The sequence below is a fragment of the Mustela lutreola genome, chromosome 6, assembly GCF_030435805.1.
Source record: "Mustela lutreola isolate mMusLut2 chromosome 6, mMusLut2.pri, whole genome shotgun sequence".
In the NCBI taxonomy this organism is placed as follows: Eukaryota; Metazoa; Chordata; class Mammalia; order Carnivora; family Mustelidae; genus Mustela; species Mustela lutreola.
Window position 1 is genome coordinate 45,036,160 of NC_081295.1, and position 72,089 is coordinate 45,108,248.

The 72,089-nt window shown below is 40.2% G+C and overlaps 1 protein-coding gene across 1 annotated transcript; it reads left to right on the top strand.

Moving 5' to 3' along the window:
* Nucleotides 1–4,930: 4,930 nt before the first annotated feature.
* Nucleotides 4,931–33,616, top strand: TBX18 (T-box transcription factor 18). The gene is made up of 8 exons (XM_059177157.1): nt 4,931–5,668; nt 6,847–7,051; nt 9,271–9,372; nt 12,462–12,633; nt 19,542–19,709; nt 22,823–22,887; nt 28,921–29,015; nt 30,588–33,616. The coding sequence occupies exons 1-8, from the start codon at nt 5,362–5,364 to the stop codon at nt 31,310–31,312; spliced, it is 1,839 nt and encodes a 612-aa protein (XP_059033140.1). The 5' UTR covers nt 4,931–5,361; the 3' UTR covers nt 31,313–33,616.
* Nucleotides 33,617–72,089: the final 38,473 nt, after the last annotated feature.

Here is a 72,089-nt window from a genome sequence, read left to right on the forward strand (position 1 = left end):
TACATATTTAACTCAAAGAACATGAAGATACATATTTAAAAATCAATTTAAACACAATTTTATATAGCATAAGCTACTAAAATGTCCATTAACTATCTGAGGATATAATTTAATTTCCCCACTCACTGTCTCAGTTTGATTTATATCTAAATCAATCTGTTGCAATGTTGATATCAGTGAGGTCCAACTACCTACCCTTGTGTATTCATTTACATCTAGATGTTAATTCCATTACTTCCTTCAAGCCACCTTATATTTGAATCAGGTTTTAGTGATAGAAAAAGTGTGGCCTTCTTGGACATTTCTGTTACTAACCCCTAACTGTATGGCTGTGGGAGGAGTGTGGGTCAGTGAATGAGGAAGTGAAGCAGCGATTTTTTTCAACACAGGGTGAAAAATAGTTGCAGTATATTCTGGAGGCAGAGCAGATGCTGCTGGAAATAGGACATGAATGGGGAAGCTCATGTGCCCAGTGCAATGAGTTTGTTCTGGGCACCTCTCAACCCTGGTTTTGGTAAGTCAGAGGCCCCTTCTCTTCTCTTCCTTCCTTTCCCGTCTCCAAGCTGGAGAACTTGGAGGTTGGAGGAAGGAGGAATGAAGACAAGATTAACCCTAGAGCACACTTTCCCTTGGCTTTACCAAAACTTGCACCTCCTCAAAGACTCAGGGAGAAATGAGCCTTGATTTGAAAACCAACACTACAGAAGAATCTCTCTGGGTTTCCTGGAGCCCTGAAGGGCTCTTCCATAGGCTGGTGGAGTTCTTTTGTAGACAGACTCAAGTCTCAGATGATCAGAATTATGGAACAGACTGGTTGTTGAAGAGAAGATGGTAAACAGGCTCCAACCCGTGCGAAGGTGCTGTCTGTGTGTGCTATTTGCGACAGAAGCTGCAGTGAGGAATTGCGGTTCTGTATCGCTTTCTCCGTTGGGCCTGGGTTTGCAGCTGAGGCCCGCAGCAGAGAAGCCCATGAGAGCGCAGCCAGAGAGACCCTGCCTGCCTGCATTTATTCCTGTAGACTTTGGAATCTTGCAGATTATAGTTTATTATTTTTATTAACCCAAATCAGAGGGAGAGGCACGAAGACGAGTATGTACAAGAAGGAAGGGAATGGGAGGAGACAGCGAGCCCTAGCCCACGTGTGTGGCGCGGTCCTGTGATTCGGGGAGGCTTCTGGCATCCCTGGCCCCCAATTAGGATATGGCTCCTTCCCAGATCAAGTTACAAAGTAACACAGACAAATAATTATCTCTCTTGGGGCTTGGATTGGGCCTTCCTTCACCCCGACTCTCCTATGTATTACTCTATTTCTTGCTAGGCTAGTATTTCAGTGAATAATAAAATGTCTTTCTATGCGTGGGAAGGAAGTCCAGATCTTGCCTATTTGGAAATTCAGAGACTACATGGTGCATCTCGAGTTCAGGGAGCAAAACACAGACCCTCCTGTATGCCAGGGTAAACCTCCCTGCGTCGAATTGTTATTCTGGGAAATCAAACAGGAGTTTGGAAATTTACAGCGATTGTCAAATGCAAAAGAAAAAAGAAAAACAAAAAAGAAAAATTAGTCTATTTAGAGGATGAAATCCTGGCACATAGGACTTTAAAATTTGGAATTAAAAATAAGCAATTGCTTATTAACAAAACACAAAAATAAAAAATAGAAAACAAAATACAATAATATAAATAATAGTTATCTAGATAAGAAACGGTAAGCTATATCTAAACATAGATAATAGAGTCTACAGAAAGAATGAGCTTCAAAAAAGAATCTTTCTAAGAATCCAATTTTAAACTGCGAAAGAAAAGAGAGAAAAGAAAGAAACAGGAGGAACCAGACATGCCTTTTAATCCTCCCTCTCCGCCACCCCCCACCCCAGAGTTAACTTTGCTATCTGTTTGGATACAGCCCACTAGGTACCATTCTCCTTTCCCTTCTCTCCAAGTCTCTGAGACAGACCTACTCTGATAATGTTCTTCCCTGGGTGGCTTTTATTTGAAATAGAGCCTGGCTAGTCTTGCCAGAGGGCTGACAGTTTAATTTAGTTTTAATCATTTCCTTAATGTAGCACAACCTGGGAAAAGACATTTTCTCTCTTAAAGTGACAGGAGGCGCATGCTCTCTGTACATAGGCACCCCTCCACGTTTACACGTGCGCAGGTGCACACACGCGCATCCGCGCACACAGGCCCATACAGAGAAGTGCACACACAGACAAGTGCGCACGGGGGTACTCACGTGAACACAAGCACAGACATGTGCACAGGCGCACACGTATTCCACCGAGCTTTTCTTCTGCCAATTCGCGTCCCGTCCCGTTTCTTTTGCTCTGTCGAAAAGTAAAGTGCAAGGCCCTGGAATGGCCCCGACACGCGCAAGCCACGCTTTTGAGAAAACGCCTTCTAAGGGCGTTGGCTTCGCCTTCACACCTAAGGCCAAGAATCCTCCTGCCTACAAACTCTGACCTTCCTTCCCTCCGGCTTCTGGGAGGGGTGGGGCGCCCCCTGTCCTGGAGCAAGGGTCCTAGTGCGGTGAGGTCTTCGACTAGCTGTTTTGCGGGGTCGGGTGCAGCTGGTCTTGTTAGGTCCGGAAGCCCGGACAGATTAAGCGCGAATCCCGGGCGGCGAGCGGCCGTGCGGCTCTATCGCTAGGGTTCCCAAATCCTGGTCTGGACCTGTACTAAACGGACCAACGCTTCTTTCTGCCCTGAACACGTAGCACACATCTGGATTATTCGTAAGGGTCACGTTCTATCTGACATCCTGGGTGTCTGCGAGGCTCAGTTTTCCAGCTTGTAGTCTATGTAGACATAAGTACTTCGGTGTCTGTGAGCTCCGGGATCTGCGGTCCCTTCTGCCCTGGGAAAAGGTGAAAGAAGTGGCAGAGGGACAGAGGAGACCTTTGAGCTGCATGATCCTGAGGGCGCCTTTGCAGGCCGTCTAGTCCCTTGTATATCAATTTGAGCTACAGAGCATATAAATGGACAAGAACCCACCTATGAGGCAAGCTTCACGTCTGGAAAATGCGTTCGTCCCAGGCGGTCTCAGGTTTCTCAGGATGAGCCGCTCCTTCTCGGGCGGCGGGACCGGTACAGGCCTGTGGTCCTGGTGACTCCACCCATTGGCTTCGCTGCCTTCTCCAAGGTCTCAAGGGCTATCCCAAGGCTCTTTGCTTCGCTCCTTCGCGTCTGGGCCTGCAGCCGGGCGCCGAGACCTTGCAGGCTGCTGGTGCGGGTTTCAGACGCCCAGCACGCGGAGCTCTAGCTGCAGCCTCCAGCGAAGTTTGCAACCGACCCCCCGCCCAACATCCTTCCACTCCCACTCCCAGCCCAAGCCCTCCAGGTGTCCTCTTTGCTCTCCCAAGCCTGCTTCCCCTTCCGCTAGCCTACAGAAATCGGGTTTGCGCTTACATTTTAGGCTGTGTTACCCGCCTGGGGCGCCCTCCGGGGTCTGCCCCGCTCCAAACTGTTTGCAAAGCCTTCTTTTACAAATGCAAAACATATCCTTCCAGTCGAATCTGTTTCTCAAGAGTTTAAAAGAGCCGTCTTCCTTGAGGGTGTTACCCAGGCGTTTTTGACTCAGGCTGCTGGGGCCGGGTCGGGAGGCGAGATCGTGGATATACGCCTAGGCACCTCCTGCTCTGGTCCGGGCTCTTCTCCTTACCTCGGAGCAACGGCGCGCTCCGCCGGAGCTATGGTAAAAAGATCACAGTGGCGAGGCTACTCCTTATCATTCCATTGAAAGCTTAGCGAGAAGTCAGAGGTAACAAGTTGTGGAGGTTGAATTGAGCGCAAGAAAAAGACAACCCTTATCCTGTCTTTTATACCAAAAATCTAAGAATAATATGTATCAGGAATTTTCTTCTGCACTATATTTGCTCTATTTACACCAAAACCATTTTGAGGGTTAATCCTGACCCCCCCAAAAAAATATCGAGTTGAAACTATAAACTGTATGGATGCATGATTGATGTTATTCAATTAAAACTTTTTTTTTTTAAATTTTGCTTTAAAGAAACAAGTTGGCTTTTTAAAAGCCTGAGAAAAGTAGTGGCAAATTGTTTAAAGGAGGACAAATATGGAGTTAGGTTAAGTTACAGAGACATTTTTTTTAAAAAAGTTTAATAGAAATTTTATTGTATCTTAAAACATTTCACCTTGCGAAGTTTTTAGGAGATTTAAAGCTAAATCTTTATTGTTGAAGACATGTAGAAGTAACATCCCACGATTTAACGTTTTAAAATTATCATCATACTTTGAAAGGAAAGGGAGGCTCTGAAAAGGGTGTGCTTTTACAGACTAGTAAATATGAGGGACTAAGCGATATTATAAAGTTTTGCTCTCTTAAATATAAAGGATTTAAATATACCGTGAATTCCCACACCCTTCCCAAGAAAAAGCCACTAAGTAAAACAGAAACATAAATAAATAAACAAGTCTAATGCCATTCTTGGCAGAGTGGGCGCTACTAAATGGGGGAATGTTTAAATGAGAAAAGACGGGCCTGGTGGCTGTAAATTGACCCCACTCAAAAATGTTCTGAGTTGTAGCAATATTAAGTGATAAAGGAGTGGGACTGGAGTTTAAAGTTTCTTGGAAGTTTCTTGATATTCTAACTTGGTGATATCTCGCTTTAAAGTCAGGAGCCTCACCCTTCCTAGGAATGGGTGAGGAAAACTCGGGCTGGAGTGGGATGTGGCAGCCAGAGAGACTGACCGGGTTCAGCGCCCGGGGCTGGCACTTCCAAGCCAGACGGCGGCGCTTTTCTCTCTCTCTCTCTCTCTCTCTCTCTCTCTCTTTTTTTTTTTTGAGACCTTGTAAGGAAGTGGGCGCGGACTGTGAGCTGTCGGCGCCGCCTGATTGGCTGGACTTCCAGGTGATTGACAGGTAACCAGACTCCACCCTCACCACTTTATTGACACTAATGAGCAAGTTCTTCCCACCGCTCTCCTGCCTGGAAGTGCTGACAGATCAAGGCAACAAATTTCAATTACAATCCCTAATTTGTGTCCGCAGAGTGTTTTTTACCCATGTTAGTCCTCTCTGGCGCATCAGTCGAAGCAGATCTTGGAGCAGCAGGAGGAGGTGGAGGGGGTGGGAACGAAGGAGTGCATCAGTGAGAGAGCGCGCGCGAGAGACCGAGGGAAGGAAACTTGGCGGGCGCGTCGCTGGTTCCTCGGATCCCAACACAAGCGAGAAAGAGGAAACGCCAAATTTGTTTTTGCCCGCGGCAGGGAAGGGGGCAGATCGGCCTGCGGGAGGCCCCGAGAGTCGTTCAGATTTTGGTGGGAGAGTAGAGCGAGTGTGTACGTGTGCCCGCTTGAGTGTATATGCGTGAGGGGCGGGCGGGCGCCAGGCGGCGGGGATGGCCGAGAAGCGGAGGGGCTCGCCGTGCAGCATGCTAAGCCTTAAGGCGCACGCCTTCTCCGTGGAGGCGCTGATCGGCGCGGAGAAGCAGCAACAGCTTCAGAAGAAGCGACGAAAGCTGGGCGCGGAAGAGGCGGCCGTGGCGGTAGATGACGGAGGCTGCAGCCGCGGCGGTGGCGCCGGGGAAAAGGGCTCCTCCGAGGGAGACGAAGGCGCTGCACTCCCGCCACCGGCCGGGGCGGCATCCGGGCCAGCCCGGAGCTGCGCCGACTTGGAACGGAGCTGCGGCTCCCGCGGAGCCGCGGGTGAGTCGGCCCTTTCCCGCCTAACTTCTTCCCGGCGCGTCCCTCTCGGTCCCGCGGGGCCGCACGGCCGCGGGGAACCTGAACTTCTGCGAGTTAAGGGCGCGCGCGCGCGCGGTGCCCCTCGGTGCCCGAGGCAGTGCAGCACCAGCGCTTTGGCCTTGGGTGTCCGCGCCCGAAGCTCACAGCCGCCCTGGCCGCTATCGCCGCTCAACTCAGGTCGCCCTCCAGACGGTTAAAATGCCGCTCCTAGCCCCGCTTTTCGGGCTGCCGCCGCCCCCTCGGCGACCCGCGCCTTCGGCCGCGGCTCTTTGAGGCTTTCGGCGGTGCAGGTCTGCGCCTTCCGCATCTGCCTCCCTTGGGGCTCCAGCCAATGGGTGCTCTTTTTTCTTTCCTAACTTTTAAAAGCAAGGGGGTGGGGGGAGCGACGGCATAACCCCCCCGAAACCGGAACGAATGCCCTAAACAGTTTGGGCAAACCAGGAAGAGGGCGGCGTATTTGCAAACGTGGTTTCCCGAGGGGTAGCTGAGCCCTTCCCTTCCCCTCTGGATTCCCGCTGCCGAGGCCGTCGGCCCCGGTGGGCTTGCTTTTCGCGCTCTGCTCGCCCCTTCGTTGCTTGGCTAGGGAGCTAAGGGCTGTCGGGGAGTTTGGCGCGAGCGGAGGCTGAAGAATTTTCTGGAGGATGCCTCTGCCCGGGCCCAAAGCGAGGGGCCTCGGAAGCCTAACGGGAAAGGAGGCCCAGGCACTTCGCACGGGGAGCCGGACGCCAGGCGGTTTCTCTGCGTGCGCTTCGGGTGGCCGGTGTGTCGGGGTCTGCAGTGGGGCTCTGGACTCGGGAATCCATCTCAGCCTCAGCTGGCCACGTATCCAAGACGCCGGCGACGGCGCGAAACTTATTTGGGGCCTTGACCCGCCCGAGGCCGGGAGGGAGGGGTGGACGTGGCCCTCATGCCTCCGCGGTTCACGGTCCTTGGAGGCCTCGCTGACACGTCGAGTCCCTTCGGCTGGCAGAGCGGGTGTTTACCCCGGGCCTGTTTGTTAGAAGAATCCGAAGGCACGAAAGTTTCGCCTTTTCTCCTGGTCCTTCTTCGTCTCCCCAGCCGCCCTCGGGGGTCAGTCTCCCCACCCCACTTCCTCCACGAGCCCTCACCGTTACCCCCTCTTTGCCTTTGCTGCCCAGGCGGCTGTGAGGACGGGTTCCTGCAGGGCGCTTCTCCGTTGGCGTCCCCGGGAGGATCCCCGAAGGGGTCCCCAGCGCCTCCCCTGGCACGGCCGGGGACCCCGCTGCCCTCGCCGCCGGCCCCGCGGGTGGATCTGCAGGGAGCAGAGCTCTGGAAGCGCTTTCACGAGATCGGCACGGAGATGATCATCACCAAGGCGGGCAGGTAAAGGGTGATCTGTCGCCAACGCTCGGGCCCTGGCCTCACCTTATCCCCCAGACGGGTTAGGAAGGAGAAGGGTCTGCAGAGCTGTGGAGTCTCTGGTTAGCATTTTTGTATAGAAAAGACAAGGCCCGGGTTGTGGTTCACTTTTGAGACTGGCGTTGCCCGCCTACAGCAGAGTGCAGTCGGCGAGGGGCACAGCCCCGCCGCAGTCTTGGACGTCAGGGGAAATCCGCGTGGCCGCCGGTGCCGCTGCGCCAGAGGCTGCGGCTGATATTCCGTGTGCTGGGTAGTCTCAGATTCGTGGTTATGTATACGTCCGTCCACGCATGTGTTTAGGCTCTAGTTATCTTTTCTGGAACTACTGAACAGATGACTTCCCTTAACCTTCCCCACCCCTTAAAAAAAAAAAAAAAAAAAAAGAGAGAGAGAGAGAAAGAAAGAAACCTCAGTTTACTCTTTAGAAAACTATGGTTTGTTTTTTTTTTAGATTCCAGACTTCCAGGCTGGTTCTTTATCAAAAGATTTCCTAGCAATGTAAGAACGTGATGTCTTGTGCTATTTTGATATTATACTAGAATGAAAACTTACTGGAATCATCAGTAATACATTATAATCCCTGCAAAAATTACCCGTTTTTTAAAAAACCATTCCATTTGTAGATCCAGTTACGTGGTTATATATATTTGTTTTTTTCTAAATGAAATCCAACACATTCGTCTTAATTTGCTGAAGAATACTAAGAAAAATTGTAGGAAGTTATATGTATTTTTTGAAATTGTGAAATTTGCACATTCATTAGTTAGTAAAAAATAGGTTTGTTGGCCAGATACTATTAATCTGAAGGAAGCACAGAAATTTTTGCATTTTGAAGTTTTTAGTTCGTTTAGTGCAGTGAAATCTATGAATAATAATCTTCCTTAAAAGGAGCTTTAAAAAAGCACAGCAACTCTTTCAGGGAGTACACATGGCAAAAACCTGGATAGCATAAAAGTATCCAAACTTATTAGAAATTACAAAAACATATTTTATTGAATCCATATGCTACCTTCTACGTTTTCACAGAGCTTTTATTAATGATCCAAATTCAGTCTTCAACAACACAAAGCAACAGTTGTCTTATAAAGGATGTAGTTAAAGACCTTTACTCTTTATCTTACAGGTGCACTGAAATAACACTAAAACAGCCAGCATATTAAACTGTTCTCATGCCTAGTTAGGAATAATGGACTTTCTTTTCTCTGGAAGTGGTTTTTAGTGGCATTATTGTTATAGAAAAAGTTTTTGATAAATAACAGTGCTAAAATTTGTGTTATAAGGTTAAATTAGCAAAAATTAAATTAACTGGAAGGGTCCTAGACATAAATCTTTAGATAGAAATTAGAGAAAAAAAGAACTGCTCTATTTGTTTTTCATACACAATAATTTGCTGTTAGATTCTTGCTACTGAGTCTTTTTTAAAAGATAGCCTGTGTACTTTAGCATCTCCTCTGATATGCAACTCTGGGAAGCCTAAAGAAATGTAGATTTTTATTTGTTTTAATTAGCAAAGTTTTGAGTAAGTGTGGTTAAATAGGAAAGTATTTCCAGGGTATAGTGGGGGAAGGAATGATTTGGTAAATATACATTGTGTTTAGTTTCTGCTTTCAATAAAGAAGTTTTACTATACCTTTCAAATTTAGAGCAACTTTTGCACTTCACCTTTACCATGCTGCAGACAGGAAGTCCTGTCTCAATAAAGAACATATTGTTTGGTTATAGCATGGCACATTGGCTCCTTGTGGTTTTTTATAACCCTTTTAAAATTTCACATTATAATATATTTTATCACTTGTACAAATTCAGATTTTCTATTTCTACTTTTGGAACATTTTTATCATTTGTATTATTGAAGTAAATATGCTCATTGATTTTTATTTAAAAAACAAACTGCTTTTTTCATGCTATTACTCCTTCAGCGTAAAATTCTTTTTAGCTGTACTGACATTTCAGTAAACACAGCGCATGACAGGGTGCAGCAAATTACATTTAAAAGCCTCAGTTTTGATGCATCCTGTGTTCTGATTCTTTGAATTAACATTATCAAAGTGAATGCTCTAAATTTGTCCATATGAAAAACTGAGAGGTTTCCAGAGGTTTTTTCGCTTGCTTATTCATTCTCCTTGCTTAATCACAAACAAAAACAAAACCCATACCCTGTTTCCTCCCCCCTGTATGCATAGGCGCATGTTTCCAGCAATGAGAGTGAAGATCTCAGGACTAGATCCTCACCAGCAATATTACATTGCTATGGACATAGTGCCAGTGGACAACAAAAGATACAGGTACAGTGATCCGATGGATACAGCATAAGAATATGCTAGGATTTTCCAGGCTGTGCCTATTTCATCTGTGACAACCATGATGTTTGTTTCCAGAAGCCTGTAGAATTTCTAGATCTATATCCCAACTCCCGACAGTTCCAGTAGCCCACGTGGTACCTTCTCTTGCAGTAAATGTGGAAACTTAATTATTATTTTGCTTCTAATGGTTACAGAAATATCCTTTAAGTATTGAGAACTTTAAATAGAAGCTGGTTTAGGGTTGCTAAACTGTGTCTTTAAAAATGATTCACTTTTCAATTAGAATTTTGGAGGAAATGTTAAGTTTGTAGGTATAGGTAATATTCAATGATATGTTTCATTTTTTTGTGATTATTTTGAACTTTAAATAAATTCCCTTTTTCTTGTTGTGTTAAAAAATCATAACTGTTGGCAGGTTTTTTTTCCTTTAATTTTGGGAAATTCTTGAATTTAGAAAAATAAAATCTCATAATTCATTTAGCTATTAGGACATCTTTAAACTGGTCATGAATTTGTTAATTTACTGTTGGTTTTTTGGTTAGTAGTTACCACAGTAGATTAAAAAAAAAGAACATTGTCAGATTTAGATTTTGAAAGAGGATATATTATCTGGATATCAAGTGAAGTTGGAAAAGATACACATTCTTCAGTTTCAAACCCACCTTTGCTCTTTTTCTTTTGCAAGTAAGCAAATCAGCAACTTTCAATGGACAATGCTTTTTACTTTCCTGAGGAGTTAAGAATGCTGACATTTAAAAAAGGAAATTTTGAGTAGAAGATCAGAAGGTGCTTGCTTTAAATTTTGGTCTTGTTTCTTTTTTTTCTTTTCTTTTTTTTTTTTTTACTTTTTATAAACAGCTAGAGCATTTAGTAAGTTTTTAAATGAAGTCAGATTTGATTTTTATCACTTTTTAAAACTTAGGGAGGTCCTTGTTTGAAACAGGCTTACCAGTGTCAAAAGTATACAGATTTAATTAGTACAGACACATATGGAATACTAAAAAAATGGGTAATAAAAAGACAGTTTTATTGTTTGTGTTTTGTATTGTATTGCTCATTTTAATTAAATAAGTCATTAGAGAGTTTGCTAAAATTATCTATTACAAGGCAGAACCTAGAAGGCACTGTTTAATATCGAAATATACTTGGTTTAAAAATCTTTATTCTAATCTGGGTTTTGTGTTGCGAAAGATAATGTAATTCTTAATGAGGTTAGACATTAGTCCTTTCTCTTCCAAATTTCTTTCCGGTTTCTCCAAATATCTTTCATGTATTTTGGATGGTTTATTTTACATAGTTGATTCTTATTATTCTCACATAATGCAAGAAAAATGTCAAGTATTGGTATTAAGATGTCAAATTTTAGAAGAGCAAACTGTAAATCATAAGTTTGTTTTCACTTATAATGCTTCCCAAGAAATTTGGTTTTAGCAATTGTATTTAGAAAGTTTCACAGAGAATTTGTAACATGTAGCGTTTATTCTCTTGGTGGGTATGGATTTTCGAACTGTTGAGTATGCATACTTTCTCAAGGTTTCGATAGAGCATCTTACTCTGTTTATTTTGGGAATAACTATAGTACAGTTTTTCCTTGCATTTCTAAGATTCTTATTTTATTTTCTAACTTTTAGCTGTAGTAAAAAATAAGTTTTTGGTTTATTCTCTGCTGTCAAAGAGTGGTATTTGGTCAAATTAAAAGTGCTTGTGATTTGTTGTGAGGCAAAATTAATATTCACAGGAGCTCGTGCACTTAGGAACTTATTTACTGAAATTACACCATAGCAATTCAGGGAAGCTTTTTAAAAAATTATTCTCAATTTTGTGATTATGTATTTTTTCCCCAAGAAAAGGAATTAAAGAATAGAAGGGATACTGAGCTCAAAAGAGAGTGAACTATGTGACATTAGTTGAAACAGAGGGCCTCACCAGAGATGTTATGAAAATGTTTCATGCTGTTTTTTAAAAGAAATTTGCCTATGACATATGTAGAATTCTCTGAGACTATCCACAGATTATTGCTTTAAATTGTATGTCATGTCTTAAAATACAAATGGAAGGAAAATATCTAGGTATATAACTTCATTTTATACCCTTTTCTAAGTGAATCATCATATACTAGTTTCTAGCTTTTGAATTAGTGAATTTTAAGTTAATAATTAATAAATGATAACCTGAATATACAATTAAATATTACGATATTACCTGAAACATTGTTATTTAAATGTATTATTCTTGTAGAGTCAATATATTTGACACATATAAACAAACAGAAGAGATTGTTTGGTCCCTTAATTAGAAAAATAATATTAATCAGATATACCTTCATTTTCAAAGTTTGATGTATATTTGATTAGTGATATTTGCAAACTAAAGACTTTTCTTGTAAGTGTTGAGAAAGAAATTTAGGAGATAAAGACCTACATTTTTGGATTATACAAAAATTTTAAGTTAAACTTAATGTATTATCTCCAATTTTTATTTTGATAGAATCAGAAAAATATTCTAAATGATCATAGCTAAAACTCTTTTTCTAAGAAAATAAAAGTTATGGAACTTTTGACAATTTCCCCTTGCCATTCTATCATCTACCTAATTTGTTTGTACATTGCCTAAAATGGAAAGTGGTCTTAAAGAAGTGGGACACTTAAAGGTATGACTTTCAAGTATTTTTGAGATTTACATAAAGGTGAGGTTGACAACTTTAAGCTTGACAGCAGTAGTTTCTTCATGTCAATGGAATATCCAGATGTAAAATGGAAAATCCCAGAATTCAGATGGAATGTCTAATGTGAATAAGTGATTCATAAGAATTAAGGTACTTGAATTTATGGGGGTGATAGTGTGCATAAATCCTTAACACATCACTTACTCTGAGAGGTCAGAAGGCCACTGCTGCCCCAGAGAGTTTTTGAAGAGTACTTAAAATCTTATTTTATATGTATTGGATATAAAGAGCAAATTGTTGTTTTTCAGACTTAAAAAGAAAAGATACACAGTTTGTCTGATTCAGTGGACTTGGAAATTACCAGAAAACAATAGTCTGTACACTGAGCCTTGTCATTGCCTTGTAGGTATGTTTACCACAGCTCTAAATGGATGGTGGCGGGGAACGCGGACTCCCCTGTGCCGCCACGGGTGTACATCCATCCAGACTCACCTGCCTCAGGAGAGACTTGGATGAGACAAGTGATCAGCTTTGACAAGCTGAAGCTCACCAACAATGAACTGGATGACCAAGGCCATGTGAGTAGATGGCCTCCCTCATGTGCCCCCATGGAGGGGGGGGGTCACCAGACCTATACCCTGTTTGACCAAAGGGCATGAATTTCTCTCCGAAGTTTGTTGATCAGCATGTGTCTAATCTGTGCAAAATCAAGGTTGTCTTCACAACAGAGACATGACTGTTGCCACAAGGGTCTCCTATGAAATGCGTGATAGGTTAAAACTAGATACTGCGTTTGTATTGAAATCATAGAATCTCAGGCAGACATTGTTAGCCAAAACATTTGTTTGAAAGGCTATGAGGTGCTAATTATTATGCTCCAAATGTGAATACTTGACAGTTGGGTTAACAGGGAGGATGGTTTATTGTGTCCTGCCTGCGTTAGGCCCTTTTCCTAGTTGAAGCTCATTGCTTCTCAGTAATGGCCCAGGCTTACACTATTTGTGTATTTCATCTGCATGTTCCCTGCTGTTTTGTGATGGCATCTGATGTGTCTAAATATGTTACAATAACAATTTCTTTTAGTCTTAAACCTGCAGAAACATGATTTATAAGTCAAAGTCAGACATTCCAATAATAGAGTGATTTTTAACCCCTTTTTGTTTTGCAATATTATGCCTAGGCAAAATTTCTACGTTATTATGTTAATATAAGTAACTCTGGATACACGCTGATTTCCATCGTAAGCCAGCATTTCTATTAGGCTTTTGTTATTTGAGAGGGTTTTGGTTGAGGCAGGATTGAAATGCCTTTTGTAGAGTTAGTGCACGTCATACATGCCAACTAGTTCATTTCTCGAAGGGTGACATATAGTATATTTATGAGCAAATCTTTTAAAACAAAAATGCAAACTGTCATGAACTAGTAATATAGTTACAATGGGAAATGATTTGCAAGTTGCTAGACAGTATCTTAAACAATTGGCCTTAATAAAAACATCCAAGTATGAATTTCATTGTGGTACAAATTCAGTATCTGGATTTTTAAGATACATCTATCTTACATTGCTTTTGTCTGTTGCCTTTTATGATTTAAAATGAAATCACAGAAGTATCAAAGTAGATTTCATTTCTGAATCCAACTCCCATGCCCTATATTTAATACATTACTTCATTTCTTTTTTTTTTTTTCTTTATGTACATAGTCAAGTAGTAACAGTTGCTTTTCACTTGACTTCAGGGAAGGAACACTAGTTTCTACTGTTTCATTTGAGGGAGCTGGCTGTATTTTGCCAGCATATTCATTGAGGGGGGTCTTTTGTTTTTGGAGTAGAAAATTTAAAAATAATGCCATTAAGTGTGATTTATTTTCAAAAGCTTAAATATCCTCTACTTTTCTGAGTTCTACAGTTTGAGGACATTATCTTTTAAAGAGGTAACTGGGACTAAAAAATATACCTGTCATAAATAAGGTACACGTCTTTAAATAATTTAAATTGGGGTGCCTGGGTGGCCCAGTTGGTTGAGCATCTGCCTTCCACTCAGGTCATGATCCCAGTGTCCTGGGATCAAGCCCTGCATTGGGCTTTTAGAAAAAACAAAAAGCATAGCAGAAAATAGGCAAAATTTAGAGAAATGTGTCGTCTGTCAGTTAAATTTTTGTTTTAAGGTTGTGGTGCAGGTTGTAATACTTTAATACAGGGAGGTAATTAATGAGTGTAGAAACGGAGAGACAGATATATACCTGTCCATTTTGGAAGGAAGGAAATTGCTTTTACACTGGTGAAAATGTATGAATCAGTTGATGCTAGAGGAGAATGTAGGAGGAAAAATGCTCTTTTCCATTATTTATTTAAAACATGTATTTTTTGAGACTTTGTAAAAGGTAGTATAACATAAAAAGCCATAGTCTCTGCCTTCAGTGATCTAGTCTAGATGGGGAGAGAAGACGTGCGCTCAAATAATCCTGCTGTTGGCTCGGAGAATTACCGACGCCACATTACTCCAGTCAGGAGAGACTGGGAAGGTTTCACGAGGAATGTGTCTATTGTATTTATTTACTCCATTTGATGACCCCCAATGAGGTTAGATTCGAGATTAGGAATTTGTTTCTTAGTCCACTGTTGATGTGATTCAGCATCTAGGAAGACGGTAGTCCTGTTCTGGTGGGACTTTCTAATTCAGTTTTATCATTTCCTGATGCGGAAACCTCTCAGGGACTCACCCCTCTGCTATCATATGGTTGAGGGTCTCCTGACCCCCGATATTAAAGGAATCACCACTAATTTCTAATTAATCAAGCTGTAGACTTAAATGAGAAGTGATTTTCTAATTTACTTTCTAACTTGCTTTCTTACTTCTTTTGGACTCTCAGTTCCCAGTTCTCAGCGCCTGGGTGGCTCAGTCAGTTAAGCATCCGACTCTTCATTTTGGCTCAGATATGATCTCAGGGTTGTAAGATCAAGCCCCATGTTGTGCGAAAGGTACAGAAGCATTAAAATAGTGACCTGAGAATGGCATGTAGACATGGGATTTTTATTAAACATGATGTGTTTAATGTAGGAATCAAGTCCTCACAGGGCTGTGACTGGACCTAGACCTATATGAAACATGAACTTATAAGACATTGCGTTTCCCTCAGTGTGACTTCATCTTCCCAAATACCGGGGATTGCTTAGAGAGGAATATTGGTGAGAATCTCGAGTGGAATGTCCTATCAGTCCACAACTAACCACTGAATGTTGTAAAGACTTGAACATCTCTGCTTACTCCTTGGGGAGTCTGTAGTCAGCTTTCTGTTGGATTGTATATGATCTAAGCCTGGTCCTTGGGCTACCAGTGAACAGACAGTTAGCATGCTTGGATAAGCTAGCTCCTTCTGATCGTGTGCATGCTTCCCTTTTCATCTGGAATTTGTTGTCTGGAGGGAAACATTTAGATGAGCATTTCCCTAAGAAATTAGTAAGGGCACCAGGGTGGCTCAGTCAATTAAGTATCTGACTCTTCATTTTGGCTCAGGTCATGATCTCAGGGTTGTGAGGTCAAGCCCCATGTTGTGCTCTATGCTCAGCGGGGAGTCTGCTTGGAATTCTGTCTTCCTTTTGAGGCCTCTATCTCCCCCCACCCCCCCACACCCTTCTCTCTCTGTCTCTCAAATAAAAAAATAAATCTTTAAAAAAATTAGAAGACATTTAATGGTGTCTTTAAACCTTGGCAGGGCTCATAGGGTTGAAATACAGTGCTGGGGTGTTTCGGAAGGAGGCATGGCCAGTCTGCCACAGTCAGGGGACTTTCTCAGCTGCTGAGGAGTCAGTGTCATAGAGTCATCCCAGCTCTAAGTTTTTCCTCACTGTCTTCCCCTTTCTCCTTGAGAATCAGGTAGGGAGGGTTGATATCACAGGGGGGATTGCCAAGGTCTCCTTGATGTAAGGAACTTGTAATAGCTTGGAGATCCAACATGTTCATGTTTATGAGCATATCAATTTGGGTCTCTGAGGCTTGGTTTTCTCATGTGTTGTGTTAGAACCAGAGAATTCTGAGTGAATCAGGTGAGGTGATGAACTTGAACATGCATGTGTATAAGGAGTGTTTAACACACAGTGCATGTGAAACAAAACCAAGACCATCTTGCTACGGAGCTTGTGATCCAGTGTTACTGTCTTGACCCCTGCCATTTACAGTGAGTCAACACCAGGTGTCATCAAGAATACAGGGAGCCAGGGAGTTGCTCCTCCTTGGCCCTTTGCTTGATTTGTTCCCACACCGGCGGCGTTTAGGACATCTAGAAAATTTCCAGAGTCAGGAAGTGATGTTTCCTTATTGAGCTGTTCTGTAAGGCATAGCTGGTTTGTCTGTCAACTTCAGGCACTGTAGGCCCTTCACATTAAACATAAATAATATAGGGGCGCCTGGGTGGCTCAGTGGGTTAAGGCCTCTGCCTTCAGCTCAGGTCATGGTCTCGGGGTTCTGGGATCGAGTCTCGCATCGGGCTCTCTGCTCGTTGGGGAGCCTGCTTCTCTCTCTCTCTGCCTGCCTCTCTGCCTCCTTGTGATTTCTCTCTCTGTCGGATAAATGAATGAAATCTTAAAAAAAAAAACCCAAAAAGCACAAATAATATCATGCTTCTTTTGACTCAAAACTGGTGTCTTTATAGTGGATAAAACATGTATTAACTTGCACAGGGGACAGCATTCTTGTGTTTATAAACATTAGTCTATGTGACTATCTGTGTTACGAGGTAATGCCAAAAAGAAAAAAAACTCCTTCTTTTAAATGGAACAGAGAGCATGGAGCAAGCAGATCAGAAGAATTATTTGAGTTTCAGTGTTATCATTGTGGTCTCCTTATTTATGAGGCCTGTAGTTCTCCTAGTTCTACTTGTTTTATTAGACATGTTATTGACCACTCATCATTACAAGTTTGATAGATCATTAAAAAGCAAATAATGTCATTTTATACAGGAGAACTGAAGCTTGCTTAGCATTCCCAGAAAACATCTGGGGTATAATAAGTTCCTATACATAATATTGAAAGCCTGTTATTTTGCTGGAAAGATCCCCAGATTACTGTCCACAGTTGCCCTTTAATGTGCAGACGTAGGCATACATCAGCTATTTCTATACCCTACTTCAGTATACCCCAACTTATGTCATTTTGGAAATTTTGTAAGGACAGAAAGAAATAAAATTTAAGTATATATAGCTATATGGAGAAATCTGCTTGAGAGAACAAAGACTTCATAAAACAAGAACCTGTGTTCATTGACAAGTAAACAGAAACCCAAGTCAGTTTTTGTTTCCCTCAATCCAAATCAATTTATTCTAGTTTTCTGAAATTAGCTATGTACTTATTTTTGTTTGACATCAAGTAGCTTTCTCCAGTTTCTCTTGTACTGTGGAATTTGCTGATCACTAGAATCATCAGAATAAATCTTACACCTATGTTTTTGAGACTTTTTACCTGACACACGTAACCAGATGTTCATATTACGTTATGACCTGGTGTAAACACACACAAAGAAAACAGATCCTGTTTTGCAAAACAGTACTTATCCTGGGGCGCCTGGGTGGCTCAGTGGGTTAAAGCCTCTGCCTTCAGCTCAGGTCATGATCCCAGGGTCCTGCGATTGAGCCCCGCATGGGGCTGTCTGTTCAGCAGGAGCCTGCTTCCCCCTCTCTCTCTGCCTGCTTCTCTGCCTACTTGTGATCTCCGTCTGTCAAATAAATAAATAAAAATCTCAAACAAACAAACAAACAGTACTTATCCTTACTATAAGGAATATGCTTTATGTTTCTACTTTATCATTTTGTTTATTTAAAAAATTTCCAGTTGCAACTGTTTCAATTGATTTTTGTGAGCCACTAATGGTTTAGTGAAGTTCTGTCCTTTTTTTAGACCTGAAAAGAAACTTCTAGAGGTTCCACAGTCATGTGTGTACCTGCAGGTGACCAGGAGGGCTATTGTATTCTCTTATCCTTCCTTCCCTTATACTTCTGCTGTCTCCCATCGAGCATGGTAGTCTGTTGTTTTGTTCTTTTACCCTCAAATTTTCTATTAGTGGAAGAGACGCTCGCATAGCAGATCTAATGACAGTGCCCACCAGACCTGCCTGATGGGGGAGAAGACATCCTCTGGTGGCCGCAAACACATTCTCCACATATAGGTTTATTTGTTTTGGGCCTGACCAAATATTCAGAATTTGGCTTTGTGAAACTGCCCAAATCCTGAAAAACATGAGGTAGTTCAACCACTGTGTTTTAGACTTTGTTTAAGGATCTCTCCTCGACACTCCCAACTCCCCAATTCAAGTCGTGTAACTCAGGGAAGTCACAGCTCTGTTAATTAAACTCATTGATGAATACCTCAGTGTGGACTCCCAGGAGCAAATAGACAGTTTCACTGGGTAAGGGCATATATTTTTTTTTAATTCCATCTCCTATATCTTGAAAATATTAAAAAAAAAAGAAAAATATTCACCCATTATCCCATTATCTAGAGATGATCACTGTATCTTGTTGTGGGTCCTTTTTACTGTCTTCATGTCATTGTGATTGTTTATAAACAACTTGGATCACTTAAAGTTTAAAAAGAAGCATTTTATTTTGTGGTTAAAAATGTCCCAACCAGCACTTAGTAATGGCTGAATAACATCTCTCCCATTGTGTGGATTTTCAGTTACTTAGCCAATCTACTCATGTAAGTGGTTTATAGTTTCTCCACTGCTGTAAGATGGTACGCTGCCCATCTCTCTGCATGGAGTGCTTTTTTTTTTTTTTTGGATTTGAAATACATTCTTGGATAAATTCTCAGAAGAGGAATCATGGGGTAGAAAGTAGTCAGATTTCCCTAGAAGAGTTGAGTGCAGCAGTTTTTCCATGCTTAGGTGCCTGGGTTTTGGAAGTTTCCCTCTGATGCAGACATGGACACTGGGCTTCTCCAGGCAAACCAGGGATGTCGTAAGCCACACGCAAGGCAGACTCTTGGGTATCCTTAGAATTCCTTTTGCCCTTGAATAGACATGTTGTTGTCACCAGTGGAGGAAAAATGTTATCTGAAGAAACCCTTGGTGCACAAATACTTGTTTTTAGGTGATGGGTATGATGGAATTTAAATAATCATCTCAATCTCATTTTTAGTTTTACTGGTTTGGACTCCTATGTTCCAGGTGGTTCACTGTAAATAAAATGCTGATGAATTTATTCTTGTATTTGCATAAACAGAAAATTAAATGTTAAGTTCATGGGTTCATGGTTGTACACAGTGTTCCACTAAAATAATGATTTTTTTCCTTTTGTATTTTCATGCACATTTTACAAATAACTTCTTAGCTCTCCGTTTCCAATTTTGACATACTTTGTTACATTGACACTTTTACATCCTTGGAAATTTTCATTTCCAACCGGGATTTATTTTACACATTAAATATTTAGTCATGGTGTTGAGATTGGGCAGAAGTTGTTGATATATTTGGTTTTCTTTCCTTGACACAGATCATTCTTCATTCTATGCACAAATACCAACCGCGGGTCCATGTCATCCGTAAAGACTGCGGGGATGATCTTTCTCCCATCAAACCTGTTCCATCTGGAGAGGGAGTAAAGGCATTCTCCTTTCCAGAAACTGTCTTCACAACGGTTACTGCCTATCAGAATCAGCAGGTATTGTTCTCAGAATCACTATCTTTCTAGACTTTTTGTTTCAGGTGTCAGTGGAAAGCTAGCTATCCTTTTCACTGTATCTAAATGTTATGAAGTGTCATAAAGTAAAGCATTTGCCATATAAGACATCCAGGATGTGTGTGTGTGTGTGTGTGTGTGTGTGTATAAACAATTTTTTTTATTCACGATTCTCCAAGTAAGGCTACTTCTAGTGAGAATTTCTTTAGAAAAGAATGTGTCTTGTGACGAATAGTATAGGTTTGCTTTCCATTTTGGGATGTCGAATCATGATGTCATAATTAAGATTAAAAATCATGAGGGGGCTCCTGGGTGGCTTTGTTGGCTGAGTATCTGACTCTTGATTTTGGCTCAGGTCATGATCTCAGGGTCTGAGATTGAGTCTTGAGTCAGATTTTGCACTGGGGAAGGAGCCTGCTTAAGATTCTCTCTCTCCCTCTCCCTCTGCCCCTCCCCTCCACTCACTCTCTCTCTCTCTTTCATTACAAAAACAAACAAACAAACAAAAAACCGAAAAAAAAATGTATATTGCTAGGAAATAGATATGTAGAATATGAAACCTGGATTATATCATAGAGCATAAGATTTGATAATTCACATTGTCTTAAAACTATGACCCATGTATTATAAGAAATATTTCAGAAACATTTATCTTACATAGTCATTTTGGTATATATACAAAAATGGCTACTTCTTCAAGTACGCTTTAATTGTGAGAGGATGACACATGTGTTTATAGCCTGAGAGATCAGCAGTGGTGGAGTAATCTTTTCATAAAATTAATAATAATTTCAAAAGTGAAATATTTCTTTCCAATATATGTAAGTGTATGTATTTCTTTAAGGCGGAGTCAAATAGGTGGAAAACTGATTTAGGGCAATTTAGCCCATGCAATTAAGGCCAGTTTTCATAAAAAATACTGATGTAGTTGAGGCTGATATGGTCTGTGGTAGACTTTTTTTTCCTTTTTTAAAATTTTAGTGGTCAGAAGAAGTATTTTAGGTTCTCCACTTCTCTTTACATTTATTTACATCTCAGTTAAAATTTAAGGCTTTATAATCTCTCGGCTGTGGTTTTTGTTGTTTTAAAGCTTATGAGGAGATTTGGATCCAGTCCCCTGCATCTTCCTTGGGGGCTGGGAGGCGCATCTGCTCTCGTCTATGTGCAGCCGCCAGCCCCACACCTGAAGCCGTCTAGTCCTCTCTCTCACGTTGTTATTCTTTTATATAGGCTTTGAGGAAGGAGCATGAAATTAACCTTTAGAAGGATTGGATAATTAGGAAAATATTCCTAAAATATGTTAGATGCAAAAATGACTATTTTTTTCTTTGAGGAAAAACATAACACATGAGGAGAAAAGAGCAGAGACATTCAGTGCCTTTTAAGCAACCTCAGTTTATCTGTCTCTTTTTTTGTCTCTCAAACACAAACAGATTGACAATGTCAAATGTGCATTTTTCTCCTAGCCTCTGCGATATAATAAACAAGATGCAGTGGGCTTGTTGGTACATTTTGGTGACTAATACCAATGGACAAACTGACAAATCTATTAATAGGGTAAAAAAATTAGAAGAAGGGAAATTGATAATGACCAAATGCAATGATGTTCATTTTTTAACTTCCTGGCTCCTATTTTAAGGACTCAGGGAAAATTGGTAAGCAGCTTAGCTTGGTGGTGGTTAACAGCATGGGGATTCTGAAGCCCAGGGTCCCAGCCTAGGTCTATGGACAAGTAACGTTATGATCACAGGAAACTTAAGCCTTGGTTTAAAAGAAAATATAAGACTGGAATAATAACTACATATAAGTTGCCATGAGAATTAAATGAAATATGCATATAAAATTCTTAGTACAGCGTACACAGAATGCACTCAGTAATAAAAATAATGGCAATAGTAACACATCTCTATTTAGGCAAGGCACCATTGTATAAATCTCTACTCTTTTTTGAAATCCTATTTTAAACGAACACTTAAAGTATTTAATGTTATTTAAATATTATTTAAATGAACAAAGAATGAAGCTATAATGAACTCACAAGAATTCCTTCAGGACAGCAGAGGGGGATTATGAATGACTTTTCAGAGATACCCTTTCTTTTCCTTAGTGTTATCCAACAGTGTTCATTTGTACTAAGCCAAAATGGCACTGTCGGAAGTATGTTCATTAACTTTGTAGATTCCACTAAACCAAAGAGCATAGAAAACAAAGCATGATGTGCTTCTTGGAGAACAGGCTGTAACTTCCGTGGGGCAAGGTGGAGATCTGTCAAGAAATAGATGAGATGTTATTAGTGTCAATTACAAGATGGTATAACTAAAAATATATTTTAATGGAGATGATTAGACCACTTGTAAAAATCCCACCGCCAGATTTCTGTTTAAATTAAAACATTTATTTCTACTACCTGAATAAAATTTAATCTCATTAGTGCCTTCCAGTAGTCATTAGCTCTGGTTAGACCGTTCACTGTAGGGCTCTGACCAGGTCCAGGACTCAACAGAAAACAGAGGAAAGAATAAAATTTTCAGATGAGAGCCATAAAGATGATCCAAAGAGAGACAAAAAAAATACAGAGGCAGAAAAGTTAAAGAAGTGTATATTACCTAATTCTGAAGAAGAGAGGCATGCTTAATGGCATTCAGGGGCTTAATGGCATTCAGGTGTTATAAGGAACTTGACAAGGTAGAAGTTGACAAGTTATTAGCTGCTACCCATTACCAAGAGGAACAGGCATTAAACCACGTCACAGAGTTAAAGGGAAGAGCTTTTAGTTCAGAGGGATTGTCAAAAAAAGGACAGGTTATCAACAGATGATTCAGAATTTCATTCTCTAGTGATATTAAATGCAAAACAGATTTAATTATAGAGTTTAAATAGGGGTGGGGATTTTTTCTAGGTGATTTTTCTAGGTGATTTCTGAAATTTTCTTCTAGCTTTGCAGCTAAGATAATAAAATACCTGAGAGATAGGGGAGAGGAACGCTTTTATAATTTTGTAATTTTGTAATTACTTGTAGTTCTTCCACCATTTCTGTTTTTAATGGCCTTACTTGACATTTACAGTATTTGATATGAATTTTTTGTACTCTGCAGATTACTCGTCTGAAGATAGATAGGAATCCATTTGCCAAAGGCTTTCGAGACTCTGGGCGAAACAGGTAAGACTTAGTGAAGAACATTCTGGTTCTGATAAATACATTCGACTTCTTGTTGTGAATTTTCCATTACAAGGTAAACAGTTAACCACTGACGTAGTTTTGAAATAATTTTCTGATGAGGATTAAAATTTGTTGGTATGGCTGGGCCTTGGATGTACCTTATTTTTTAGCTTAGTGCCATGGCCTGCCCATTCCTAAGGTGAATTTTGATGTGGGATGCTGGGTGAAAAATGCAAGTTCTCAGGGTGCACAGTGCATGCTACGTCTGAAGGGACCTTAAGGAAACCTGTCTTTCAGGTCCTGGGGCTTCAATATTCCAAGTCAGTAGCCTCGCTACACGGATGTTGTTCTTTAATTTACTTAGTGATGTCACAACAATCTATTGATTCTATCTTTGGAATATGATGGGGCTCCGTTCCCTCAGATTTCCAACTAGAATACGAAACTACGCCCCATTACCAAGGGAGCTGATGTTCTTTAGTTTCCAAATTTGTCTTGGCTGCGCTGACAGCCATACACTTGTTTATTTTCTCTGTTTCGTGTTTTATGGTGTTTGTACAAGGAGGGAGAGCAACCATAATGAATTCCACTCTTACTTTTATCAAAAAGCAGATCACCGTTGTCTGTGTGCCATGGGTTTTTAATTTATGGATGTGATTCTATTCCAATAGAGTTTGGTGCAATATTTTCTAAGATAAGTATTGATAGTAATAGAGAGTAATAACAGACTAACGTTCTCCAGATGCCTTTTCAGGGTAAAGCTTTGACTTAAATGTTTTTAAAGCTTTTAAAAAGAAATATTTCAGAAATTTTTATTACTTTCCTCCAGAAATTATTCTAAGACTTCTCGAAAATTTGGTATTCTCAAGAACTTGGTATAGGCTACCTCTACAGGAAGTCGAAAGCCCCAGTTGTTTTGTTTTAGGGACAGTTTGAGTTAAAATTGTAGAGAGAGAACGGTCAGCTAGTGTCTAGATTTTTAGTCTTCTAGCTGATTATTTGGGCAAGGCTGGTGCAGTCAGAGATCTTTTCTCAGAATACCGCGAAGTGCTTGCAGAATATTCTTGTAGGCAGGGACATTGTTTAAACACCACAAAGCATGAGGACTCAAATGCAGCTGAACTGCATTGAGAATAGAGTAGCCGTTAATTTAGTGCAGGTACATCAACAAAACGATTAACAATAGCACTAATAATTCCCTCTGGAATTCTTTATTCTGTAGGAAGATTTGCAGGTATTCCTATAATACCTGTTGTCTGATATATTGAAATCATTGTTTTTTTTAGATGTTTTTAATGTGAGAACAACTCTGCGTGGCTTTTGCTATGTTCCATTGGCCCTTGGTTAACTTTGCTGTCCAGAGGCATTTCTAAAAGCTGAATAATTTAGTAACTGAGAAGGTCACTCCTGAGGGACTAATGGGAGCCTTTGGGATGATTTCTTTTCTACCTTGAGAAATGCTTTGATGGAATTTTCTTATGGTTTTGGTGGTAGCAGTATAGCATTTGTTAAGGGTCTAGCATTTCTTTCATTTCATTATTTTTTTAAGCAGCGAATACATTTATTAAAACTCACAGAAACTCGATGAAGGCAGCTCTGAGGTTTGAGGAATACACAGCCAGGAACTGTGTCCAGGCTCTCCTGTAGGATTGACCTAGCAGACACCTCACTGCTCTCGACACTAGGGGAATCACACTGCTTGGATACCGTGGGTTCAGTTTTGAAGCAGTATGTTTAAAAATATTTTAAAAGGTGTATTTGGTTAGACACCAATAGTGAGTAAACCTACAAATAGAAGTGAGCTGATAAGATGCATAGGAGAAGTTTTCAGGAAGAATTCTGGAAATGTCAACATAATGAAAAGGCATTTGAATATGGTCAGTGAAGAGAATCAGTGGGATTGGTGAAAATAAACTACTAAGTCCCTTGTTGGGTATCATGAGGTCAGAATGCTAGGTTTGATATGAACTTTTTCCTTCCGTTTGTTTTACAAGGTGTGGCATCTGTGGTTCTTGCTACTATTTTTTTCCTGACCCTAAAACTTTTAAAAGTTTCAATGGACACACAGAACATAAGGAATTATGTTTTAACACTTTTTAAATTTTGTTAAATTTTAAATTTTTTGTCTTGCTCCAAATGTTTAAACAATATCATAGAAGAAAATTATGTTGCCTCTATATAGTTTTCTTATTAGTGAAATGAATAATTTTACTTTTTGTCTCATTAAAGTTAGTTTTCCTGCTTATGATAGACAGGTCTTCAGTGCTCATTTTGGAAAGCTAAATATTTATATAATATTTATATATCAATACTATTTAGAAAGCTAATTTTCATATTTTCCATTGATAAATTCAAAAACTCATGTATAGAGAAGAGGGAATTTGGTCAGCTTTACAGATTTCTAACTTATGTATTTTCCTTAAAAAAAAAAAAGTTTAAGTTATATGTAAGACTTGGATGGTGCACTGGTGTTGAGGGCTTGGGAAAGGAGTGATTTTTTTTTTTTTTTCATATAAATAGAGAAGAAAGCCCATGAGAAAAAGTGCATTTTATTTCTTTAATACCCTTGGTCTGTTGTGTTATTGTTACTACTTTTCAATATAAACTGTTTTTATTTTTCCCCACGTATGAAATAAGCAAATTAAGCAGGACAAGAAATAAACATGGACTTGTGATTTTTTTTAAACTTTATAAAACAATTTGCTTTAATTAAAAATTATCCCTTCCTGGTTATTTATGGTTCCACAGCCTGTTTTATAGGAATCAGTAGCTTCAGCCCTTAAAAGCCCTCCTGCAAGACATTTGCTACGTGAAAGAGAATTTATGTGCTGAGAATAGTTTCATTCTTCAGTTAGGCCTTAGGTTTGACCCTATAAAATTTTTTACTCAGGAAGGTACAGAAATTTCTTTGCTTTAAATACTTCAGGAAAAACATAACCATTTTACTAAATAAACTTGGCCATTTGATAGCATAAATTAGGGTGGTGATAAAATGTGGAAATTGTTCAAAGGCATCTTGTATAAATTATCGCCTTGGCTGCACTCCTGCGGGAGGTGCCTTTTATCTTTCCTTTAACTAGATGGGAAAAGTCTCTATTACTGGAGAAAATGAAGGCCTTTTTTAAAAAGTCCAGATTCAGCTACTAAATATTTTATAACTGTTTCCTGCAAAATATCTGAAATCCTTTCTGGAACTTGCAGTGTGAAACAGCAGCCTCGAGAAAACTGTCAGTAGCTCCAAGTCAGATCACTTGTAGATATGTCATCTTCAGAAACTTCTCTTTAAAGCTGAAAGTTACATGTTTGTGGTAATCAGTAATGTCTCCTCAGGAATTGGGTGTATGGATTTGTCTTTGAAGCATAAACTTTGGAGTTTACACTGCTAAAACACATTATGCAATAATGCTCGTCTCCATCGTTAATAAGTGTCTAAGTCTAATGGATGCTTATTAATTACCTCTCCCCTCGAGAGCACTCCATGACCCCTTCGGTATCCTTAATATTTAAATCTATGATTATTAAAACTCATCTATATGGTAATAAAAACATTCTATAGCATTTAGAAAACGTGTTTCTAGAAAGTCATAAAACCTGACACTAAATAAAGAACAATCAAATAGATGGTGTCCAGCATTCATCAGTTGAGTATTAAACATAACCTGCAGGAAACATGGGGTTTTGGGACTGAACAAGTGGCCAAACTGCCCCCAAATCAATACTTTAATGTGCATAATATATTATTGAGTCAATCTGGCTTGCATTTGGCTCATAGTCAGCCACAGATATGATGTCTGGTTTTAGAAAAATCACTTAGGAGCAGAAAACTTTAAAGCTAGAAAAGGATGCAGAGCTTGGATGCAGAGCTTTTGTAGTCTGCTACTGACTTTGTGGGAGACTGAAGTCCAGGGAGGTTAAAACATTGACTTAGGGTCATACAGTGAATTTTAAGGAGTTGGAGCCACACCCCAATCCTGACCCAATCCAGTGTTTTCACCACAGAATAGTCCTCTCTTCGTACATCACTGATTACATCCAAAGCTAGACTCTGCACTTCACGCTCCATGCAGCCCAGGTGGAAGGCAGGTGCAGGTCCACTCTGTGCCCTGCTCTCCCCTTTGGCAGCCCTGTACTAGCACATGTGTGGGCCTGGTGATGGCTTTTGCAAGTGCTTCCACAGCAGCAGTCCCTGAACTTGTGACTTGAGAGATGAGTCAGGTCCATGCGTAGACTCATACGAGGGCTGTGTATGCACACGAGCTTGGGCGTGCCCTCAGTACCACCACCCCCCACACACACACATACACTGCTGTCTCCTTATAGCACTAAGATGGGGTAGTGATGCTCCATGGAGTCATGAAGGACATTAGCACATCAATGGAGTCTACGCTCTGAACACTAAGGAAGTAGATTCAGCATGTAAAACCTTAGAACAGTGGGCCAAGTTGTGTAAGGTGGTTTTATCTGCCATATCACTTACTTTGAGTGTCTGGAGAGTTTTCACCATGCTGTGTAGGTGGTAGGACTCTGAGGCAAGAGGGCTCCTCTAGCCTTGGCTCATAGTTCTTGATTTAGGGATGCAAGATACCCAGAGGAGGTAGCAAGTTGAGTGCAAGAGATTAAGGACCTGCTCTTTTTTTCCTTTTTTTAAGATATTATTTATTTGTTTATCTGACAAAGAGAGAGATCACAGGTAGGCAGAGAGGCAAGCACAGAGAGAGGGGGCGAAGCAGAGAGCCCAATACAAGGCTCGATCCCAGGACCCTGGGATCATGACCTTAGCCGAAGGCAGAGACTTAACTCACTGAGCCACCCAGGTGCCCCTTAGGATCTGCTCTTGAACATTTGCCTTAAAAACAGATTATCTGTGTAGAATAAAACTGTTTCTAACAATCACAAGAGAAGTCTGAATATTGTTTGATACTCAGAATGCAGGTATTTTCTACAACAGAGCTCTATGTTTTGTGAAAATCACAATGTTATTAAGATTAACAAATTGTTTAGGGCTTTGGTAGTTGAGGGAAGACTAATGAGATCTTAAGAATGGGGCTCGTTGAGTGAAATGCCTCATTTCCAGAACCTAGAGGACTTAGTTTTATTTATATATAAATATTATATAGTGGTATAAAGAAAGAGGGACTCTGGATCACTTACAGGAGGAGACACATACATTTATATATGTGGAGTATTTACCCTTGTTTTCAAATATATATAGATAGATAGATAAATAGATATAGATAGATATATAGATATATCTGTATATATCATATAAATAATTTACAACCAACTTATCCTGTCTCTTTAAGTATCCATTCACTAAGTGTATGTAGGGACCAGAAAAGAATGTTTGATGCTAATACCAGAGCCATACATGGTGCCGGCCTATGAGATCACCTTTCTATGCTCCTCCTGCATGTTGGGCTGAGAGGTCCGTGCTTTCCCCCAACTCGCCTGGACTCCCTGTTGCTGAAGGGAGAGACTATCCTGGCAGCACTGGGTGTGATGGAGATTGGGCCCCTCCCCAGAGAGAAGCTGGTTTTCTTTGGATGAGTCCTCTTCTAAAGCTGGCTACCAAGGGACCAAATGATGGACAGAAATGTCTCTTAAGAAAAAGCAGCTTTACAGGGTCAGTCTTTTTGTGGAGAAGCCTTCCGCATCAGAGAGAGAAGTAATGTTATGGGGGAGAGGGTGGATTCCAGATCACACCAGAGCCTTGGACTCCCATCAGCTAGGATGGGCCTCACCTGAGCTCCTTAGCACAGAGCGACAGCTTCTTCTTCTCCGAGGTTGGCTTAGTTTTCTGAGAATGTTAACAGCATATCGTGGGTGGTTTCCATCGTCCTGTGCTCCTGGTGACAGAATGGTAGCCCATCTCTGAAGCTTTTCTTTCTGTCTATGCCGAGGTCTTGCCCTACCAATGTGGGGGGACACTGTGAACACCAGTGAGGTGTTCTGAGCTGCTTATTACTGCCGAAAGCTCCAACTGCTCCTAATGAGGCTTCTTTTGTCCACCTCCGTCCCAATCCTTCCATTTAGAATGGGTTTGGAAGCCCTTGTGGAGTCATATGCATTCTGGAGACCTTCACTACGGACTCTCACCTTTGAAGATATCCCTGGAATTCCCAAGCAAGGTAAAACACAAAGTCTCTGGGGTCATAGATGCAGGCGGTTCTTGACTGGAAGCTCAGGTGCTGAAAAATACGCTTGACGTCATTGGCTTCCACAATGGTGACCTCATCACCAACATCCTTTTGTTATGGGATCCATCTCTTTTCTGTGAGGAATGGGGATGGGGACCAGAAAACTGGCTCTTGCGGTCATAGGTTAAGTCTTGGATGTTTCAGACTGTCGATATATTTCAGGACTTTTACCTCACCCTTAAACCTCTTGTTTGAATTAGAGCCAGACTGTGGGCTTTTGTGCCAAGCCCACCTCACAGGGAATCGCCCGTGCTGGTGCCAGTTCACCCTTCCTTGCCAGCTTCTGTCTTCACTTCCTTCAGCAGAATGGCCTCTAGGCAGGGTTTGCCTGTTGGATTTATGCTGAGGAGGTCAGGTACGCTCAGGCAGACTTTCCTGGGCTCACCTCTGAGTGAGTCCCCCAAGCTCAGGCTAGTGTTTCCTCAGAGGGAGCTGCATGCAAAAGGATGATGCTTCCTCCTCTGCTCAGTAGGTAGGACTCTCAGCCCACCCCTGCACTCGGGCTTTTTAGGCCTGATCCTGCCCAGCACCCCAGTGACAATTAACATGCTGGGCTTTAGATAATTATCATTGACTGGATTGGGCTTTCTGATTATTTTGAGAAGCTGTATAAAACACAGTTGCTGGAGCAATGAAGGCTTTACAACCTGTCCAGTCTGTGGGAATTCTCCTCTCCCCCTAAGTTCTGTCAAGTTTGCAGACATCAATCTGCCAGCGAATCCAGAGAGTGGGAGACAGCCACGACCATCATTATTGATTGGACGCAGGGTCAACCACCCTCTCCATGTCACAGGACTGTTTATCTGGCAGGCCTCTGCTCTTGCACGAGCCTGTGATTCACCAACCTGTTTCTGGTTGGAAATGAGAGTTTTGAAGTTCTAGACTATTGCCTTCTTGTAATAGCCCCATATGGTCTAGCCATTGAGGCGCATAAGCTTTCAGTGGGCAGCTGAAGATAAGTTTGAGGCAGCGTGTGTCTTTGACCAGTTTGGCTCTTCCTTTGGAATTCTTTCCATTTTCATGCAAGAAAACATATTGATCCAGACCAAGGTCTGCTGAAGGAGTGAAATACGGAAAGAAGAGAGTTAATGGCTATGCTTTTGGAGCAAGGTACAGAGTAAGATGTAAGTTATAAAGATGCCAGGGAAGTCAGTGTTTGTAATATTTATTATAGAAAATCAGAAAACTCGAGGAAAACTAATGGAGGGAGAAAATGTGAAAAATCTATGAGGCAGTGTCCTGATACCTTCTGTGATTAAAAAAAAAAAAAAGTAGTTGCCTTGGTCGAGGTCATATGCCTTGGAAATATTGAGAGGATTTGTGTCTAAAATATTTCAGTCTGGATTCAGTTAAATTGTAATTCCTTGAGAGCCAAGACCATCTCCTCTTCCTCGTTCAATGTGGGCTTCCTTGTGACAGGCTGGGTCTAGCTCATGTTCACCAAACTGAAAGGAGAACATGGCTGTGGAGTCGCTGCCCTTTACATTTCACCTTCTTTTGTAGGAAATACAAGTTCCTCCACGTTGCTCCAAGGCTCTGGGAATGGCGTTCCTGCCACCCACCCTCATCTTTTGTCTGGCTCCCCTTGCTCCTCCCCTGCCTTCCATCTGGGGCCCAACACCAGCCAGCTGTGTAGCCTGGCCCCGGCTGACTACTCTGCCTGTGCCCGCTCTGGCCTCACCCTCAACCGATACAGCACATCCTTGGCCGAGACCTACAACAGGCTCACCAACCAGAGCGGAGAGACCTTTGCCGCGCCCAGGACTCCCTCCTACGTGGGCGTGAGCGGCAGCGCCTCAGTGAACATGTCCATGGGTGGCACAGATGGGGACACGTTCAGCTGCCCACAGACCAGCCTGTCCATGCAGATTTCGGGGATGTCCCCCCAGCTTCAGTACATCATGCCTTCACCCTCCAGCAACGCCTTTGCCGCTAACCAGACCCATCAGGGTTCCTATAACACATTCAGGTTACACAGCCCCTGTGCCTTGTATGGATATAATTTCTCCACATCCCCCAAACTGGCTGCCAGTCCTGAGAAAATTGTTTCTTCCCAAGGAAGTTTCTTGGGGTCCTCACCGAGTGGGACCATGACCGATCGGCAGATGTTGCCCCCTGTGGAAGGAGTGCACCTGCTTAGCAGTGGGGGTCAGCAGAGTTTCTTTGACTCTAGGACCCTAGGAAGCTTAACTCTGTCATCATCTCAAGTGTCTGCACATATGGTCTGATGAATCCTGGAAGTTAAAGCATACTCAGATTGGTCTAATGTATTTTCTTTTTCTTTTTTTCTGAAAGCAATATGAAAAGAAACTTATCAGTAGCTTGTAAGATTTACATATAGTAGGAAATGAAGGCTCCCTGAGTGTTTCAACTTTCTCATGGTGAGACTGTAATTATCTATGGTATATATGTAGACGGTACAGAGCACGTGGAGTTTTGCAGCCTGCAAAACCACATCCTCCCTCTTTTGTCCCCCTATGTCATTTAGTTGCACAGAGGATTGGCATAAGTAGTATGCTTAACTCAAGTTCTCAGACTCTTTTAAAAACCAAACACCAAACTTAAAACTTGGCAGTGATACTAACCAGACCAAGGCTTATAACTTAATTTATCAGAAAAATGCTCTACACAGTTTCATACTTGAGTGTTGATAACTAACAGTAACCAGCACCCAGAGTCTTGTGATTTCTGTTATTCTTGGGCACAGTGTGAGAGCCTAAAATGCCAACGCCAGCTGAAGTCTAAGTATTAGTTCTGAGGTATCTGTAGTCATGAAGGATTAGCTTTTGTGTTCCTGCTTGCTCTTGTCTGTCACAGGTATTAGATGATCTTGGTTCTGTAAAAATTCTTGACCTATTGTTATTTACTTAGGTAAGGTGGAAGAGAGCCTTGTACCTTCTTTCCACTTTCCACTGGGTATGTAAGAGGTATTTATTCATCTGCAGAGAATAAATGTCCAGTATTTTGGATGTGTTGCTCATTTTATTTAGTTAAAGTAGACCGTTTAAGAGAGTTCTGTAAACATTTTTAAATTCCGGTTTTCACCGGGGAGGGAATATATGATACGAGTGGAATGCCAAAACGAAAATAAATCCACCTCAAATTCTTTGATTCCAATGAGAAATGTCTATCTTTTTTAAATCAAGAGGAATCATATTGTCAGCTTTCCCTTACATTGTTATAGTGTGGTTTTTCATTGAGGATATTTTTTACATTTTGTTTTGAGATTCCTGGCCTGTGGTCTGTAAGGAAAAAGGCATTTGTGCTACTTATTTATGTCTCCCCACTCCTACAAGTTGAAATCTCCCCTCCTCCTAACCTTGTTTCTCTGTCTGAGTCTTTCCTGAAACAAATAGATTCTAGGCCTTTATGGTATTAAATAACGCTGTAAGGAATTTCAGGGGGTTATCTGCAGCAATCTGTCTTTTGGGGGTTGTAGTGCAAAGGCCAAAGCCCATTACCATAAAGACCCTCTTAGAGGATGAAGGAGGAAGATACTAATTATGATAAAGGGTCTATAAAACTTTTAACCTCAACAGCATTTCAGCCTCAAAACCGAAAAAATGGAAGGTGGATTAATTTTTGGAAAAATCCCTAAAATAATGTATACATGGTTTAAGATTTCAAAACAAGTACTTTTGATAGCACATTAGGAGATGACTAGGAAAGGCTAAGAATGCGTGATAAGGAGCGTTACCATATGTCTGTTGAGAAATTAAAAAAATTGTATGTCTGTTCGTTGACTCATTACCTTTCATATATTTGTCAAGCTAAAGCAGACTTCCTTTCCAAGCTAAGTGAGATTTCCTTTCAGTGCTAAACAGAGTTGCTTTAACTCATCTCTAGTTTAGGAGGGGAAATGGTGTAGCTCTGATTTACTGCTTTCCTTTAAAACAGCACGGCTGTTAGATATTTAGGCAGATAACTGTTTGAAAAGTATTGGCGCAGGATGTGACTTTTGTTTATGGATATTGATAAATATCCTCGTGGATTTTTTAACAGCTCATCAAATCAGTATTGAGTTTTACATTGAAGATTAGCATAAAGGGACATAAAATACTTCTAGTAGATTGATCTATAGAAGATGATTTTGTATGGTATTAATAGCTTGACACAGATTTGGGAAAAGTCCTCATGAGCTATGAGCCATGAGCCATGGGAAAAGTCCATCCCAGCCGGAGTGCTTACTACAATTCTAGAACAAAAGAGTTGTCTATCTTGAGAAAACATGGAAAGTAATGATCTGTACTCATATGTATTATTAGGGAGAGCATTTTCCTTTTTGCTGTTGGTGATTTGAAATGTTACAAAGATATGAATAGAACTTATTAATTTTTTTGATTTAGCAATATTGTACAAATTGCTGTTTCCTTTAGGTTATATTGTAAATATTAATCACCATGTCACTTCAAAGACTAGCCTTTTATCGTTATGTTAAATGACATACATGCATTGATAATTATAATTATATATGTGTATTTTATTAAAAAGCGCTTAAGAAATTATATATTAAAGTGTGTTACTAAACCCTTTTATGACTTTGGAGGGTAATCATTTAAAATGTCTATAAATGTTGTTCTAAGAATAAGCACACATAGGAACACCCCAAACACCGATTTTGTGGCTTTCGATTACAAGGCATGGAGAAATGGGACTGGCATTCGTTTTTCATGTGTTAAATATAATTTCTTGGGGCCCTGACCATGTCATTGAAGGTGAAGCCCTGACAAATGTTGAACACATGAAAATTCAAATGTAAGAAGAGGAGGCCACGGTGTGGTATGTTTTGTTTCTGGTCCAGGGGAGAAGGGCAAGGATACAAGAATGAGCTGCTTTTATACCACTGACCGGTGATGACAGATCACTTCTAGACCCCTTGGCTGGAAAACATTCCACGGGACATTGTGATGAGGTGAGGTTGTTGCTATCACAGCCAGTCACATTTTGAAAATTAACACTTGCTTCTATACAAGCTCCTTCCCAGAGGTCAACAGCTTTTCTTAAGCAGGGCACCCACTTACTGACCCCTGATTTCTGGAATGTAGGGGGTCAGGAGACTTTCGTGGCCCCCAGAAGAGACTGAAGCCCAGTGTTGCTGATGCAGCAAAGGATCACACTCACTCCTCACATGAATTAGTGAAATTTTGAGCAAAAGAAACCTCACCTTTAAAACCTCTTCCTCTGGAGACATCACTCCCCAGATTTAAACCTATCAGCAGCTCACAGCTTAGTATGAATTAGATAAACAGAAGATTTGGAGGTAGTTTGATTAGAAGAAAAGAGTAATTTTGGGAGTAGGGCAATTTTGGGACAATTTGGATGGGAAGGAGGAGGTGCAAGGGGAAGGATCTCTAAGCAAACTGGTGTAAAGCCATTAAAAATAATAATTTCATGAGCTTCTTTCAGGAGTCATGGTAGAGTTGGTGGATGCTATGCTGAAGCTCTCTCTAATTAGACAGCTTTGTAAAGAATCCTTTCAAAGTGCAATCGCGCTGGGTTTCGTCATGGGGAATTTATTGACTCATCTACATGGAGGTTTTCTGAAGCCTTCCACTGGAACTTATATAATGTTATTAAGTTATTACCACTCTGTTTTAATACCCTTGATAATCATTCTTTAAAATATGTGCTGAGACAAGTTGAGAGTAAGTTAAATAAGTGAAGTAAGTAAGTAAGTGAACAGTTAAGTAGACATGCATGAATGTGGCCTTCTGGGAGCTTATTATCAGTGATGAAAAAGAACAAATAATATATATTTAAGTAGAGAAACATCCAAGAGGTATATAAACGTGTATCCATTTACATGCTGATAGACTTCCAAGTAATTCCTTTCCTTTCTTTCTTTCTCGCCCTTTTGGTATGGTGAGAACATCATTTTCTTGGGAATTAAGCAGCTTTTTTTCAAACCACAACTTCCCAATCATAATTTTGGACAAAAACTTAATCAGTTTAGGTCTCAAGTTTTTTGTTTTTTTGTTTTTTAATGTGTGAAAGGAGTGGCTGGAATAAAAAATTTTACATTCCTTTCAGTTATAAAATTCATATGACATTGTATAAATATCATTCAGCTTAGGAAAATAGCTTCACAAAAATATATCTTTATAAAAATAGGTCTTTTGGAATATGATATAGATAAATAGCTAAGCATATGTATGTGTATATCTGTTTTTACAATGAACATACCATGACCTTGATCAGGGTTATTGATTATTTTAAATTTATTGGATTTCTTAGAATTTATCTTTTAAAGGGAACTATGCTATATTAGTTATAGTATGTAGAATATACTTTAGTAGTTGGAGGAATCTGAACTTAATGTATTTGCTATTTTATAGTGAACAGAAAAAAGATGTTAATAAGATTTCTTTTTCATGATGCGCTTATTGAATGGCATGAAATTATTTCACTTAGGAATAAACATGGCATCTAGCAAAATATCTAGAGATCATTCCAGGTACATTCAAAATACATTTAAAATGTCATCCAGAAAACACTTGAATTTGTTTTTTCGAAGGGTTTTATTCATGCTGAGACTCTGATAACAATAATGTAAAATAGTTGGTTATTCTGGAATTCATTGAATTTATACAAGGCTGGGTATTCATACATATTCTGTGTCTACTTTTTAAAATTATATTAATCAGTTAATTAGAATAATTTAGTGAGGCCAAAACATTTTTCTGAATAACAGCTTTGTTGAGACATAATTCACAAACCTTATAATTCACCTATTTAAAGTGAGAAATTCAATTTTTTTGTATATTCAGAGTTACACAACTTTCATCACAATTTTAGAATATTTTTATCACCCTGCAAAAACCTCTGTACCCATTAACAGTCACTCCACTTTTCCCTCCACTCCTTTACTGCAATGTCCTAGGCAACCACTAATCTACCTTCCTTCTATAGATTATTCTGGACATTTCACGTAAGTGCAATCATACAATATGTGGTCCTCTGTGATGGGCTTCTTTCACTTTACATTTTCAAAGTTAATTTGTGTTGTAGCATGGATCAGTATTTAAATTTTTTAAGTTGCTTAAATTTTTAAAAAAGAAGATTCCACTGTAGGTGATTTCCACATTTCATTTATCCATTCATCTGAATGGGTTGTTCTCATTTTTTTGGCTGTTATGAATAATGCTGTTAAAAACATTGGTGTACAAGTGTTGATGTGGGCATATGTTTTCCTTTCTCTTGGTTATATGTCTAGGAATGAAATGCTAGATCCTGTTGTAATGTTTTGTGGAATTTCCAAACTTTTTTTTAAATTTATTTTTTATTTATTTTCAGCATAACAGTATTCATTGTTTTTGTATCACACCCAGTGCTCCATGCAATCCGTGCCCTCTCTAATACCCACCTCCTGGTTCCCCCAATCTCCCATCCCCCCACCACTTAAAACCCCTCAGATTGTTTTTCAGAGTCCATAGTCTCTCATGGTTCACCTCTTCTTCCAATTCCCCCAACTCCCTTCTCCTAACTCCCCATGTCCACCATGTTATTTGTTATGCTCCACAAATAAGTGAAACCATATGATAATTGACTCTCTCTGCTTGACTGGTTGCACCATTCTACATCCTAACCAGCAATGTGTGAGGGTTCTGATTTCTCCACATCCTTACTAACAGTTGTTAAGTCTTTTTGATTATAGGCATCCTAGTGGGTATGAAATGGTATCTCATTGTGGTTTTGATTTGCATTTCCCTGATGACTGATGAGTTAAGCACCTTTTCATGTGCTTTATTGGCATTTGTCTATCTTCTTTGGAGGAGTATCTATTCATATTGTTTGCCCATTTGTCTTCTGACTATTGAGGTATGGGAGTTCTTTATATAGTCTAGATTCTGGTGTCATTAGATATGTGATTCACAAGTATCTTCTCCCATTCCATGGGCTGTCTTTTAGCCTTACTGATGATGTCCTTTGCCTTACAAAAGTTTTTAATTTTGAAGAGATTCAGTTTACCTATTTATTGTTTTTTTTGATGCTTGTGCTTTTAGAGTGAGGGCCAAGACATTTTAAAACTTTTAAAATTTGCCTTTTCACATTCTTAGTAGAAGTAGTAGTAATAGAACTACATTTAATTTAATTTTTATTTTATTTTATTAATATTATTTTAAATTTAAATTCTAGTTAGTTTACCTACAGTTCAATATTAGTTCAGGAGTAGAGTTCAGTGGTTCATCATAGAACACCCAGTGCTCATCATAAAAAGTGCCCTCCTTAATACTCATCACTCTCCTATCCCATCCTCCATCCACTTCCTTCCATCAACCCTGGTTTTTCCTCTGTAGTTAAAGGTCTCTCATGATTTGTTTCCCCCTCTCTCTCCCCACTCCTAAATGTTCATCTGTTTTCTTTCTTTTTCTTTGTTTCTTTGTTTCTTTCTTTGTTTCTTTCTTTCTTTCTTTCTTTCTTTCAAGATTTGTTAATATACTTAGAGAGAGCGAGGGAGAAAAAACATGAGCCAGAGGAGGGGTCAAGGGAGAAGGAGAGAGAATCTCCAGCAGGCTCCCCACTGAGAACAGAGCCTTTTGTGGGGCTCAATCTCATGACCCTGAGATTATGACCTGAGCTAAAAATAAGAGTCAGGCTCTTACCTAACTGAGCCACCCAGGCATTCCTCATCCATTTTGTTTTTTAAATTCTACACAAGTGAAATCATATGGTATTTGTCTTCCTCTGACTGACTTATTTCACTTAGCATAATATACTCTAGCTCCACCCACGTCATTGCAAATGGCAAAATTCCATTATTTTTGATGGCTGAGTAGTAGTCCATTGTGTGTGTGTGTGTGTGTGTGTGTGTGTGTACTATATCTTCTTTATCCATTCATCAGTTGATGGGGATTTGGGTTCTTTTCCATAGTTCAGCTATTGTTGATAATAATACCCTGCTATAAACATCCAGGTGTATGTATTTCTTTGAATGTATTTTTGTATCCTTTGGGTGAATACCTATGGTAATGCAATTGCTGGGTCATAGGGTAGCTCTATTTTTAGCTTTTTGAGGAACCTCCATACTGTTTTCCAGAGTGACTGCACCAGTTTGCATTCCCACCAACAGTTCAAGAAGGTTCCCCTTTCTCCGTATCCTTGCCAAAACCTGTTGTCTCTTATGCTGTTGATTTTAGCCATTCTGACCAGTGTGAGGTGGTATCTCATCATGGGTTTGATTTGCGTTTCCCTGATGATGAATGAAGTTGAACACCTTTTCATGTGTCTGTTAGCCATCTGGATGTAGAAGTACATTTTAGTAGTGACTTTTGGGTGTACAAATTCAATAGTACTTAATAAATTACACCTCCTCTCAACTTACCTGAAATGTTGTTCTTGGGTAAAGAATTATTCATCCTTCAGTGTCTTATGAGTAAGGTGAAAGATCAGGAAATTTTTATTATCATAGCAAAAGTTTTGCGCTTTCAAAAATTTTTCATCAATAAGTATTTATTGAACATCTTCTGTTTGCTCAGCATTAGACGCTGGTTAAAGCAGTGAAAAAACTTCTGGTGTCTTCATATGCCTTGTAAAAGTTGAAATGCTGGTTTCCTGGAAAAACCTTCTTACAAGAACATATCTGAGTTGGCAGGAGCAAAAGTGTTGCCTCTTGGCTCCTCTATGAGTTGGTGCCCTTGCCCTTATTACAATGTTACAGATCCCAGATGGTCACTGCAAAATTCTTTCTCCTGTGCCAAGGTACAACAGGGATGCATTATCGCCTTAACTCTGAGTTTGTTTTGTGGTTTTCTTTGGAAACCCTAACATCATTTAAATGCAATTTTTTCAATTTGGCTCTGTTTACAGAACTGTAATAAGATATTTCTCTATTAATAGCAGGAAGGGAAAACCTTGCTTGTTTAGGGTTTTGGAAAACTCCTGCACATTTTTCTTAAAGGCATTTGGTGGAATGGATTGAGGGAGATTTGTGGATTCCTTTTTCTTAATTTGCCTAAATGAATTTCAAGGAAAAATTAGTCAAATTGTATGTTTCTCAAATGAAATAGAAGCTTTCACTCTGTAGCAATAAAGAGAATCTTAAAGGAACTTCCATCAAGGAATGTTACAAGGCTCCAGTAGTGCCTTGCCTTAGGGAAGGTTGGCTCAGAATGAATGAACATCAAGGTAGGTCCCTTATAGCTTCTGCTCATTTTGTCTTTCTGAAGTTGATAACCTTGTTGTGTGGGGAAGAGAGAAACTAGTAATTGTCTATGTTTAAATATCTTCTGTCTGCTCAGTTTTACCTTAAGGAAATATAAAGACGTAGAGCCAGAAGAGCCCGAGAGTTCAAGTACGAGAGTTGTTTGTGGAGAAGCCAGTGACCTTCAGTGGTGACGCATGTTGTCCCGCCCACAAGCTTCGGACTAGCCATTCAGCAAATTCAGTGGTCATCTCCAATGTCAGCAAACATTTTCAAACTTCCTTGTCTTTTCTTCATGTTTTCCCCTCAGTCCTGAATATGCTTCAAACCTACATTCTCATTTTTCAAAGACTTACTCAAGTCTTTATTCAGTGGAGCTTTTCTAATTTCCATTCCTTCCATCATCCCTTCCTCAGTGGAAATAAACTCTCCCTCTAAAATATTCTCACAGCACTCTGGGCATACTTCTTTTATTTTTTATCTTTTTATTTTATTTTATTATTTATTAACATATAATGTATTATTTGTTTCAGGGGCACAGGAATATATCACAACATCTGCTTTTCATGCAGGTCAACTAGCCCAGCTACAATGGGGGAGCCACAAAGAGGAGGAGCTGTATCTCTCTCTTTCTCTCTCTCTCTCTCTTTTTTTTTTTTTTTTTTTTTGGCCACAGCCTATAATAAAGATAAAAAGTGATTAATGAAGGAATGACTACATGAATACATGTGTCAATAAATGAATAAAATAATAAACTTGGGGATTTTGTAGGCCTGGGTAGATTGGTAGTTCTAGAGGTTTTGTTTGGTGAGCTGCCCATTTGCCATTCCCAATGGAGATTCAGAGGACTGCGGCTTCCTCACAAAAGATGAGGAAGAAGATCTCTCTCCCTCTTTTCTCTCACTTTCTTTCCTTCTTTTCCCACCTTCCTTTCCTTCCTTCCTTCCTTCCCTCCCTCCCTCCTTCCTTCTTTCCATGTTTCCTTCCTTTCTCTGCTTGAGCTGAATCCTATAAAGAGAGGTTTGTAGCTAAAACCTAATTAAGATAGTGTTCCCCAAACTGTAGGCATTTTATTATGAATATTGCTGAAAACCATTAGGACGTTATGTGAATTAAAGGGGAGCTACGGCTCAGGGAAGAATGTGTTACATGCAGCCTGGAGATCACTCAGCGTATGGCGCTTCAGAGGCTGAAGCCGTGGTTTCAGGAACTGACTATTTCTGTTACAGACACCTTCTAGAGTCTAGTCTAGAAATCACAGGAGGGAAGTGGGCTTTCTACATCCTGTCATTGAGCTAACCACGGACGTGTCGTTGATTATAGCAAGATAGTCAGGCTGATGGAGAAGCCCAGGAGATGGGCCTATTATATCCTGGGAGTCCTGGGTCCAGTGGCTCCAAAGGGATTGCTGTATTGGGTTACTAACATGCTTACTTCCAGGCTATTACTTTATATCTATGCAAGTGAGTTGATATTGTGGTAAATATCATTTCATCTAGACAAAGCCCTTATTTTATAATATAAAAAATAAAATTGCAGAAGAGGACCTAGAGATCTCTCCATCTCCCATGGATTAGAGGTTTGTGTCAGGAAAAATATGTTTTCTGTCTTGGTGGAGACCCAAGACACTTGAGAAAAAAATCTTTGCTCTGAGAAAAACCTTAACAATGGCTATTGACCCAGCAGCTGGTGCCATCTTAGGGGCTGGCAGTTTAGATGAGTGGGACACTGTGGGACACTGCATATTGGAGCACACATGCTCCTTCTTGCTTATCTGTCCATTCCTCTTTCTCTGGAATATAAGAGAGTATTTCGGCATGTTTGTTTGTTTTCATATTCTAGTGGTGAGATCCACCTAAGAGGTTGGGGGCAAAATAGGAATGAATGTATATAAAAAATATATGTTTATAAAAAATAAAAAATTAAAAAAAAAAAAAAAGGAATTTTAAAATTTAAAAAAAAAAAAAATAGGAATGGATGGGGGGAAAGAGTATCCATACAGAAGGAGGCCCTACTGAGTTCACAGGGTATCTCTTACCTGGCTCTGCTTTGGGGGTACCAGATATCTGCCCAGAATTTTGTGTCTGTTTTTTCCTATTTTCTTTGTGAGTGTGTAATGCATCTTTCTGAACACCAGGAGAAGGTTGTGAACAACAGCCTGAGTTCCTAACTCATTTGTTGGATTATTACGTGAAGTCTACTCATTCATTCATCTCTGGATTTAGAATTGGTTGAGCACTTGCCCATGACTGATTCTGCTGCAAGAGATGTGGTGATGAGCAAGAAATAGTTGTTCTTTTGGGGCTGGTTCGGAACCTTATCAGAGGGTCACGTGTTCAAACACATAGTCAAGATACAACATAGTAAATGTTAAAATAGAGGTAGTACCAAGAGTACTAAGAGGCAGTACCAAGTACCAGGAACATTGGAGAATGTGACTAAGATAATATGGCAGGGAAGAGAGGGATCAAGGAAAGCTGTGAAGGCAAGGTTCTACTTGACAAAAGTCAGGAAGGCTGGGGAAAATGGAGGATGTAAGTGCTGAATCACTAAATTCTCCTGAAACCAATATTTCACTCTATGTTAACTAACTGAATTTAAATAAAAACTTGAAAAAAATGGGTAATAGTCCAAAGGAACTTTGTGCAACCACGTAAATACTTCATCTGCATTGTCCCATAGAGTAGTCACAAGTGGCTAGCACTTCAAATGAGGCAAATACAATAAAAGGCTGATTTTTAAATTTTAATTAATATTATTTCAAGTTTAAGTAGCCACATTTGGCTAGTGGCTACCATTTTGGACAGTGAGCTCCAGGAAACTCAGCAAGGCAGAAAGTAATGCTTGTCCTAAAAGAAGTCTGGATAATGGGCAATGGACAGAACAGCTTTTTCATGGGGACGCCTGGGTGGCTCAGTGGGTTAAGGCTCTGCCTTTGGCTCAGGTCACGATCTCAAGGTCCTGGGATTGAGCCCCGCATCGGGCTCTCTGCTCAGCAGGGAGCCTGCTTCTCCCCTTCTCTCTCTGCCTGCCTCTCTGCCTACTAGCGAGCTCTTTATCTCTGTCAAATAAATAAAATAAAATCTTAAAAAAAAAACACAGCTTTTCAGTACATAGTTCATCTCCTGTGTAGAAGGTGCTTCTGGAGGGTTACTGGGAGTAGGTGGTGACTTTGTGGTCATTAAAATTTGGCTAATGCTGTGTGACTCTGCCAGGCAACTCATCCATGAACCCCTTTGCAATTCTCCTTCTGTCCTCCAAACAGTTGGTCATCTTATACAAGCACCCAGCAATGACCCAGGCCTCCCATTGTTCCCCTTCTCTTAGGGGAGGGGCCAACACCATAATTTCTGGGGAGTGTACACATTGTAATTCCCTTTGACAAGGTTTGCTTTGGGAAGAGCACTTATTAGGTCTCAAGCAGAGAGGGTTGTTTGTGGGCTCAGTCATCACCTTCCAAGGTGACGGCCACCCTGGACCCTTTCTTGCCCCTACCCACCCCCCCATCCTCTCTGGGCACTACCCGCCATTGAACTACAGGGTAAAGTGTTATATCATCTCGTCATCTCCTCTTGTCAAGCCAGACTAAAAGGCAGGTAATCATTTATTATGAGTCTTTCTCCTGTTTTGCTCCCATCAAATGAGTTAAGAAGGCACTCTCAGGGAAAGGTGGGGATGAAGCAATGCAGAATTTTCCTCATGTGAGATATAAAAAAACAACTAGAGTCTGTGCAGCATTTTCTAGTACATACTGCATATTAACATATATGATTTCAGTTACAACATACATGATTTCTTTACAATTCTGTGAGATGTTCTGTTCCTCAGTTTATAAGTGAAGAAACCGGGGCTTGTAAAAGTTAAGGAGTCACCCATGGTCATCCCCGTCAAGTGACCAGCTGGGGCTCAGCCTTAGTCTTCTTTTTTTTTTTTTTTTAAATAGTTGGTTTTTAAAAAATATTTTATCTATTTATTTGACAGACAGAGATCACAAGTAGGCAGAGAGGCAGGCAGAGAGAGAGGAGGAAGCAGGCTCCCCGCTGAGCAGAGAGCCTGAAGCTGGGCTCGATCCCAGGACCCTGGGACCATGACCTGAGCCAAAGGCAGAAGCTTTAACCCACTGAGTCACCCAGGCGCCCCTCAGCCTTAGTCTTCTGATGCTTAAATGGGGTCTGAAAGCATGTGGAAGAAAAGAGATCAAGGCGGTAATAGCGATTGCGGAAAAATCCTTACTGGGAGGGGAGAAAGGGAAGGAAGGGAAGAAGATGCTTCTTGCTGATTTTAACTAAAACACAAAGCTCCTGTCAGAGAAAGCAATTGGTTGGCAGGAGCAATCACCAAAACATATCCTTTAACACAACCTCCTCTTTCTACCTGCTTCCCATGAATAGGCCCCACCATGAATGGGTAACTGAGGGATTTAGAGCTCAGGAGAAGCCAGTGGGAAAGTCTCGGTTATATTAAGAGTAGTTAAAAAGATAAACTGAGGCATATTAAATATCTTAAGAGTTTATCTGAGCAAAATAATTCTGGATGGACAGTACCAAATTAGAAATGGTTAGGAGCGCTCCGTGGACAGGAACTTGGAGACAAACATTTACAGACGAGAGGCAGAGGCCAAGTAAGGAAATTATTGATTGAATGTAGCTTAAAGCCTAGGGGCTGTTTGTGTTTGGTTGTCCTTAGTATTTTGATTTTCTAACTGTAGAGCTTTACAGGCTCAGATTTTGATCTGCTGGTATAGTTTGCCACAGAATTAGGGTCAGGTCAGTCCAATAGCCTCTTTAATCAGCAGAGTTTACTACTAGAGATTGAAAAGAGGACAAATGAAACTGTCAGCTGTCCCTCCTATGGTCTCTCTGGAAACATGTATCCAGAACTTCTAAATGCTATGGGAAATGATTGCTAAGAGTCCGGTTTTCATTTGAGAAGATTGTTTTTTTCCACGCTTCTTAAAAGAAGTAGAAAATATATTGGGAAAGTGAAAAATCAGAGAAGAAGAATGATACCAACTTGTCTCTTGAAGGAAAAGTTTACTTGTGCCGAAGTTCTCTGATCTTGGAACTGTCTTAGTTGAAGGAAGACCCTGTCAGCTTGAAATGTAAATCTTAAGATTGTTTGATGTCATTGCCTAGAATTCTGATAGCACAAATTGTGATCCCAAGTCTCCTTGACATGTTTTAACTTCCAAATTAACAAATATTCACAGCCGTCAGTTGTGGGGTGGGCATCTTGTGGGCACTAAGAACACTGTGGTGAATAAGACACAGAATGTGCTGAACACAGTGTCTGACTGAACAGAGAAAACAGACATTCACCAACTCAAACAAATATAAAAATCACCACAGTGTAAGTGTTCTCCATGCAAGGGGTATCGGGGGTGCTAGGAGAGCATATTCTAGGAAGAGGGCGATTGAAGAAAGGAATACTCTCGGTCTTGATTTTAAGTTTTAGGCTTAGACCTTCCACACGCACACACTTGTACCCTGGGCACACTGTACTGCTGCCCCTAGTACAGTGTGGGTTGTCGGGCTTCCTATGTCTCTTGTTTCTGCAAACCAAGTACATTTGTGAGACTGCTTTGCCAGGAAAGGATGGGGAACATCTCTCGTGCAACGACCAGAGGGTGGTATTAAAAACACAAGCCTTCTCAGAAAAGGAGACTGACACACAGATGCAACTGGTGTGTGTTTGTTTCTCGCCTGTCTGCAAACTAGCATGCCTCTGATTCTCCCGGCAATCATGACAGCCTCTCAGTATTATTTAGTAAATCCCTCTGGTCCATTAGACCTTAAGTAAGGAAGAAGGGGAGATTCTTTTATTTACTGTGAAGAGGGTACAGGGAGATTTCATCATCTCTGTAACTGAATGTAGTTCCCCTATAAAAACCCAAGTAATTCATATTTTAAAACAGTTATTTAAATAAGGAAACACATAAATTTCATCCAAGCATCCTCTGTGTTAGAAGGGAGAACAGGGGACAACTTATTATTTACCAAGGACAAAGAAGTCCCTTAGGAGCATATCATTGGAACCCCAAATAAACTGAAGGCACAAGCTCTTTACTATCTTTCCATATCCCACATTCTCTCTCTCTATCTCTATCATCTATATCTATATTTATCTATATCTATGTCTATATATAGATGTGATGATATGTAATTTTTTGGAATCAAACATGTTATCAGTTTTGGAATCACTAAGTACGAAACATGATACTAATTAAATGTGACACAAGGGTTTATCCATGGTCTTGTGCGACACACAAGTCAATCACACTAGTTTCTTGTTGCTTTGCAATTTCTTCAGTCACCCATTGCATTGTTTGACATGTGATAGGCTATGTTTCTTTTCAGAGGGAGAGGAAGGGGTAGGGGAGGGGCAGAGGGAGAGGGAACAAGAGAATCCCACACAGGCTCCACGCCCAATGCAGAGCCTGGATTCGGGGCTCAATCTAATGGCCCTGAGATCATGACCATGACCTGACATCAAGAGTCAGACACTTGACCTACTGAGCCGCCCAGGTGCCCCTTTGAACCTGTCTTCAACAGACTCTAAGGTGACTTCTTCTACTTGTTTATTCCCATAAAGCACTTGGTTGTTGCTTTGTAAAGGCACATGAAATTGATGTCATTCGCCCACTGAAGACTTTATACTACCAATTTATGCCCACACCTTTCTGTTCCTCTGCCTTTTTACATGCACAATAGCCTTTTGTTTCAATATTGTATCCTTATGTACTCTTCTTAAGAACACAATATTTTGCAGTTAAACTCAATCCTTGTTGTACCAACAGTGCACTCAAAGAAAATGATTAAAATCGGACCAGCATGGCTGAATGGGCATACAGCTCACAGGCAACCTTAATAGAGCAGCTCCCTCTGGGATGCCATCAACTCTAAGAAACATCTAGGTTTGGAAGACATTAATCTTCCAATGAAGATTATGAAGCAAAAAAGTTACATATCCCCATATCTTTGAAATATGGTACATTATAAGCTACTTAAAATATTTTATAGCATCTTTATGGAAAATCTTCTGTCTGACTGAAAGTTCAATGGAAATGAAATTCAGTGTGGTGTCTGCTCTCAGTTTGCTTGTGCCCCCCAGCCCCAGCCTCCATGCTCTTCCTCCGTTTTGCCTCTCCATCTTTCCACGACTTCTCTTGCCTTCTAAGAAAGTGGAGGCTTTGCAGATACCTCAGAGGTATTGTCATGTCCCTAAACCTGTTGCCCAGATTTTTAACGAAGCTCAGGGAAAGAGGCACCTCCAGTAAATGCTCAACAGCTTTCCTTCCTGCTCTGTGAACACTTGGCAGAAGCGTTGATGACAGTTGCAAGAATGTGAAGCACAGCAGTATTCTTTACAGCAGTTTAATCTGTGTCATCAAATCCCCAGAAACCATGATTAATAGCAGCACTTGAGTTTGTTCTCAAGTTGTATATTTGGCAGCAGTGAACTTTGATCTACGGTTTCACTTTAAAGAATCGTTATGACACAAACTTTTCTGTAATCTTTCCATCTAATTAAGCTCCACGCAGATACCATGTAAGGGAGCATTTCGTGCCATTGCTGTAAGCTGTGTGTTTATTACAGCATTTCAAGCACTTTTGTAAGGGGAGGGGGTGTGCGTGTGTCATGTCCTGGGCGTTGGGTAGCCAAGGTCTCGCAGAGCAATCTCATCACTCAGAAGTAGCCAGTGCACTGTTTGGATTAAGAACAGAGACGGGAAAACGAAACCTATAGGGAATTGTGAGCCAGTGATTTGATCTCAGATAAAATTATTTTCCTTTCATGTAGTTAGATGGACTAAATTTTTCTCTCCTCATTCTCTCCCTGCTTTTCAGTAGAAACTAGTGTAGAAACTACTCTTTTTATTCTCTTTATAATTATTCTCTAGAGCATTGCTGCCCAATAGGAACATAAAATGAGCCACATATGTCAGTTGAAATTTTCTCGTGGCCAAATTAAAAAAAAAGAAAAGAAACAGGTGAACTTAATTTTAATAAAATATTCTACTGAACTCAGTATATCCTAAGTATTATTATTTAAATATGCAATTAATATTAAAATTATTAATGGGAGATTTTACTTTTTTTTTTTTTTTTGGACTAAGTCTTTGAACTCTGCTGTTGATTTTATACTTAACAGCACATTCTCAGTTTGGATGCTAAATTTTCAGTGTAGTTCTTCCCAAACAATAATGTCTTATTTAATGGAAAATATTTTACATTGATTCTGTTTTTAAATTTAAACTTAATTAAGTTTGAGTAAAATTAAAAATCTACTTCAGCAATAAATTTAGCTACATTTCAAGTGCTCAATGGCCATGGGTGCCTACTGGCTACCATATTAGCATAGTTCTCAATCAGTGAGAGCCAGAGCCCTGTGATTTAGGGATTTAATTTAATTCTGTTACACACTTGAGTGGATTCAGTCTTATTCCTGAATTATTGGGAAAATGAGATGTATGAGCATTGAGATCCCTAGGAGGACCTATATGGGTCTTCAAGCTAAAAGGGCATTTTTTCTTTAGAAAGTAAGGACTGAAAAGAGAAGTTCAGAAAAGCAGAACACAGGATCACTGTAAGCAGTTAGTTAAGAAGTAATAGCCATTATTATGAATTTGGTAGCTTTATATTGACCTTATGAATCAAAATCCTTGAAGTCACAGAATGGGACTAATACCTAACAGGTACCTCATATCCACTGTAGTAGCCATATAATAGTTCCTCAGCTAAAGGATAAAAACAAGTCATTTATACTTATGGGCAGCTAATGGGTGTGACTCAGGATAGATTTCCATAAAGACAACCATTGGATAATTATTGGAGAAAAGAGGAATTTCTTTTATACTTTATGAAAATGATTATTGGTTTATGATAAGCCTTAGGTACACCTGGTGTGCTACAGTTGAATGTATTTTGAACAGACAGTTGAAATTGGATTTTGGATTTATTTGTCATTGTAAGAGAAGTGGAGGGGGTCTGATGGTGCAAGTTGTATAGGGGCAAGTAAAACTGACTCGTGGAGACTTGTGGGCAGCCCATGGAACAGTTCTGAGTGTGGCTGGTCCCCTGTTGCTTGGACAGTAGAGCTTTGTTCCCAGCCTGAGTCTTCCCAGAACGGATGTCTTTGGCTTCTCTCTCCACCACATGGATTTAGATGCAGTCCAGGCTTTCCAAGAGGGCACTGTGCCAAAGTTTCTAGGCTGAAGGACAAGATAGCAACTTCTGATGGAAATGTGCCTGGTCTGCGTGATGGAGCGAGTTAATTAAGGATGTTCAAAGTACTAAACTACCATCAGCTGTAATGGTTACAGAAACCAAGTCTCCATGAAGAACATTGAAGTAATGGAAATCCAATAAAAGCAAAGTTGAGTTGGCATTAGATAAGGGGAAAAGGGAGCTATCAAAGAGGAAGCTGGACTTCATGTCTGTTGAGCTGACCCACCATAAACTTCAAGAAAAATCTGTTGGGCCCTGACACCATCTTTCCTCCCAAAGTGAAAATAGGTTGGATAAGAAGGATTATCACTGTGGTTTCCAGAGACTCTGATCTCTTTCTGCTGTTGCTGAATTTCGAAGAAGAGGAAAAAAATGCGCTGTTGCCAAAGTGACTCATTTATGGGCTTCTGCATTGAGACGATTCTGTGAGTTCCTGAACCATGAGACGATTCTGTAAGTTCCTGAAACATGTGAACTGAACTGTTCCACCAGGATGAGTGTTATTTTGAGAGATCGGAACAAAGGCAATAGCCCTGTAAGGATTATAGTCCTGTTAAAGTTATTCTTTAATTCCTCCTGCTCTGTTTGTGTCTTTACCTTGTCGTTCTCAGGCACAAAGAACCGCGTTCATGGACCTGTAAGAAAACAGTGTTTTCTTCCTAAGTTCTTAGAAATTTGGTCTTCATGTTGATTCCATTATAGGTATGTCTCTGTTTTCCTGAGTAAATAGCCTGGGGTTTCTTGTTAGCCCACCCCTCTTCTATCAAGCAGTGAAGAGTAGGCTTTGCAGGCACTGTTAAGCATCTGTGGCTTGGAAGGAAGAAAGGCAGAGAGCTGGGAGGTTTCTTCTCTTTCTTCTTCCTGGTGCAGGCCATTCCTTCCTCACACTCCTCCCTAACGACTGGGCGGCCAGTGTTAATAATCACAACTGCTCTTTATCACCCACTCCCTGTGTTGCAGATACTCTATTAAGTCCTTTACTTACTTTACATGATGGTGTTTATGTCATTCCCGAAGTTACACAGCTAGTGAGTACTCAGGACAGAACTCATAGCAGGTATGATTTGGCCCAAACCCACTTTATCAAGGGTTCTTAAATGTTAGTTAGCACTAGGACGTCAGAGCCTTAATGCCAGGACCCTCCGCCCCAGTTCACTTCTCTCTGCTGAGTGACTTCTCTCCAGGCTCCCAGGCTTCCTTTTCTTTTTCTATTTTACAGGTACAACATGCACTTTGGGTTCGGCTGCTGCATGTGTTTTGAGAGTAGAACGCTTCCAAACCTTGTAATACATAAAAGGTTGGCAAAGGAATCTTATGTTGATTAAAAGTTACACACAAAGAGTTGGAAAAACAACTTTGGAATCAGGGGGTCCAGGAAAGAGTTTGGCCAAGTGAGGGCTGAAAAGAGAATGATGCAGAAATAAGAGTGGCAAGTTTCGGTTTTTACATTTGATGGCTTCGGCTCTGAAATAACATCTTTTGAGTGTGCGTATGTGTGTGTGTGTGCACACGCGCATACATGTGTTTTAAAGGAGCAGTTACTTACATAATACTTTCTGTGTGCCAAGTAGAATTCTAAATGCATGATATATAATTTAACACATTTTCTCGCTAGGAACCTCTGTATTAGGTTATTAATGCTATTATTATCACCTCCATCACCTGGACACTGCATATCAAAGAGGGATTAAATAATGTACCCAAGGTCATACAACCTGTGGGTAACAAAGTCAGGATTTGCACCCAAGAGTTCTGGCTCCAGAAACCACAGTCCTCGTTATCCTGCTCTTCCGCCTCTTGCACTAGGCTGGAGAATTTTAGAGTTTCCTGAGCGCCTCATAAATGCTTTCCAAGGCATCTGAGCAGTAAGTGAGGCTCCCTTACCGCCAGTTCATTCCCCAGACCTTCTCTCTGTCCAGTACTCTTGTCTGTTCTATGTCACACATGGTAGTTTCACAGTAATATTTGTTGAACAAATGAATATTCTAGAAGGGAAATGGAAAAAGTGTTTTGAAACATCGTGGTGCTGGAAATTGTTACTGGGAAACTATGGCACTAGGAATGGATAGTCTTAATGCTCAGCTATAGGACACAGTCTTCCCACTCCCTCCCTACACCCGCACACACAATATGCTATTTTGTTTCCAAATGGCATACTACCCAAAACCAACTGATAAGTGTCAAGTTCTTGCACAAATGCCTCTCTTGAGAGTTTCTTGCTGAGAAAGAATAAGTGTCATGTTCATGGATTGGCAAGAGGTATTTCTTATTTCTATACTCTTTTGGGGGCTCACCTGCCCAGGACCCCAGTGCAAATCCTCAGAGCCCGAGTGGACAGAGAATGACGGTCCAACAGTGTCCCTCAGGTTCCCCGGCTGAGTGGGGCCCTCCGCGGTGACCGAGGATGAAATGTGTGAGCCAAAACACATGAGCTCTGAATGCAGCCTGTTTCTTTCCCCACAGCTCTGTAAAATCAAAGTTTGAGGCACTGCAGGAGCTCTTTTTAAATGTCCTGGCCAGCTTGCTGCAGCCCAGATGTTGTTCCAGTCACTGCACTACAAGCTCCAATAATCGCATGACTTGTGCCCCCTGGCTGCACACGCACTCGCGTCCACTGGCACGGCTCCATAGATGTTACAGATGCCACAGCTCATTTCTTTGAAGTCAGGGTGTTTTTTAAAAAAACACCTCTTTCGACAGATTTGGCCCAACTTCTCATTATATAAGCTGATCTGTTGGAACATCTGTCACCATTGCGGCTCCGGCCCCCATCCTCCCCTGAAGTATAATAACTTGACATTAATAAATAATGAGGCAGTGCTGAGTTTAACGCACATATTATGAGGCACGGAGGCTAAAATGGCAGGCTTTCATCTTTCAGGAAGACCAAACGCCCAGATTAAGCAAACAAGGGAAACACAGCTAGGGCCCAGATGAAAACTTCCAACTATGGCTCACTTTAAAAAAAAATTATAATGTACCTCACATAATTGACTGTCTCTTAATAATACAGATTGACACAAGGTTAATGGGAAGGGCTGGAGTTTCATAGCTGGGTACAGATTATAACACGGTGACTTTCATTTGGCGCCCTCTTGCTTACCACTTCTCTAAATACCTTCTTCTCCCAGAGAAAGTGTTTTCTTAGCAGCAAGAGCGATTATAATTCAGTCTCACACGTTGACCCTACCACCAACATTAATGCCGTAGAGCTATTATACGCTTAGGTAACACCAGCACATGAGAATCTCGTTGGTGCTGTGAAGGTTTGCTCTGTGTTCTTCTGAGGGGCGTATCTCCCGTACCTGTTATGTGAATACCTTCTGGGCATATGGGAGTGAAGGCTCTTTGTGGAAGTAGAAAAGGAGGTGGAATCTGGTTATGCTGTAGTGTGAAATCCAAAGGCTTTGAAATTCAAATATATTTTCCTATATTAATGGCCAGAGATAACCTAACATCAAAGAAAGATGGCGAACAAGATATGGTTTCAGCTTTTGTTCTTCAGCATGTGCGTGTGCATACACACACACACACACACACACACACACACACAGAGTCACTCACTCACACAAATATTCACTCTCCGGCCCTGTACTTATGTCCCGAGATTCTGCCTGTCTTTTGCATCATGAAAGCTCTCTAAAGCCAGAGACAATGTCTATCTGGTGGAGCCTGTACAGCTCCAACTTTGTGTCATGCATGTGGATGCTTAATAAATATTTAATGACAAAGGAAACAGTGCTGTAAGTGCGGACGGCTGCAATTATTCCTACTTCAGAGATGAATGAATGGAAGGAGAGAGATGAATCGCCTTGAAGCCCACACGGCAAGTCAGTCTCAAGATGCAGCTCGGTCCCTGGACCGTGCCTGAGCTCTGCCGTTTCTTCAGATATGGGCATGGAACACTTATCTTTGGGGTTGGCTCAGAAGCATGCTAAACTTAAAACAAACCCCACAGAACTCTGGGAGCTCACATTTTAAACAGAAGATAGTGCAGAAGCCAAAAGTAAAGTTACCAAAAAGTGGCACCAGCCCAAACTGGTAGACACTGGTGACAAAGTGGAAGAAGGAAGGGAAGCTTCTCGGCTGGTGCCAAGCCCAGGGGAGACTTTTCCTTAGTTCCTTTAAGGAATCTGTCAGGTGTTTCAGTGTACTTATGAAAAAGACTCCCATTTCCTTCTCCCGGCAACAGTCCAGCTTCATTTACCAGAGTTCTTAGAGAATGTGACTCACTCAGGTCTTGGACTGGGTCACAAAGACAATTGTTTCCATCCATCCTCACCTCTAGAGTTGACCTATCTGAAAGCAACTGAGATAATTTTTAAAAAAAATACCACCCTTGCGTTTATTTTCCATTTTCATGCAGTTTCTCACGTAGAAAGGAATTTATATCAGTTCTGATTCTTTGCCTGCAGACTGAGGCTATGCAAATATTGGTGTGATTTTTGCTTGACTCAACGCAAAAATATCAGTCAGCTTACTGTGCCTGGGCTTAAGCTGTTTGCTAAAATGTTGGATAATTTTGATACTAATTTTTTACCCTGAACTAAGTTAATTAAAAAGAATAGCTAAGTAGTCAGTGTTCTAGTACCTTAACCCGTTTGGTGTATCACCTTCTGTTTCTTAACATTCATGATTTGGTCTCAGAACTCCGAAAGGAGAGCACGAAGATTACAAAACATATTTATATTTAGATGAAATGGTTTGGTATAGTTGATGCCCCATCTGTCTAGGGTTGACTTGCTATAACAGAATCCTCTGGAATTTCATAGGCTACTCTAGTATTTGTCTAACCTGTCACCAAAGTACATCGTAGTTCTTGGAAGTGTTGGTTTGGGGCTCTTTGGGAGACACTGCAATTCGCCTGCCCAATAACCATCCTCCCTTTCCTCCTCACTGTCAGAACTGCAGTTGTCTTTTGGGAATTACTTGCCTTCCCGAATGCCTTGGTAGCTGTTGGTGGCCCTGTGAACACTTGAGGCCAATAAGATATACATGAATGTGCTTCAGGGATTTCTGGCAACATTTTTGTTTTCTTGGTCCAGGTACCACCTTTCATTTCTTACTCCCTCCCACTTTCCTTCTCACTTAGAATGCAGATATAATCCTAGAGGGGGAAGAGCCGTTCTGGGAGCGTCCACATTGTGGCACAGTAAACATGAGCTTGAAATGGAAGATCTGAGCCGGGCGAAGAGTGCCTTTTATGTCAGGCCATAAACCCTGAACTTCTTCCAGTGGGCCAGGCAGAGCCAGCCCCTGGAAGGTTTTAATCGTAAGAGTGGCAAGAGTAAAGTGAGTGTGGGGTCAGTTGTAGAGAAGGAAGATTTTCTACAGACTTGCAGATTAGAAGCAAGAACATAAGGGGGCTGGGCTTTAATTAAACGACGCTAAAATAGTCTCCTGAACCATATTACAGTGAACTACTGAGTCAGTATCTAAAACTGGGCTGGGGTCCACTTGACATGAAATTGAATGTTAATGGAATTTGGTATCTGACTTTTAGGTAGAGATGAAGGGTTTAGCTAAATAGTCATAATCTATGAATATCCTGTTTTTAATTCCTGCCTTCCCCCTCCCTTCTGTTCTTCCCTCTCCCCCTTTGTCCCATCCTCTCTGTCTCCCTCCCTCCTTCATTCCTGTTCACTCTCTCTATTTGTAGCTTTTCTCCAATTCAGGAATGATCATCTTTGGGGAACATAGAGGTTTCATTTTGTGTGTGTTGGCACATGCACACATCTAGCCATTGAGCCAGGGGAGAATCAACAGAGAGGGCGATTGAAGAGCTACTATCCCAGGGCTGTAGGGGGTTATGTTAAGGAGGAGTTAATTACCTTTAGCCTGCAGTCCCCAAATCTCTCTTCTTGGTCTGCAAAGTATAGCGAACCTCATTGTTGGAGGGAAGCATAACCTTGTGAGACCACAGTGGCAAAAGCTTGGCTGGGTAATTGGTAGATGCTGTGATCTGCTTTCTAAAGTTGCTGTCTTGTCTGGAGTGGGAAATAACCTAGATGTGCATAAATTAAACTGAATACTACTTCCTGTCCTCACTCTTCACCCTCCGTATTAATTTTGTTTGTTTGTTTGTTTGTTGCCTGCTGCATATTTGGAAGGTATTGGACTCCTTCCTGGTGAGCATTCAGTTGGTCATTATTAGGGGGTGGGCTTGGAAAGTGAGAACGTTGCTATTGCTCTTTCTCTAGACAGCCTGAAACAAACAAACCAAGAAAATCTATAGGCTCCTAACAGATGGGTTTTAAAAAGTAGGTCATGTTTTGAGCCCACCAACTTTGATGACATCCCTGTAACAGAAACTGGATTCCTAAGTGTCAGGACAATACAAATGAGGTTCTAAAATGGTCTCTGGATCTGTTACAGCTTCCAACTACAGCTGGGAAAAAAGTTGTGGAGGGAGGTCTCTAAGGATTCAGGAAAGTAAAAACCATTCTGGGAAACCCTGAACTTCATTGCTAGGTCTCACCCTGCCCCCCACTATTCACCTCGAAGAGATTGGGATTGGCTCAATCCTGAAAGAATTAAGATGATATGGAGATTTCAGGGGGAAAAAAGTGTGTGTGTGTGTGTGTGTGTGTGTGTGTGTGTGTGTTAGATGGAATGAGGACCATTTTACTTCTTCTCAGTGAGAAACTTCCTCAAACAAAGCATGTATAAAAGCTAAATAGACAAAGAGATTGTTGCTGCTTTACTTCAAGATGGCCTACTTCTGGCACCGAAACAGCTAAAAGGATGAGATGTGTGGCCCATGAGAAGGGACAAAATCCACCTATCTTCTTCCTGGCCTGGGATGTATATACCAGGGAGATCTTTTTGATAATAGAATTATGTACAGATCAAGTTGATGAAGGTGAATCTCAGAGGAAGAAGGTTTTATGTCTGTGAGAATTTGCAAGACTAAGATAGAGTGCCCTTGTGTATTTTCCACTCTACAGCCTGGGAGAGGGGAAATAAAATACCTTCTTAGATCCAAATATCTGTGGTTTCCCAGGCTTCATGCCTCATTGCTGAGTGAGAACAACAATTGGAATCCAGGAGGCACATTTATACATCAACACAGTTTTGCCTCCAACAGAATGAAGGACGAAATGGCCTCCCCTGATTATCCCTTGTTGATTGTTTGGCTGACCCAAATACTAGTCCATCAGAAATCTGTTTCCTGAGCTAAACTCCCTCAAAAAGTTGTTGAGGTAGAAATGCTTTTCCATTACTTTCTGTCCTGTCTAAAGAATATTTGCCCTTTCTCCCTACCTCATGATCCATCCATGGCTGAGATCCATAAATATTTCTTCTTTAATAGCTTTGTCATCTTGAATATAAATTTTACCTGGTGTAGAAATTCAGCATTATAAACTGTTTACCAGGCGTTGTTCATACTTGTTGCTTATATTTTGATTTTTGCACTATTATCTTCTAACTTAATTGTTTTATAGACTAGGTCTACACTTATGAAGATAGTGATTTGAGCCTTCCTTTTCCAGTCAACCTGATTGGGTGTCAAGGATTCATGTTTGTATGGGATAAGAAAAGAAAAAGCAAGACAGTATAAAACATTAACAATAATAATGATTGCATTTAGTTGAAAAATACATACATAATATATCTTGATGGTATTTGAATGCATGGCATTATTCCTAAGCACACCCATTCTGCCTCTTTCCTCTTACATAAAACTATCATGGGGCAGCGCTTTATCGGGTGTGTGAAAGCTATTGTCCACTTGAGTGGAGGTAGTCTGTCATATCTGAAAATCTTAAGTATAACTGCAGTTGTGTCATTGGCTCTTGAACTGTGAACCACAAAACTACTATTTAGGCAATAAAAATGCCAGCAAGAGGAGTGAGAAAATCACTGTCTGGCATAGAGACACCTTCTGGGCAAACTCAAGCTGCTCACCCATTACATGTCTTGTGACTTTTTATGAAGAGAAAGAATCTAGAATGAGGGTGTGAAGACTGGATGTCCAACAATTATCCATTGGGGGGAAACTCTATGCTACTTAATATGTAGTCACTCAGGATCCATTCTGTAATAGTTGTTGGAAGAGTAACAGTGATAGAAGATACTTGATTCCACCCTAGCTTTTAACAAGGAAGGTGTATTTTGTTTTTAACTTCTCATGGATTCTTTAAGCTTTCCTATTCTTACAAATAGAGAATAGAAATCCATGAAGAGAAGAAAGATTGAAGAAAGTTGATAGTCTTTATAACTTAAATTCTCCTGAGCTTTGACTTCCTTATCTGTCTTTAAAATGACCTGAATTATCATTTTTTTCATCTGACATTCTCAGATTGTTCTTTTGGTTCTGTAAGTACAGAGGAAAACATTTGGTTTCTGTATCACATTCTTATGAAAGGAACTTTGTGCTGAAATTTCAAGTGCACATTCAGGTCCTGACGTGTTCTAGTTTTGAGGCTTTACATAAGTTCTCTAACTCTGAGCTTCAGCTTCTTTATCTGTAAGAAGAGGACAACAATAGTACCTACTTCACAGAGATTTGTGACGTTAAATCATCTCATATGTGAAGCAAATAAACAGTGCCTGGTACATAATCAGCACTATGTAAGCACAGCATTACTAATTTAAGTGTATACGCTGATAAATGGGATTTCCATAAAGTAGAGGTTTGGGTGCCATTAGACATGAACTATTTATCAAGTTTTCTAGGGTATCTGATTAACTAGAATTAGGGCAGAAAGCTGCCAATATGCCAACTATAAAGTTTACAGTATGGAAATTTGAGGCCATTGTATCTTCATTATAAAGAGTATTCATTAGTGTATCAATTTGCATTTGCACATTCAAATATGGAGTGTACCTAAATATTATCTAGGATGGCTTAGATTCTAAACATACGTGGTTCATAAGCATGAGAGGTGGAGAAACATACAACAGTAACCATCTTTCTTACATGCCCCATTGTCATATTTCTTGGGGGGTCCAGCAGATGTATTATGAAAAAACCTCCATGGTTCAATCTGATGGGCTGCTCCCTCAACATCTCTCACTCTTTCCTCCTGGTTCTAGTTGAGAGTCCCTGGGAAAGGTGACATGCCCATTAGATCTCACCAGATCTGTTCATTACTTTACTTGTCACTTCCACTTGCCACTGTAAACCATGAAATGGAATTGAGCTTTAAAAATGGGAAATCACCTAATCCAAAAAATGTTTGGCTCCTATGTTCCAAATGGAGTTGTATTTGATTCCGTCATCTTTGCCAACATTGGTACATAACAAATTGGTAAGATTACTTCAGTTTCTTTTTTTTTAAAGATTACTTCAGATTCTGTTTCACAATGTATTCAGCCTCCTTTCTTATTTTTAAGAATGGGATCAATATGAAATTAAGTTTCCTCCACTCAATGAGTTGGACATTTCAGTATAGAAATGGTTACATATCTTTTAAAGAAATATACCTAGACATGGTCATTAGCCATACTTCTGAAGATTTTGACATCAAATATAGAAAGTTTGCAGAATTAGAAATCCAAACCCATCAGTACTGGAAGTGATAGATAATATTTGGAGGGTCCTAATTACTAGGTTCAGCTTTTAATGGCTTTTAATAGAATGCATATATTAAAAATTTCCATGCAATACATCAAAAAATCAGCATAAATAAAGACTGATATTAAATTTAGTAAATATTTATTGAGATACATCCTGAAAAAAATAACAATCTCCTCCATTCCTTCCACCCCAGAAAAGCATTAATTTAAGAAAACCGGCAACAAATCAGTTAAGGAGGATTTTGTAAAGCAGGTGCAACATGATAAATCCCAAGCCTTAACATTCATTTTGATATGTTTTGGAACTTGACTGATCATTCTTAGATTCATCCCATGAGGATCTAGTAATTGGCGGGTTTGTATATTTTTATAATAAATAATTAGGTAGATTGTAGTCACTGAGAAGGCAAATCTGAGTGAAGTGGAAACGAACTTTCTTACCCTTGGGTGCTCTCTTTTGTAAAAACTCTATGCAAATGATCATGGTTTTAAATTTTGTGATCATCATTTTCACAGTAGTCCAAAGACCTTTTTACATAAGCAGTTATCCAGCATTAAAACATGCATCCAACTTTATAGACCATAAACATTAGTGTACAAAGCTATTTGCTTACAAAGACCTTAGGGTTAACATACTTTGTTTAGACATAAAGCAATCATACTGCATGTTATTTATTCATTACTCTAATCTTTTTAAATGAGTAATGAATATTAGGCTTTCTATTATGGGCCGGGAATAGAAGGAAATGATTACTGCCTCCAAGAAATGTATAATTTAGTACTCTAGGAAACAACTACAGAAATAAAAGTTTGGAAATACTATGAAAAAATGCATGTGGGATTTAGTAGGTTTCAAAGTAGTAAGTGATAATTTGGTCAAAATCAGTTTTGTTGAAAACAAATTAAGTGCTTATTTAGTAAAATAATGAACTGGTCAGAAATTAATATTCCCAATTGCTTCTCTTTAATGTATTGGTAATTTTGTTGCACATGGGAGCAGTTTTTAAAATTTGTTATTGGTTATGTATAGTTGCTCATAATTTTTTGAGCATTTCCTCTTCTAAAACAAAGTAAAAGTAAAAAGAAGAAATAATGGGAAAAATAAGAAAGAAAAAAAAGAAAGGAAAGGAAAAGAAACCACCTCAGAGCGAGGAGAGAGTGAGTCCTAAATCCCTTTGGGGTAGGTAGGGACACAATAGTCATCAGAGCCTTCCTAGAAGAGATGTTTAATCTGGGTTTTGAAAAATGGTCAGTGCTTTCCAGGTAGATAAGAATCAGGAATGGAGTGGGGGCAGGAAACCATAGGCAGAGGGAGTTGCTCTTTGTCCAATTTAATGCATTTTTTCTTATATTATATTTTGTTTGCCTATCTTGAAACACATAGCATGAACAACCCGATCTTAGTTCAGGGCAGCCAGAAGACTTGGTGAGGCTGGACCTCATAGGTGACTGAGATCAAGACTGCAGAGGTAGGGATTAAAGTAAGAGTAATAGGTGAGTTGGAGAGGGACGCCTGAGTGGCTCAGTCGGTTAAGCCTCTGCCTTCAGATCAGGTCATGATCTCAGGGTCCTGGGATCAAGTCCTGCATCAGGCTCTCTGCTCGGAAGCAGGGAGCCTGCTTTCCCCTCTGTCTGTCTGCCTGCCTCTCTGCCTACTTGTCATCCCTCTCTCTCTCTGTCAAAAAAAAAAAAAAAAAAAATCTTAAAAAAAAAAAAAGAAACACAAAATGTTTAAAAAAAAAATAGGTGAGTTGGAGAAGCAGGGTGTCTATGCAGTAGGGAGAGTGCTAGATTCTGCAGATAGCTGAGAGGAATGAGTTCCTATACCCTAAAGCCTATGTTAGTATAGTAACACTTTGTAAGGATACTAAGCTTTGGAATAGTAGTGAGAAGTTGAATCTGGATCTCTAGCTCTGAGCTAAAACTCTTTAGAAAGGCAGAGGTAGTTCTAGGTTTTATGTATTCACTGATGACCAGTTGAGGCAGAATCGAACATTCTCTGGAGGAATGTTTCCCCAAATTAGGGCTTCAGGAGTTTCAAAGAATAATATAAAGCTGTGAGTCCACATGCAAAGATTACTAAACACACAAGAAGGAAGACTACTGTGAAGGAGAGTTGGTAGAAGGAACAAACAACAGATTTGGACCTCCATGGGCTACTGTTAGATATTCAAAGACAAGAAGAATAAAATTACAAAGTTAACCATGCAGCAAAAGACAACCAAAGAAGGATAAATGTTTAAAAGTACATTAGTTTCTAAAATCCCGATGGATCAGTAAAAGAGCACGTTAAATAGAATTGAAGGAAAAATCAGCGAACTGGAATTACGTGAAAAATCTACCTAGAATACAGCAGAAGTACAGTAACATAAAATGTGTTAGCAAAATTGAGAAATGCAGAAGATAGAAATAGATCTTACACATGTTCAGTAGGAGTTTCAAATAAATTAGGGAGAATGGAGGAGAGGGAATTTATAACAAGGAATAACTATAAATTTTCCAGAACTAATAAAAAATTATGATGGCATACCTACAAGGAGCACCATATAGCTCAAAGAGAATGTAGAATGTAGAAAAAAGAAACCTATCCTGATCATATCATAGTAAAACTTCAGAACACCAAGACAAAGAGAAGATACAAAAAATAGCCAGAGAGAAAATGTGGGTTATCTATACAGGGACAACAATTGGAATGACCTCAGTCTTCTCAACAGCAACAATGGAAACCAGAAGACTGTGGAAGACAATGTTGATAGAAAACAACTATAATTCTGCCCTCTTACCCAAAAAAATCCATCTTCCAAAAATGAAGGTAAAATGAAATTTTTTACAGATAAAAAAAAATGTGAGAGAATTTACTACCAAGGATTTTGTTCTAAAGGAACCATAAAACATGTATTTCAAGAAAAAGGAGAATGATCTCAGAAGGTATAAAATGAATGATAGGAATTAAAATGATAGGCAGGTAAATTTAGACAGTGTATAAAAAAATAACTATGTAATTTATGGTTCTGCAAAAGAAGATAGGACTGAAATATTGGAAAATAATAGTTTATAAATTTAATGGGAGAAGACTAGTTGTTCTAAAGTTTTCTATTGTTCAGAAGGAATTCAAGACTTAATTTTATATTTTGTTAAGTTAATTATGCTTACCAAACTTTTGAGCATAACTGCTAAAAAAAAATATAGTGGTCATATGATAAATAGTGTAACAATTTTCTCTCTGAAAACAAAGCCTTGATTTGTGGCATTTGCCAATTTCAGTGATGCAAATACTCCATAGCCAATTTTAAGCTACCAGGGTGAATTTCACTGTACTTGAAGTTGGGAAGAGATGTGCACGGTTGATTCTCACGAGTTATTGCAAGCTAGCTTGAGCTAATCGTTGAATGGAATATATAAAATCCCAAAGCCATATATTGAGAGAAAAATGAAATGGGGGGAGGGAATAACCAAAAAGCTCATGTGAAATCAGTTAATAGAAGAATAAAGAAATAGAAAAAGTGGTACAAATGGAAACCAAAAAGTAAGATGACTAAAACATACTTGAATATATTAATGATGACAATAAATGTAAATGGGCTGAAAAACTGAGCTATAGGCTATCTATAAAGGACATACCTAAAGCAAAAGTAATCACAAAATATACCTAGGACAGGCCAGTGAGATAAAAGGAAAACCAAGAGAAAGTTGTATTCTGGAAGTCAAGTTAATGAAGTGTTTGAAGAAGGAGATAGCATTCATTTTAACAGAGGCCAGTAGTGTTCACTGAATATCCGTGTTCATTTCAAGCTTTTTCTATGTCCTGTAGGCACTGTGACTGGAATCTGGCCAGTAGGATGATATCACAGCTGTTCGTGCTCTCCATTCCTTAGGAGGGACAAAGGGCTCCTGAGATAGAAGATTCCAACTGTCTAGTGAAGTCACATAGGACACCAACCAATATCTACTGAATGTCTACTATATCCTGGGCACAGTGACAGGTACAAGGGAAGAAACACTGAATAAATTAGGCATGTTAATGCTTTTGTAAGCTTTTACTCCTGTTTTAAATGTGTTTAAGTCACAAGACCATGTATCTTGCTTCTACAAATAACTACTTTCATGGTGTAGTGGTTTTTTTCCCCAAGAAGCATTCCTGCCGGTTACTAAACACAGCAGTCTGTGTCTGGCCCCCACTCTTCCTCCTGTGCATCAGGCAAACACTGACACAGGGCATCCAGGATGCTCTTCTGGAAAACTGATGCCTTCAGTATTGAAGGCCATTGGTTTGTATTGCTCTGTTTTACCATAGTCAGTCACACTGCACTTTAGTGCTAGCTGTGTGCATAGGTCCTGTATGGGGAGAGATGAAAACACAAATACACATATGAATTAATACACATACGCATTTTGGTGGTTTCAATGCACATAAAATAGGTTCATACTGAATAGTACTAAATGTACTAAGATCTGGATGGACCCAGAAGGTAGGCTGATCAAAATGGTGCTTGTGCATTTCACCAAACTCCAAAAGGCTAGAATTAGAGAAAACTTATGAGATCTCCTAACCCAGCACTTATCAAAACTTTTTCAAAAACACAATATACATGGAGGACTTTATTTCTTTTCAAAGATTTTATTTATTTATTTGACAGAGAGACCAAGAGATAGGGACCACAAGCAGGGGGAATTGAAGAGGAGAAGTAGGCTTCCTGCTGAGCAGGGAGCCCAATGTGGGGCTTGATCCCTGGACCCTCGGATCTTGACCTGAGCCAAAGACAGACACTTAACAATTGAGCCACCTAGGCACCCCAATGGAGGACTTTAACGACACACGCGCGCACACACACACACACACACACACAATCAAATAACTGAAATAAAATTTCATGAAACAATATGTGTATTTTTATTTCTATCCTATCCTATTTTATGCTTATAGAAATTACCTGTTGAAGCTCACTAAATTGATTTTCTATATTCCTAATAACTACAACTCACAGTTTGAGAACTACTGTTTCAGACCAATTCTCTCATTTTCTAGAAGGGAAAACTGAAACTCAGAGACACAGAGTTATCCAAGTCATGGAGTTATTGCAGATCTGGAACCCAGAGTTCAGGTCTCCTGGTGTATAGGATTATATTCTCTTAAGGCAACCTCTCTTTGATTCCCCTGGAATAAGGATCAGTATAAGCAGAACATACACTTATGGCTCTGTCTTACCTTCTCTATTCTGCTTCCCCCCTGACAAAGATGGCTAGAGAATGAGGCCCTTGAGAGCCAGTTGGTCTCTTCTGATGAATGCTGAGTGGTTCTTCAGCTCCTGTCCTCCAGGAATGCAGGAACTTGAAGACAGGCTGCATTTTTTCTAGACAACTTGGTCTCAAGGCAAACCAAACCATAGCCCAGAATGTGAGGTGAGTTTGCCCTGGCCCTTTCATTTATCTTCCTTTAATCAAACAGACGAAACGTTTTCATTGGAGAGAGGAGATTGTTATCCTTGGCTTTCTTGTGTCTCCAGCAGTATTTTTCTTAGGAATGTGTTAATGGCTGCAAAAATTTTAACACGTCTTCAAGTGCCTCTCACTTCGGGAGATTCTTCTCAGTTGTGGGAAAAGTGGTTGTCAGTTTGCCTGGTGTTTAAGTGAAATCAAAATGTTTCTGACAGGTAGATTATGCTCTTACTTTAAATGTCCTGTTTTACTGAATGTGCAGCTGGAAGCTTCAGAGGGGGAGACATTTTTCTTGCCAACTCTGATTCCTTCAGTCCTCATTTACTCCCAGGCACTTGGGCCCCAGCAATGGTTAACTTCAGGGCCAGTGCAGGAAAATATTTGGGAGTTTCTGATTTCAGAATCATGTGTTGTTTGGTCTTTTTGTAGAGAGGAACTTTTCTCTGCTGATCAAACTTTTTGACATTCTTTTATTTAATGAGATAAGAACAATTAACAAATAGGAAATCTATGTAAGGCAATTTAAGAGAAGTTGAAAGCCAAAAGTACAAAAAAAGAGAGACGATTCCTAAAAATAGGTATGAAAGTTTTTTGTTACACCTTCAAAAAATACTTGTTTAATGGAATCAAAAGATAGGGTGCACGGTAGATCTGAATCCATCCGAGGTTACAATTCCTGCATATGCCATTGAAAGTGATTTTCTTCTGGGACATAATAGAATAATAATTGGCCTCTGTGTTCCTATAGTCCTTCCCTACTCATATTGCTTCAGCAATGAATTCTTTAGGAAAGATGAATAGATGCTTCCAAATGTATTTTTAAAATCTTTCTGTGGGTCAGCTGGACAGTTTTACTGGGTAGCTTAAGTAATCTCAGCTAAACTGCCTACTCTTGCCTCTGCAGACAGCTAGATGATCTAGGATGGCCTCAAGCACATGTGACAGTTGGGTCTTTGTTGGTTGCTGTGGTGGTGGTGACTGGATCTTGTTTTCCCAACCATCCAGCAGACTGCCTCGGGCTTCTTAATGGAGGTTGCAGGGTTCTGAGAACAAGAGAGAGAGAGCCCATTCCCAAGTGCTCTTCAAGTCCCTGCTTATGGGACAACAGTAGTTATGATGCAAGCATCATAACCGGCCAACCCCAGAGTCAGTGGGGGAGGGGACTACCTCCTGGTGAATACAAAGAAGAGTAAACAAATTGGGAATCATTACGGCCCAATCTGCCATACCTGGTGAAAGATAATACAGTGGTGTCATCAAGTTAATGAGGGCCTTTAGTCCCAACAGCATTCATAGACTTTCTTAGATGAGTCTAATAGGAGAAACTATTGAATTACAGGATGTGAAAAGTACTCACAGATAACCTCATTTCACCTTGTTATAAAATGGATTTTAAAATTTAGGTGACTTCATAGGTATTGAATATCTACTAAGTGCCAGCCTCGGGGCATGATAGTCCAAATACAAAGATGACTAAGAAATGTTCTTGCTCTCTAGGAATTTACATTGCAATGTAAGGGCCATTAGGCATATATCCAGGTCAGATTTTATAAAAGTTCCATCCTGGACATGAGAAACCAGTTTAGGGAGGACCCTCAACTGGTTCAAGATAAAAACATAAAATTATTTCTTTCAACAGTGTACCACCCAACCGTACTCTACCCAACTTACCTTTCCTGCAATATACCTGCTTTTGAAAGAACAATTGGCGATTCTCTTGGCATCCTCTTTAAGTTATCAGAACAGTTATGTGTGATGTTTAATACTCAGCCCTATGCATTTTAGAACAATTGTCATCTATCTGAGCTGAAGCTCCCTACCCCCCAGGCCAGTGCAGACTTGAGCTGTGGTTCCAGCAACATGAAGTAGAGACACGTGCAGTCTGGTTCTGACACCTGCACATGCCCGCTTCAGGGCTCTTGTTCCCCTGGCGGGCTGCAGAAGAGGAAGAGGGAAAAACCTTTCATCAGTCAGCAGGGCAAGGCTGCCATTCTTCCCTTCATTGATGGGAGGAGACCAGTGTTCTAGCTGATGTTCTCTGGGCTCGATGGGAAAAGGAGTGGTGCTCCCACAACTCTATATTGTCAATCAGCTGGTCCCTTTTGAGATTGCACTATGTCTTCCAGCCCTAGGTGGTAGAATTCCACTGTGTTCTTCTATTGCATGTCCTTTTGGCTCCCCCAACACTTGCCTCTTTCTGGTATCCCAGAAAGACTATTTTCTTTTCTTTTTTTTAAAGACTTTATTTATTTATTTGAGAGTGAGAGAGTGAGAGAGAGCATGAGAGGGGAGAAGGCCAGAGGGAGAAGCAGACTTCCCACGGAGCTGGGAGCCCGATGCTGGACTCAATCCCGGCCGGGATCATGACCTGAGCCAAAGACAGTGGCCCAACCAACTGAGCTACCCAGGTGCCCCCAGAAAGACTATTTTCTGTCTCATTTTCCCACAAATGCCGACTGCTGGGTCTTCCAGGTCCCGTAGGACGGATTGTCTGTAACTTCTGAGAATGCCAAACCATGCTATTTGTGCCCCCTCCCGCTAGCAATCCTTTACCATTCCATCTTTCCTTTTTCTCCCTCTTCCCCCATTCCAGTGGTACAAGGTCAGGGTATTATATTCAAACAAAATTCAAACAAAATATAGGAAACAAAATTCCACTAAGCATCACCAAACTTCCAGAGTGGTTCTTTGAGGACTTCATCCTCCTGTCTTCTGGGGATGGGTAATATCTTCTCTTCGTGAATATCGAACACTTTTTACAAGTTCCCGTTAGATTCATTGGGTGGTGCTGATGACGGCGTTCGCTCAGTTCTGGAGCCTCTCATGAGAGGAGTGTGGTGTCTGCTTCTGATTCCTAGTGATTTCCTGGATTGAGGATTTGGGTACCTGAGACCTTCTCCCGCCCCGGGTAGATACCGTAGTTACAATAGGAACAACGGGACAATAGGAGAAATTCGGTCTTCTAGCAGATCTGAACTCAGTGCTATAAGAGCACAAAGCGAACCATGCTTTTCCCTTGGAGGTTGGGAAGGGCTTCAGGGAGGAGATGATATTTCTCTGGTGACTTTTTAAAGCCCAAGGATATCTCATTTATGTTTAGACTGATCTCAACAACAGAAAATCAATACTGCAAGAAGAATAAACTACAGGATGGTGATCCGAAGGTGGGTTGGCCCAGCATCTAGACCGTCAAGCTTAGTACTTCATCATTCTTTCACTTGTGACCTCTTTCGTCCAAATGGCTATTCTCTAATTTGTCTTTTGAGCTCTTTTTTCCTTTTATTCTTCCCTTCCACTCTCCTCATTTCCTTTTTCACTTCACTACATTCTAATTCCTTCCTTTTAATTTTTTTTTTCCTTTTTTCTCATCCATTGGCTGGGACTCACCATTTTTACCTGGGGACCTCGCTCAGCTCTAAGAGGTGTTTTGCAGGGTTAAAACCTTCGGCAAGTACTGAGGCAACTGGAGCACGTGTACCCTGGAGATTTGTCTCGTGAAGTGGGATCACTTTGCCCTGAGACAAGAAGAGTTTCTCAAGTCCATTCTTCCCCTTTATGCCATTTGGAGGGGGGGGGGTGGATTTTCTCTAGGCACTCCGTGTATTTCTTTTAATGCCTCCCCTCTATTCTTGTTCTATAAAGATGGGCAGTGAACAGGATCTAAGGAATGAAATACTTTCTCCAAGTAAGATTCTCCCACTGATTTATTTTTATATGCCCCTTCGAAGCCAAGCAAAGGATTGCCTAGAAAGTGTGCTTCAGAGGGCAGATCTGAAGGGCTTTACAGTCAGGGTTAACAAGCTCAGCAAAAATAAAACTTAGGCTTTCAGTTACTAGACAGGAAGCTCTTGGAGTGCAATTTTTATCCTCATTGTATCCCAAGAACTGACCAAGTTTCTGGTACCCGGTATATGCTCAGTAAATGTTTGAGTAAAACATTTAAAAAAATCCTGAATGAATGAATATGGATCTAAATCTTCTCTATGTTTTTCCTGGATGTGTTTGCCTGGGACTTTTCAAATAGACTGCTTGGAAAGTGGATTTCTGGTGTGGCCATTTTATCCCCTTCGTCAGAAGGCAGGTTACACAGAGACAAGCACATCAGTGCCTCCTATTTCAAGAGCAGAGTTGGGTCCCAAGAGACCCTAGCATCTCGGAATCAAGCGTTTTCATCTTTTTTTTTTTTAATTGATAGGGCTTTTATTCTTTTAATTCTAAGTATAAAATACAGAATAGTACACAAAAAACATAAATGTGCAGCTCAGTAAAACATCACAAGTGAACACCCTCAAAAACAACAAATAGGTTGAAGAACACAATATTGCCAGAACTACCTTCTCATCATGTACTAAGCGTTTTCATCTTAATCAAGAGATGAAGTTCTGTGTATGGGCTCTTGGTTCACTCTGTATCCCTGAGTGATACAGAACAAACAAAAAAGAAATTGTGCATTTTAAGAAAGCTTTCATGCATCCACTAGTCTCCTTGCAAACTGGCTCCAGAGCCTATTAGAGCATCTTCTGTGGCCTTGGGCAGGCCAGGAAGTAGTCTTAATTTACTCAGGCCCTAAATTATAGACTATGCATTTGCAGCCATTTTGAACGAGTCACCAAAATCATAGTTTTCAACAGGTTTTAAAAGAAGCATTGCAGTTCACAGGTTAGAGTGCTTTAGATTATGTTGTTGCAAAATTAAAAAATTGGGGTTTTTCCTCCCCTGAGGAGTGATGAAATTGAGCAGTATCCAAAAAAAATGAATAATGCTTATCCTGTGTTAAATTGCTCATCACAACACATAATTTTTTTTCTTCTTATTCTTTTTTTTTTTCCTTTTTGTAACTCTCAGCTGCAACCAGTATGCAAACTGGCCTGACACAACCAGGACTACTGGTTGTGAGATGTGTGTTGGGCTAAATTCATCTCATGAAATCTTCTTTTCAGACATAAGGCCTTAGTGCTTGCTTCGGCAGCACATATACAGACATAAGGCCTTAATTAACATGCTGATAGATATGCAAGCATTAATTAGAGTGTAGTACTTTGCATTTAGTAATTAAGAGTGATATGCTAGGCACTTCACAGTTGATTTTAAATCCATTGCTACATCAGTATATAATGTACTTTTTTAAATCAATTTTTTAAAATAAAAAAATGTATTATTCATCATTTACATTCAATTAATTAACTCTATTATATTATTAGTTTCAGAGGTAGAGGTCAGTGACTTATCAGTCTTCTATAACACCCAGGGCTCATTACATCACGTGCCCTCCTTAATACCCATCATCCAGTTATCCCCAACCTCCCAACCCCCCTCTCCCCTCAAACAACCCTCAGTTTGTTTCCTATGATTAAGTCTCTTATGGTTTATACTTTTAAACTTTCTACATCTTTGTTGCCAGTGAAATCCATCTTTATGTTCTAACATCTCATGTTTTTTAGTACATAATAATTGTTAAACACATTAATGGACATCTGGGTTTCCTTTAGCTATGTATTAGAGAGGTTTGTGTCTCTGAAACTATTCCTGCAATTCCAGGCATTTCCACCAGGCGGACAAAGGAGCCACTGCACTGTGGTTAACGGAGCTCTCAGTGAGGGAACTGAGAAGAGAAGTTACCTGAAAATATGAATGAGCCCAATTAGTTTTTGGAAAAATTAGACTATTCATTAATATGCTCCAACAAATTAGAATATGTTGGTAAGAGATGATATGCACACAGAGAAAGGCTGTAGCAATTTTGTAAATAAAAATATAATATTTAGGCATACTGTATTAACTCTTATTCAACCTGTGCAATGATAACTAACTTTATTCTGCTTTCCTCTTTTTATTCTTAAGATATTTACAAAACAAGTACTAGATTTGGCAATCTACAAAAAGGTTACTCGTAGGGGTGCTGGGTGGCTCAGTGGGTTAAAGCCTCTGCCTTCGGCTCAGGTCCTGATCCCAGGGTCCTGTGATCAAGCCCCGCATGGGGCTCTCTGCCCAGCAGGGAGCCTGCTTCCCTACCTCTCTTTCTTCCTGCCTCTCTGCCTACTTGTGATCTCTGTCAAATAAATAAATAAAATCTTAAAAAAAAAAAAAAAGGTTACTTGTAGGTTATTCACAAGCTGCTTTTAGCTTTAAAACTAAAACTCTGGTAAATTTCCTCCACATATTATGCAATCTGTTATTTCCCAGCTACTTTTTAAGGACATATCTGGACTCAGCCCACAGTGTCACAATTTGCTTTCTTTCTATTCATTGTCTCCTAACGGGAGCTCAGAGTTTTTGTTTTCAATAAAACCTTAAACTTTAATTTATCAAGATTTTATTTACTTATTTGATAAAGAGAGAGATCACAAGTAGGCAGAGAGGCAGGCAGAGAGAGACTGGGGGATGCAGGCTCCCCACTGAGCAGAGATCCGATGCAGGGCTGGATCCCAGGCCCCTGAGATCGTGACCAGAGCTGAAGGCAGAGGCTTAACCCACTGAGCCACCCAGGCACCCAACCTTAAACTTTTAAAACACTGTTAAAATGATAGGCTTTGTTTATTAAGTCTGGAAACCATGTCTTCTAAATATATTTTAGAGAGGAAAAAAATCTCTGGATAAACCTTATTCGTTTCTGTGTATACTTCCCAAAGTGATTTCATTAACAAATATTAATAGATCCTTTAGAATTATCTACTTGCTATTTGGTTGTAGATTATCCAAATCAGTTTCAGGTAGAATAAATGAAATAGTTTTATTTTTTAGTTCCTATACAAGGCATTCAACTGTAATATTATTCTGTATTGTAATATGTCAAGTAAAAAAGCTCTTCCTGGTGGTCCCATGTTGTGCAAATCACAGTATCTGAGCCTTAATTTTTAATTTTTTGTTTAACGTAAGTGCCCACAATGTTTCAGGTAGAAGATTAGTTCTGGGGATACAGTAATACACAAGACAAAGTCTGGGCTCCCATGGAAGTTAAAATCTAGTGGAAAATGAGGAATACCCACCACCTGGTACCCCAACCTCCTACCCCCCCGCCCCTTCAAAACCCTCATATTGTTTTTCAGAGTCCATAGTCTCTCATGGTTCACCTCCTCTTCCAATTTCCCCCAACTCCCTTCTTCTCTCTAACTCCCCTTGTCCTCCATGCTCTTTGTTATGCTCCACAATTCTTTTTAACCTGCATATATTTCATTACTATGTATGCCTATGGGCCTCTATACTTTGCTGAGTTGACAAAACAGTCCTGCCACAGGCCCCAGAAGCAGGCTGGGTGCTGTCCACACACACTGGATCTTCACAGTTTGCCCAATGGGGATAATAGTTTTGTAGTCCACATCAGATTCATGTAGTAAACATCAGTCGCTGTTCCTCATGTTTCAAAAATGTTCAGAACATTTTTGGAGCATCAGCTGTGTGCCTTTGAGAGAAAAGAAAAGAAATGCTAAGACTGGGTCTCTATTTCAAGGAACTCAGAGGCAGGGTCTTCCCCAGCCTTCTCGCCGTGACTTCTCACAACAGAAATGCCCCAGGGAACAACGTCTTATCATTTACTCTGGATGGATCATGGTGCCAGATGTAGTAGAACTGGCATGACCCCATTCACATTGAGATCTGGATTAAGCTTCTTTAGAGAAAACAAACAAATGCCAAAAGAACAACAATAACAAAAATAGGGCAGTGGGGCATAGTGTGTCTGTGTATGTGTGCAAATGTGTCTGCAATTGTGGTTAACCCCATATTGTCTATCAAGGAGATGTGTCAAGAACAATTTGACCCAAGCTGTCTCCTATTTCCTAAGTCTCCCAGGAGACAGGAATCTCTGGAAATTTCCCAGGTTTCAATGTTCAACAAGCTGAATTCTTTCTGAAGTTTATAACTACACTTCACATTAAGCACTCAGGTACATTTCTTTTTGTTCTGTTTATCATTTCCATGTATTTATAAATCACTTAACTATTATGCCAGTCAGTGAGCTCTCAGGAGGTAAAAAGGCTATAGAAAACAGTCATGGTCCTTGCCTTTGTAAAACTTAAGGATGTTTTTCTGGGGATGCTTGGGTGGCTCAGTTGGTTAAGCATCTGCCTTTGGCGCAGGTCATGAGTCTAGGGTCCTGGGATTGAATCTTGTTATCAGGCTCCCCCCCACTTAGTGGGGAGCCTGCTTCTCCTTCTATCTGCTGCTCCCCCTGCTTTTGTTCTCTCTCTCTAAATAAATAAATAAATAAAATCTTAAAAGAAAAATGTTTTCCTGTGTCAAGTATTTTGTAAGACTATTTTTTAGAAATTGCTTTCCCAAATTAGCACATTAACTAAAGGAAAGATAGCAAGAGCTGTTACCATTACATCTACTCATTCATATGAGGACCACTGATGCAGAATATAGATGATTTTCTTATTTATTTGGACTTCAGATGCAGAGAAACTTGAGCTAATTAGACTCTTTAGTTCGTGACACACTGTGTCTATCAGTCTGTGTGAAGCTTCTCTCTTGAAGTACTACTTTTCCTCCATCATTCAGTCATTCATGAAATCTACTCTTATTTCCTGCCTTTCTACCATCAGCAGCTGTTCTAGCATATATATTCTTGGATATGAACATATCCTGGAAGAATATATAATGCTCTTTGCTGAAAGTAATAGGTTTTCAGTTAATACACATTGTTACTTTATATATGTATATTGCTCCTACCAACTTGTT

Excerpts from the sequence above, each read along its gene's own strand:
- TBX18 (XM_059177157.1), top strand. The coding sequence starts at position 5,362 with ATGGCCGAGAAGCGGAGGGGCTCGCCGTGCAGCATGCTAAGCCTTAAG. Across the intron at positions 5,669-6,846 it reads CGGCTCCCGCGGAGCCGCGG|GCGGCTGTGAGGACGGGTTC; the intron begins GTGAGTCGGCCC and ends TTTGCTGCCCAG. Across the intron at positions 12,634-19,541 it reads AACTGGATGACCAAGGCCAT|ATCATTCTTCATTCTATGCA; the intron begins GTGAGTAGATGG and ends TCCTTGACACAG.